This window comes from Mytilus galloprovincialis, chromosome 6 (assembly GCF_965363235.1).
Source record: "Mytilus galloprovincialis chromosome 6, xbMytGall1.hap1.1, whole genome shotgun sequence".
Taxonomy (NCBI): Eukaryota; Metazoa; Mollusca; class Bivalvia; order Mytilida; family Mytilidae; genus Mytilus; species Mytilus galloprovincialis.
The window spans coordinates 7,727,234-7,799,322 of NC_134843.1; the positions used below are offsets into that span (position 1 = coordinate 7,727,234).

The 72,089-nt window shown below is 31.9% G+C and overlaps 1 protein-coding gene and 1 long non-coding RNA gene across 2 annotated transcripts; both read right to left on the bottom strand.

The window, feature by feature from the left end:
* Positions 1-17,346: 17,346 nt before the first annotated feature.
* On the bottom strand, positions 17,347-35,009 carry LOC143078837 (sorbitol dehydrogenase-like). Its single transcript, XM_076253830.1, has 9 exons — positions 34,904-35,009; positions 32,897-32,930; positions 30,346-30,510; positions 26,523-26,682; positions 24,004-24,122; positions 22,699-22,764; positions 22,077-22,252; positions 20,653-20,774; positions 17,347-17,514 (listed from the first exon to the last, which is right to left on the bottom strand). Exons 1-9 carry the CDS (start codon positions 34,955-34,957, stop codon positions 17,361-17,363), a joined length of 1,050 nt encoding a protein of 349 aa, XP_076109945.1. The 5' UTR covers positions 34,958-35,009; the 3' UTR covers positions 17,347-17,360.
* Positions 35,010-41,957: 6,948 nt separating this feature from the next.
* On the bottom strand, positions 41,958-49,320 carry LOC143078838 (uncharacterized). Its single transcript, XR_012979284.1, has 3 exons — positions 49,028-49,320; positions 43,945-44,093; positions 41,958-43,092 (listed from the first exon to the last, which is right to left on the bottom strand). It is a non-coding gene; the product is annotated as an uncharacterized LOC143078838 (long non-coding RNA).
* Between the last annotated feature and the right edge of the window lie 22,769 nt (positions 49,321-72,089).

A 72,089-nucleotide genomic window follows, 5' to 3' on the forward strand; every position in this document is an offset into this window, starting at 1 on the left:
ATGCATGTTTAGTGAATGTCAAGTCTGAAGCGTAGGACAACTCGTACACTTCTGTTTCAAATTTGACAATGTTTTGTTATTTGTTTTTACTGTTGAAATTAGTTGTTATGTTAAAATAGATAATTATTCACCTTGAGCGATGTATTATTGTTGACCATTTGAGATTCTTTTTTGCGAACCCGTCTTCAGCGTAATGTGTGATTTTGATATTACTACGCGGGCCTCAAGGGATTACAAATCGAAAATAAATGCTAAATATGTTAGTTTTTGTGTCTTTCAAAACACAAACAATATACAGAATTAATTGCAGGATAAAGACAATAACTGTTTAGTGTCTTTAAATATCAGCTGTATTTGTACTCGGCTCGAAACAGGTGTAGTAGCTCGCTAAAAGCTCGCATACACCTTGTTTCCTAACCTCGTACAAATACAGCTGATATTTAAAGACACTAAACAGTTATTGTCTATATATATAGTTTTACGCACTTCGGATTTGAAGGTCAGCCTTATCACAACATTTGACAGTTGCGATATGAACATTGCCGTTCTAGATTATTTTAACAGTAAATTAGATTACTTTGAAATGATTTCCTAGACATGGTTGCATTGCAGTATAACTGAGTTGTAGATAAATTATCTGAAATAATACATCAGCAATGGACAAAAGGATAAAAGATTAGAAAATTTAGTACTTATTGAAGAAAAGGTTTATTAGAGATGAGGTAAAAATACCATGTTATCGATAGAATGAATGGAAATAAGTAATTGACAGAAAATCAAGTGACATTGGAAAGAAACTTACCAAACGGGCTTGGATTAAACGTTAACCATCATTGATAACAAACAAAATGGTAGCAAAAATGGAAGATTAAAAAAAACATAAAGAGTTGAAGGGAGAGGTTAAGATGAAAGAACATTACAGTAAACAACTAAATGAAACTTATTAAAGAGTTTAGGATAAAAGGAAAGTAAATTACTCGGTGTACAATTACAAAGCAGAAATTACTGTGAATACTTTTGTTTACCGTTATCAAGCTATATGAATATAGGGGAATAACCGACCTTCTAAAATTACAAATTATTCAAGAATTGTCTATGCTGCACAATCCTTCGTAGTTTAATTGCCTACCATTATCGCTCATCATAAGGAAACAACCATATACTTATGAATATGCCATTAAATGTGTTTTACTGCTAATAGATTATTATTGATGTGGAAAATGCTTTGACTCTCATTTACAGAAACGTTTTGAATATATCTTATACAAAAGACGATGATCATAAATATATTTATTCGTGTAAAAATCGATTTGTTGAAAGTCAAAAATACCGTTGGGACAACCTCATATACATCATAATCATACATCAAAATATTTTGTTGCATTTTTATTGTTACTTGAAGTTCATTGCTGTCAAAGATTTAACAAAAATAATAACACCTTTTGAAAAATAAAAATGACTATTTTGTCAAAAGGTGTAGTCGACATAGGTAACAACGTTGTTTCTATTTCCAGGTGTTAATATTTCTAACGTTGTGAAGATAAATTAAGGCATCATTTGATTATCGATGTTCAAATCGTGTAAATCGATATACTGGGGATTCACTTATTTTCGTGGGTATTAATGTTCGTGGATTGAGAAATCTTTCATTTTTCGTGGATATTTGATTTTGTGGTTTTTTCCAATCTCTACATACAAATCCTATTGAAAATATGTAATTCTTTGAACATTTGAATTTGTAGTTCACCAGTACTAACGAAATGAATTCAGAGTAGAAGATATAAATGAAGTTTTTTTTTTAACAAAAACACAAGAACTTGAACAGGAGCAAGACCGGTAGCTTCGACAGGATAAGCGTATTCTGCTTTACATGTATCACCCCTACCTCCCCTGGTCTATTGTAAAAAAACAAAATGCATTACTGATTTATTTTTTAATTCATCGCATTTATCTAACTATATATGTAGGACTCAAATCTAAGGCGGGTTCCAAATCTATGGCAGATTCCTAATCTATGGTAAATATGACGAAACAAACGTCAAACAAATCAAATACATATATATTGACATATAACAATAAAAGGTATTAATAGTACCTTTTGTCAAAATTTTGCCACAATGATTTACATGTATACATGTCTTTCTCCTTGAAGATATTAACTAATGAGTGTTGTTTTTGCTGGCTCATTAGTTCTGAGAATACTGAGATTTTCTTCAAATATTTAAACAATTTTAATGTCTTACTATTTAAAGAAAGACCAGAATTCTTACAGTATAATTGTTGATTGATAGTTTTAAAGCAAAATACAGGGATACTATATTGCAACTTTAGATAGAAATTGCGGACAGGATTGACCCACCTCGTCTGTGTTATGGAACGTGGTCACTGTACTTAAGAAGGCAAAAGATATCAAAGGGACAATCGAACGCCATGACAAAAAAAAAAAAAAAAAAAACACAAAAAAAAAAAAAACGAAACAAACAACAGTAAACAAAAAAAAAATAAATAGAAAACATGGGGCTAAGCAACACTAACCCCACTAAAAACTTGGTTTCATCTCATGGGGAAAATATGTATGAAAGTTTTATCTTATTGCTGGTAAATTTTAAATTCCTATATTTCTATTTAAGTTATTTACAATATAAAAAAGAAGATGTGGTATGATTGCCAATGAGACAACTATCCACAAAAGACCATTATTAGTTATTATAAATTTTTCAAGGATCATTGTATCTAGATTATTAAGCTCAGCTACTAGCTCTGTGATAAACGATAAACATTATTTTTTTCTATTCTATTCCATTTATTAAATCCACAATGAATGTAAAATGCATTTGTGTATACTTTTGAAATATTTGGCTTTGAACATGGATTAAACAATGCCAGATATATGATAATATACCACTCAGCAAAAGTTCACTTTTTTCGACATGTTTTTTTTCATGTAGCGTATTATGATACGATCGAACTTAAATAGTGAAAATAGTTATGATGTCTTGAAAGTCTATTTTAATATTCTGCGTTTGCCCATGCTGACTTTTATTTAATGTAAATCTTGTCTAGCTGACCAATATAGTTTATATATTTATCTGTCTATAAATAACAGTTTTCAAGGTAATAGCCCAACAAAAAGGGAAAAAGTGATCTTCAAAGATGAATAATTCTAAGAAAGAGTCTACTAAAGATTTCGGTCATTTTAACTTAGTTAGGAAATAAAATTTATATTTTCAGCATTTTATGCAAACAACAAATGTTGTGTGATAATTTTTTGGTTTTTAAAACATCTCTCTTTTATGCTGTGGTTTTTCCAGATAATACTAGTAGTCGATAAATCGAAAAAAACATTAAGCGCAATTGTAATTTAAAGGGTATTGTTTTCATTATAAAAAATCCAAATCTCTTTTTTAAAATAATAGATTTTTCAAGGATATAAAGCAGGGCAGTTAGATATAACAAAACACAACATATATAATATAGGGTCGTACACCAGTACTTTAATTCAGTATTAAGCACATCGCTGATGATTTCAAATTGTTAATATAATTTTTCTAAATTCGGCATTTACACAGTGCCGATTATGACACCCGTTTGAAATCAGACAGCGCTAATACGGAAAAAGTTAAAACGTCAGATTACTCTCCTTAATGATCTGGAATGTCCCATCATTGTCTGAACGTAGTAATTTACGTTCGTTATAGATTTCTACGGATCGTGAATGGTCTGGAGAGATCGTCCAAGTATGCTCGATATTTACGTACGTCCCATAACATTCTGTGAAACTCAGCCGATTTTGTCTAGTCGGATTATTAATGTTACTATGTAGTGACAGTTTCTGCTTTATCGGAACAAAATCGTAACAAAGTTCTGTGCGTTCTGGACGCAGTCCTGTGGAACGGGCATGACTTGAAGAAATTTTTCATTACTGTTTTTTTAACGATTGAGTGCAGATTGCCGAGTGCAAACCAACCGTCTTTGCCGAAAAAATCCCGCTATTGATACGGAATTCGGATATAGTACCCACGTCAGAGCCCCGACAATTACAGAACACAATCCAGAAAAAGCTGTTTGGAATGTGATACAGCAGACTGTGACAGGATTGCGTTCTAACAGTACTTGCATCCCGAATATGGCGACAGTTTTGCAAAGGATATATCCCGGCATCGTCGGTTCACTGTATGATCTCTGTCGGATAGAACTCGACAGAATCGGGACGCTGTCGGAGCAGATTCTGGTTTTTTACCATGCAAAAGATACAAACCAGATAAGAATGAATTGAGATTCGTGTTTTAGTGTTGTTTGATCTCAAACGGAAGCCATACTTAGCACTGTGTGAACGCCACATTAAATGAACATATATAGACATATTTGTTTCCTTCTTGATGCTACATAAATCAATCTTTTGTAACAACTATAAATAAAATTTGTGTATTCTTATTATGCAAGACCAATCCAAATTCTGTTTGGTTATTCCAGCTGGTTACACAAGGAATATCAAAATCGTTGAACAAAATACTGCTTTGATTTTGCTAAACACTGTTATTCGATGTAATTCCGTCTATCAGAACATTATCATGAAAACTTTTATAGATGGTCAAATGGAGGAAACTACCACTTTATCATAATTATAAATGAGAATATAGTCTGTTCTCGTCAGAATGTTATACAAATCAATATGATTTCTCATTTATGCTACATCAAAAGAGTAGATATTGTGATAATTATATCGGGTTTTCCGACAGAGAAATCCAGACATAATTTCGGGGATAACGCGTTAGGTTGATGTGCAGGCGGATCAAACTTTTTGGTGTTTTTGCTTGATAACCGATAAACCAATGATATTTAGATTTTAATATGCTGGTTTTTGGCAACATAATTGAGTTAGAGCCATGATTTTCACTTTTGCTGTTCATAAGTTCCGATTTTCTATTGTTTAGGAATTGACACATCATGCAATTTCCTTGCAATAATTTAAGACAGGTTTTATAATTATTTGTTCTTCAAATTTGGATATAGTGCTTCTGATGAAAAATGGATGTCAAAGTCGAAATTGACGAATTCCATTGATTTTTTTAAATAGTTTTGTATTGTGTCGTAAGTATTTGCCTTTGAAATAAAACATCAGTTTATTTATGGTATTGTATTGTTTCTTTAAAAATATTTGCTTTGGTGACTTAAACGAATTGCATTAAAGAAAAACTACCGAAATAGTCCATTTTCGAGATCTTCTCATTCATTTGTTTGCAGTTTTGGATCAAATGGTTCTTAATTATTGTCAATTAAAATAATTAAAAATATATTTGAGATTTAAAACTGATTAAGATTATAATAATTACCTGTCACACCAACCCTAAACTGTTAGGAAAAATAATTTGGATGCGATGTTTACCTAGCTATAAAACCAAGTTCAACCCACCATTTTCTACATAAGACAATTCCTGTATCAAGTCTGGAATATGACAGTTGTTAACTTATCCATTGTTTTGACTAAGATAAGGGCTTTCCGTTTTGAATTATGTTTTGTGAGTATGTTTAGTGGTTTTACTTTCCCTAAAAACACTCATTATAAATAATTGTATTTTATACTTTTATTTGATTTCATATGAAATTATTTGGACACAGTACTCAGTTTATCATACTAGGAATCACCTGTTGCCGAGTGGTCTAATAGTCAAACTAGCGTATAACAAGCCTGTCAACCCTGATATACGAAGCTCGAATACCACACGTAGTGACTCTTAACTTAGTTGACCTGCTTCATATACCGATTAAATTGACCGCCACAAAATAGCACAACAGGGCTGAAAGTGCCATCAAAACAATCAATGAATCTATATAAATATTGAAACCTGACGTTTGATTCATACATCAAATATTTACGACACATATTTCGTGCAATATGTGTTGGCGTTTGCTGTTGCTTCACTTGAATGTTCCTGTTGTTACTGTTGTTTCCCCTATTTGGTAAATGTGTTTCCCTAGGTTTTAGTTTGTAACCCGGATTTGTTTTTTCTCAATTGATTTATGATTTTTAAACACCGGTGCACTACTGTTGCCTTTATCTATCCATAATTCATCGAACAACAATATTTTATTTTAAGAAGACCATAAACCAACACACTTAATCAAATCAAAGTATTAAACTATGTCACAGCAAAATGCAGGCACACAAACACATTTTGACAATAACTGAAATTGAAATGGAGCTTACGTAATTAGATATAAAACAATTCACAAAAGTTTCATAAAATAAGTTAAAGGTATAAAAGCACTAATTCATAGCCCCATTGCTTTTTATGTTAAATTCTGCAATTTTAAGCATTAATATGTACTTTGTCTTAAGTTCAAATAAAGTGGCAGTCATTTCATGTCAAAACTATATCTTATCCTAACTTGTGCTGAAAAAAAATCAACATACCTTTAATTGCATATTAGACCGCACTGTTTCCAGGAAGTTTGATAGTACCAAAACAGATACTTTTGATCTGAACAACTGTACTACTTTCCGACCGGGCCTGAATTACCGGTTCTATACCTAAAGTGTTTTGAATTATTGAAAAAATAATAATAAGGCTCGTAATATGAAAACCTAATGCATAGGACGAAAGTCTACAAAAACTGACAAACTAAATACTCGACTATATTAATGAACGGAAAAACTGGACAGGAACTTTCAACATCCTTACATAATTTTATTTTGGATGTAACGCGTCTTCTGATTGGCTGACGTTGTTATGTTTATCAGCACATAGACATATTTTTATCATGTGACTGTGACGTCATCAATGTTTTTTCATAGTTTACTAAGGTTTAAAATGGAATTTAGAATTAAATTATAAGAAATGACTTTAATTTTTTTCGGTCTATTCGAAATAACATAAAAATGCGTTGCACTTTTTTTTTATGTTATTTCGAATAGACAGAAAAAAAATTAAAGTTATTTCTTATAATTTAATTCTAAATTCCATTTAAAAAAAAAAAAAAAACAAAAAACAAAAAATGTGGTGCACACTGTAAAATAATACGTTACGCGGGTTATTCAGTGTGCAACACATTTTTTTTATGTTATTTCTTCATAGACAGAAAAAATATTGCAGTCATTCCTTAATTAATACAATCTTTTCCGAGAAATGTTGACTCATAAAAGCAACAGTAGCAGTACTGCTGTTCAATAGTCATAAATTGATTAAGCAAAAACAAATCCTGGAAAATAATTAAAACCGAGAGGACACCATTTACTATAGGAAGAATACAACAGATGACAGATACACTAAACAACAACAAATTCGTCAATAGCAAACGTCAAAACACACATAGATGCATAGCAACACAGAAAAGGACCGTAAGTTGCAATACCGTATTCCCACTATATTACAGGACATTTTTAGAAAAAGATAGAAAGTTTAAATGGTTTTATGGCTAGTAAAACCTCCCGCTTATATTGCAATGTTTAGAAATATCGCAAAAATGACACTGAGCATGTGAATTTTCGCAAGCAAATCAGGACACCACAATAGAAATAAAATGCGCTTCACATAAATACATCAACGTCACAAAAAGTGATGTAATGTTTGTGATTTATTTTATCACAGGTAAAGTTAAAAATAATAAAATAGATCTATTGTTTTTAAATAGAAATGTACAATAATATTTAATTCGGAATGAGTTTGTAATGTTGTTATTATATGTATAAACTTTAAATCATATAAATGAAGTGGCTGATTGTGTATCTTAACTTTTACATGTGTACATACATATAATACATATAGAAAATAACAGTTATATAATGGCAAAACCATATAAGATCATTCAGAAAACACACATGCAAACAAACAACATGAAACACAAATCCTGTAGACGAACAATAAGTAACTCGACAATACTGACAAATAAGACATATGTGAAATGTACAGGAAATACAGAATTCAAACCACAAACAAAATAAACCGACAATAAATTAGCACAAAATGACCCACCGGATCCACACGTAGAAAAAAATAACAGCAAAATGCCAGAAAGCGGAATATATGAATACCAAACCACGTCTTCTCCAACATCGAACATAAGACATAACAAAATATCCAAAGCAACCTCATAACCAAATACATTAATGGCAGATTTCTCTTTAGTTACTCGTATATGATAAAAGATTAACCCCGGAGAGCCTCCTCATTTATTTACATCATAACCTTTGTTTAACATAGTACATTTTCAAACTATTTGAATCTCAAAACCATTGTTTTCATACTATTTATTAACCAAAAAAAAAGAGGCACATTAGGGGTTAAGGACACTAAAAATCCGTTGATAAATCATAGGTGACGGTATTATTACTATGGGTTGTGATTAGTGATGCTTCAACAAACGGAACACATCCTTTTCATCTGCGATAATTCCGCACGGTTATTGTACTTCTTTTAAAAATACCCTGCCAAGGTTGTCTGGTATAATTGTTCATGTCTTTTGAGGAAAAACTAATGCAAAACACGACTGCCATTTGAAGGTTATAACAATCATTTGTTAAATTGTCAGTTTATAAATTTATAAATTTTAAATGAATGAGATATGAAATTTTCTGATATCTAAAATAAACATGTTATACAATAAATTCCAATATATATATTTTTTTTAGGTCAATGAGATATGTTCAACTGAATAAAACAAAATACCTCTATTATAACTGTTGGTGAATAAAAAATTCACTATTGCAACACATGATTAACATTTCAGCATTTATAAAATATCAGCATATATTTTCTATATTTGGTTGAGAAGATGTCATTAGAGGCCGATATAGATTTAGTGATAATTTATATCTTAATAAAACAATTAGGACTTTTATCTTTTGTCTTTTTTTTTTTACTGTGTCATCAATCAAGCGTTTATTAGTTTTTTTCTACATTGAGACCTCTAAATTCATAACTTGCTTAGTACTTTCATAATATTTAATAGCATTTAACATATAAAAATGAAACTCCATGCATCATATTTAAATAGAAGTTAATTCATTCTCTGTATTGTTTTATCTAGATAATTAGTGGCACAAAGTATAACTTAAAGTTTTGTTATCCAATGTTTACAAGATTTGGGGATTTTGTTTTAAAATATTGCAAAAGTAATTGTAAAAACAGTGTAGAGAAACGTTTCTTACATTTGTAATGCATGACGATTATACATTTTTATGATATTTAGGTAGAAACCAAATATCACTTTCATACGGTTAATTCCAAAAGAGGGGTGAAAGATACCAGAAGAACAGTCATACTCACAGATCAAAAATAAAATGACAACGCCAAAGCTAAACTCAAAAAGACAACAGACAAATAGTAGTACACAGGACAAAACATAGAAAACTAAAAATTAAGCAACACGAACCTCACCAAAACCTGGTGTGATCTCAGATGCTCCGGAAGGGTAAGCAGATCCTACTCTACATGTGGCACCTGTTGTGATCTACATATGGAACAAGATCTGCTTATCCGTCCAGAACACTTTAGTCTTTAGTTTTCTATGTTGTGTCCTGTGTACCTTTATTTATCTGTTTGTCTTTTCCGTTTTAGCCATGGCGTTGTCAGGCAATAGTGTAGCAATTTGACGTCTAGAAAATTAAACCCATATAGATTTGGCTGTCATTTCTATGTCTTATTTAGTCATGTAGCTCTTCACCTGTTTTAGTATTCACACATCCATGCTTTTCAAATGTTAGGTCTTGAGTGATTCGGATGAAGAAAATCCAGATAAGTGTTTCCGGAGGAATTTAGAAAGTTTTATTTTCATCTCTTTTAATACTTTTGATGGACCTAAGAAAACTTTGACTTTCTTTTGTTTTGCCCATTTAACACAATATAATGGACTATTTGATTCTTGGAGGAGTGAATTCCTAAAATGCGATAACGGTACTTAACCCGCGCCACACGTGGAGCCATATTTGCACATCCTTCCGGAGCCCCCGAGATCCTCCCTCCAGTTTTATGCATGTTTTAAAGAATTTTACGACTGTTAAAAAAAACAAATAATTTTATCTTTTTTGTTAAGAAATATACGTGTTAGTACGTTTAATACATACATAAAACGCTCTTTGCTATTTATGACATTCATATCTATGTCGGTTATGATTTTTATCGCATAGCCTTTTGACAAAAATGATAATTGCCTATTAGGAAGACTCGAAGTCAGTCAATACCTTAATAAGAAAGTTTAAGGCTTCATTTTGTTTCAATAATTCGAAAACCACAAAGTGGTAATTCTGTAGACATTCATCAGTCTTATTTTCCCGAATATTGACATACTAGGTCACGTGGACCAGTGGGAACAAGACTAAATCACTTCTTAAAATACATTCTCATTGAAATACATCCACAATCAAATTCTGTAAGATATCTAATTTCTTTTTTTTTAAAGGTAAACATTTATCAGTTGTTTTTGGTTTTTATATATACATCTTTGGCTTTAAAATATTAGTCTTTGAACGTTCCTGGTGAAGGTACATCAACATAAGCGCTTCGAATGCATCAAGGCGTTGTTTTTTTTATTTTTTAACGTTTGTAATGGTTTTGGCTTACACTATACTTCAGCTTTATGCACATCAACATATTATGAAGCTCTTCACTTATAAACGATTCGGTAATTTTCTCTATGCCTCTGTTGGATATATGACTTCCCTTTTATTTATACTTGGCTATCATGAAATTCTAAAGTTTTTTTGTAAAATAACTGATTTCTGCCACCTAAATCAAAACCACAAATTACAACATAAGCCTAAAAACATCTCTAGTACTAAATTAAATCCATATCCATATTCATGAAACGTATGATTTGACCTTTAATGGAGAATGTGGAAGTTTTGAGCAAGAAACGAATGTCAATATTGAAAAAAGAAATAAGGGAGACACCGGAAGTTGCCATTTCTTTGAATTATCCAGCACATCTAAGTGCATTCTTAGACAAGCAAAACGATGATAACATATATTTATGATCGACTGTAACATTTAATCAAACAGATTCTTTTATTTACTTTTATTTATCTTTATTTCAGATTATATGACCGTCGCATGGAAAATGAAATCGGTCATCGTCTTAATTGCGCACGAAATTCGAGCCCATGCATTGTTAATTAATTCTTTGTTAACCTGTAATTTGAATAAACGTTTTAATGTGTGCCAATTCCAATTTAAGAATTTGGGGTCAGTTTGGTAATTATGAATTAGACAGCTACTGTTTCTTTAAACAGATGCAAGCCCCTAGTTTAGAAATGATTTAATTGTCACTCATGTTGGCTTGAAGATTCAAATAGTTTTATATATACAGAAATATTATGACATTGCTCTTCATAGTTATTGTACTAGACAATCGCATGTTATATCAAGCTAAGATAACAATTCCCATAGGACACAAATGAACAGTAGTCATCTTCAAAAATATGTTCACAATAAAAGATTTCGAGGGAATGTCTCAATTTCATCGCAGACTTCAGTTGGGAATATAATCTAATATCAATCGATTGTCTAGTTCAAATCAAATGCAACTACTTTAGGGGTAACCTCTACAGAGTAGATGTATTATACTTTCAAGGATCTATGATTCGTCTTATATAACATTGACTTTTAAGAAACCCATATCCACACAAAAGCTATAAAATGACTGACGAAATAACACTGAGACACTAAAATCGTTTAGACAAATGCAAAGCATATATAGATTGACTTCACATTACTTGGCAGGAATGAGGTAAGTAATTGAAAAAAGGAATGATGAATTCACTTGATTTTTATATTACACGGTTGAAAAAGAATGGAGGACAGTATGTGAATTGTTTGCGACAAATGTCATGTTGATGATCCATACGCATCTTTAACCTATGTTTTTATTGTTGTCTTCATTTTACTATCATGGATAAGATATGAGTTATACAATTAATTACAGTAAAATGTTTCAGTTGAGGTCAATGAGCTAGTTTCTACTGCATTTTTAACCCACAACGACCATAATCAACTATAAGAGTGGCAAAAAACCATGAGTTTGAATAGTGATCAAATGAACCTTGCAACATAAATATTTTCATCTGAGAAATGAATACACTTTTTTTATATACTAAATGACTGGATTTGAGTAAAAACGTAAGTGTGTAATACCCCGCGGTGCAACAGACAATAAATGTCGGAGTAAAATCAACTATCGTAATATAAAATCAGTAACACAACGGTTACTTCATCTAAGGCTTACGTTCCGATGAGATATCATAAAGCAAACTACTGTGGATTCATTTAATTTCGTGGGTATCAATTTTTGAAGAATGATGAAATTTATAAAAAAAAATAGACTTTTAAAGCAATATCCGATGTCTATTTTTAGTTTGTCGGTGTCACCATCAAGCGATTGTTAGTTGTTCTATATTGTGACCTCTAAATTAATAAATTGCTTAATTTGTTCAATAGTTATCAAAGGTACCAGGATTATGATTTAATACGCCAGACGCGCGTTTCGTCTTCATAAGACTCATCAGTGACGCTCAGATCAAAAAAGTTATAAAGCAAAACAAGTACAAAGTTGAAGAGCATTAATGACCCAAAATTTCAAAAAGGTTGTGCCAAATACGGCTACGGTGATCTATTCCTGGGATAAGGAAATCCTTATTTTTTCAAAAATTTAAATTTTTGTAACAGAAAATGTATAAAAATGACCATATAATTGATATTCATGTCAACACAGTTTATATAAAAAAAGGGAAGATGTGGTATGATTGCCAGTGATGTAACTCTTCACAAGAGACCAATCTACACTGATCATATATCATATGGCATAGTCAGCAATAAAAAAGCCCTTAAATGACAAATATAAATCAATTCAATCGAGAAAAATAACAGCCAACAACCGAAGGCCACCAATGAGTATTTAATACAGCGTGAAAATTCCGCAACTGGAGGTGTGCTTCATCTGGCCCCTAAACAAAAATATATACTAGTTAAGTGACAACGGACATCATATTAAACTCTGAAATATATAAAAGAATCAAATATTAAAAATTTTACAAGACAAACAAGGGCCAGAGGCTCCTGACTTCGGACAGAAGTAAAAATGCTGCGTGATCAAACATATTTTCTTTTAAAATGCAACACTCCCCTATTCTCCTAGGTAATGTAGAAAAACAAAAACACAGCATAGAAAAACTCAGCTCAAAAGAAGTCCTAGTCCTATGTCAGAATAGGTAACAAAAGAAACTTTCACAAAAAGAAAATGATATATAAATTAACAAAGGACAAGCAGTTACTGACATGCCTACTCCAGACCTCAATTAAACTGTTTGAAGGATTATGTCAACATTATATGAATATCAAGCACACTCCCTCCTGTTAGGGGTTTAGTATCATACCATCATAAAATATATGAGAAAAACATAACCCGTATCATGCCAACAACTGGTTTTAGAATACATGTGTTTATTTCGGATGCAAAGCCGTATAGGTGAATCAATTTTGTAGCCAAAATATGCCATCATTAATGACCAGACAACAGTATCATAACTATATGATGGTTATACATTATTATGATATTTTAGTAGAATTCAAATAATTGTATATGGAAGATACAAGAAGTCTTTAAATTTTACGTTAAAAAAATTAAACTCGGATGAATTTGGTTGTTATCATAAGGTCTGTTTCAGTCATATAGTTCTTGACTGTTTCGGTACTTTCACATTCATGGTCTTTAATAGGATGGTCTTGGGTGATTCGGATGAAGTAAATCCAGGAAATTGTTTGAGGCGCAAGTAATTTATAAGGTAATATTTTCATCTTGTTTTAAAGTTTGACCAGAACAAGATAGTTTTTACTTTTTCTTGTGCCCCTCAAATATATGATCCTAGACTATTTGTTCTGTAGTGAAGGTGAATTCTGAAATGCGGAGACGATACCTTACTACTCAACATGTGAAGCTGGATCTGCTGATTCTTCCAGAGCACCTGAGGTCTCCTCCAGATTTTTGTTAGTGTTCGTATTGTTCATTCTTTTTGTTGGTCTGTTGGTCTTTTGAAGTAATGAGGATGTCAGTTTATTTTAGTCTTATAACGTAATTGTATCTTTCGTGCTAGGAAATATACGTTTTATACATAAATGAAGCGCTCGTTGCTATTTATGACATTAATATGTATGTTGGCTATGATTTATACGCATGGCCTTTTGATTATAGAGATTTCTAGTAACAAAAAACATGATAATTGCCTATAAGGAAGACTCGAAGTCAGTCAATTACTAAAGAAGAAAGTTTACGGCTTCATTTTGTTTCATTAATTCGAAAACCACAAAGTGATAATTCTGTAGACGTTCATCAGTCTTATATTCCTGAATATTGACATACTGGGTCACGTGGACCAGTGGGAACAAGACCAAAGCACTTCACTAAGGACATTATCATTGAAATACGTCCACAAGTCAAATATGCGAGATAAATAATAGTTTTTGCCTACCCTTTGCTTAACCTTTATGCACATAAAAAGTTTGTGAACCTTTTGTTTAATAAATCGAACAGAGACCGACAAAACCTTGGCTTAAAACGACTTTACAGTCTTAATAGTATGTTATAAACGACCCCGAAATGAAAAATGAAAAAAAATGAAAACTAACAGACTGGTCTACTTTCAAAGAGGGGCGAAAGATGCCACAGGGACTTTCTTCAAACTCATAGATCGAAAATATACTGACAACGCTTTGGCTAAAAAAGAACAAGTCAAACAGAAAAAACATAAAAGACACAATATAGGTAACTAAAGACTAAGCAACACGTGCACGAACCACATCAAAATCAGGCAGTGATCTCAAGTGCTCCGGAAGGGTAAGCAGATTCAACAGTATATCAAAAACAATTGACAGACAACGCTCACTAACAACCACTAAATTACAAGGTCCATGCGTGTTACAAAAGGGTAAATAATATTGTGATGATGAAAAAAATCCGATGCTTTTTACAATTTTTGCAAAACTCTGATAGGTCATTAACAAAGTTGTAGTTTCGGCTGGCTATTGGTTTGCATTGACATTACTACTTGGTTTTAATATTTCAGATTTCAGGATATCTGACATACATTTAAACGTTATCAAAATAAACATCTTTTGTCAAGTTCAGTTCTGAATAACCGAGGGGAACAAAAGAAAATAAGTTATAATTACAATAAGATGATTTCGAGGGAATGTGTTAATGCTATTTATGTTTTCAATCGGGAATACAGCTTAGCTAGTGATTGTTAAGTTTCAAACCTATTGCTTAGAAGTATGATTTGCAAGAAACAGTGCTACTAAACAATGATATAATTGACAGAAAAACTTAACTGCAATATTCATGGAGGCGTGATATATATTTAACAATGGACTATAAGAGTACAATGCATATACTTTGCGAATAAATCGTAATATTCAACTCCGGCTATACGTTAAGTTAAACTTTGCCAGTACATTTGTTTATATGAAAATTGAGGATACCTCTATTTTCATGGGTATAAGTTTCCGTGGATTGAGGGAAACTTATATTTTTGAGGGTATTTGATTTCATTGTTTTACCATTTCAGATGTTTGCCCCAAATTAAAAATAATAAAAAAAAAAATAATTTTACTTTGGCTTGATCATTCAAATGAAATACGATTTGTACAGTTTCCACAACATATTTCGTAGCAATAATTTTATGACAAAGCATTGTTCTATATTTTTGCAGACAATTATATGATATATCAAGTTAAGTCAACAATCTCATAGGACACCAATTGACAGGTATCTTCAAAAATAAGTTCACAATAAAAAAGACTTCGAGGGAATTTTTTGATGCTATTGCAGTCTTCAGTTGGGATTATAACGTAATATCAATCGATTGTCTAGCTCAATTCATATTCTTTGGACGAGAATTTGCAACTAATATTGTATCTGACAGTAATGAAATTGACAGGATTCCGTATGGCAATTATCAAATGGAGGTGCGAGTAATTTTCAAACTACAGTATAACAGTTTTTACTATTAAGTGAAGAACATTTCCCAGACGTTGAAGGAAGTAATGAAAAAACATTTTCCCCAGATCATACATTCTAATGTAAATGGATGCAGATGCCATATTACATATCTATATCTAAAACATTTCGTGAAATTTTCATATTTTTTGAACGGTGTAAGAAAAATGTTTCTCTTCATTAGTGAAATATATGTTCTCAGCAAATAATAGGTCTAACTTTAATATTGACGTCAAATTTCCTTTGTTTCTTCTCAATTTTCGCATCACTGATGAGTCTTTTGTGGACGAAACGAGCGTCTGGCGTAAATATAAACTTTCAATACTGGTATGTATGATGAGTTTATTTCCTATTGTGACGTCATAAAAAAAAAGGTGACCATGCATAATGACGTTATATATAAAGAACACAACTTTCTGCAAATCTTTGAAAAGGAAGGACACAAATCTTTAGAGTAAAAGATTCCACCTTTATAAAAGAGAGGCCAAATATATTCGGGAGACATTCAGCCTCCCACTTTAGATATTAAAATTTTCGGTCTCGAGCAGAAAAATATCATAACTTGTTTCAGTGTTGGAATATATATTTATTGGTCCTTGCGCCTTTCCTGTTGGTTTTTTTTTTTTTATTATTTATCTATGCGTCTACTTGTATTAATTATGTGCATGTCTTGTTGTTTTTTTTTTTGTGTTCATTTGTGCCTTTGTCACGGTACTTGTCTATCCCAAATTCATGTATTTGGTTTTGATGTTATATATATATATGTTATATTTGTTATTCTCGTGGGATTTTATCTATGTGTGTTACATTTTAGTGTTATGTCGTTGTTCTCCTCTTATATTTAATGCGTTTCCCTCGGTTTTAGTTTGTTACTCCGATTTTGTTTTTTGTCCATGGATTTATGAGTTTTGAACAGCGGTATACTACTGTTGCCTTTATTTATTTGTGTTAGTCAGTGCATCTGCCCCGTTGCTTTATATCTGCTTGTTTTTGTTGGTTCGTCTGTCTGTCTCGTTGCTTTAAATTTATCTATGCTTCTTGTTTGTTTGTTCTTGAGATTGTCTCGTTGCTTTTATTTATCTATCTATCTTATATTGTAGTCCTTGTGACAGTCTCGCTTTTTTATTTGGGTAGTTAAATACTGGTCTCTTGATTTGTATTTCTGACTACCATTTAATGCTGAATTTTCTAGTTTTTTGGTACCTCGTATCTACTGTTAAGACATTCAACTCATCACATAAAAAAAGGACTGGAAATATCGTTAGTAAGATAGATACAAACGTCTGTAAAAGAGAGGATAAAATCCAAGTCACTTTAGACAATCATTTAAATATGTCTGTGCAAAATAAAGATAAACATAAATGAATTTTCAATATTTAATTACAATTGATAATGACCTTAATGGCTTTCATGGCTTTGTCATCGACGGTTTCAAAAGCCTTAACAGTTTCAGTCATGTCAAAACGATGCGTCACAAAGTCTTTAAGGTCTATTCTACCACTCTCTACCATTTCTAATGCTGTAGGATAGCTAAAAAAATAAGTTTCATTAAGAAAAGAGAACAATGTCGATTTTTCTTAGCTGTGATTATATGCTGCGGCTATCTTTAAGTTTTTAAAATAAAATATAAGTTATTTCATTTATTATTTTAAGTTAAAAGCATCTATGTATTTCGTGTTTGTTTATACACAGTTTTGATTTTGAGGAAACACCGAGCTGGTTAGGAAATACAAATACAACACAATCATAAAACAAATTATGTTTTGATACTCTTTTCAAAATACATAAAATAACATCATTACAAACTCAATCCCAGTTTCATATTCTTGTAGGTGTCTATTATATTATTTTTACAAATCTAATATTTATTAGAAATTCACCTATGATAATAGGAACGTTAGCAAATATACAGCACATTTTCTGGCGTTGATACATTCATGTGACGAACATGTTCATAGTTTGTTTGTGGTGTGCTGTTGCACCGTCGTAAATCCTGATTTTCTGTGGTTTACATGTTGTAACTATTATTTGATGTATTTGTGTATTTTACAGTGTTCTTGCGTTTGTTTTGCACTGTGTTCCTGTCACGTAATGCTGTCATTCTAGTGATATTTGTAACATTGCAATATAAGCAAAAAGTTTAACTGGCCATTAAACCAGTTCAACCCACCATTTCTTTTCATATGTCTTGTATCTAGGCAGGAAGATGACAGTTGCAATCAAACAGTCCGTTTCTGTGTACGTTAACACTTGTTTTTGTTGCACTTCTTTTTTCTGTTGTTCTGTTGTTTTCCTCTTATAGTTGACGTTTTTTCCTTCGGTTTTAGTTTGTAACATTTTGTTTAATTGATTTATGACCTTTGAACCATAGTAAAATACTTTTGCCCTTGTTTAAGAAACAAAAGAATTATGTAAATGATTTTGGGATAGGTAAACGAAGGTTAAGGTAGCAACAGTAAAACTAGTTATAATACCTTAGATTCGGAAACAAAATGTAGTCTTTTATAAAAATAAACTGTGATCATACTTATACGTTGTCAACTTCCTCTGACACGATCAAAATTGCTTTTTTATACAGTTTCCATGTGGAGGTAGGTTAAATTATAAAGCTACTTGGAGTGATTTCCAACCAAAAAATGCATTAGAGTCCTGGACAGGAGCTTTAATACAGGGTACAAGAAAAACAATACTTAAAACTAGTATACCAAGTATCAATGACCATGTACCTTACTGCTTTTAACAACCAATGTTTATACTTGTAAATAAAGGCAACAGTAGTATACCGCTGACAACGACACAACATTAAAATGTAACACACACATACACAGAAACGGACTAAGCATTAGACAAAATCCTATGAGAATAGCAAATATAACATCAAAACCAAATACATGAATTTGGGATAGATAAGTACCGTGACACGTCTTATAGTAATGTGAATTAACACTAAAAAATAAGAGAAAACAAACGACACAACGGAAACACAACGTTAAAATGTAACACACACAGAAACGAACTATAATATAACAATGGCCATATTCCTGACTTGGTACAGGTAACTGTGGCAAGCAAATATCGATTGACAACTTTAGCCTTTCATTTTGAATATGTTAAGTGAGGTTTTACAAAGAATAGTCTACGAACGGCTTATACATGGCTTTCCTTCTGTCGAACATATACTAATAGTCTCTTGAAGTATTTGAAGAGACACCGGATTGTTTCGAAATTGGAAATATAAAAGGAAATAATACACTTTGTGAAATGAAAAATAAAGCCATAAATTTAGATTAACTCTTGCAATTTTGTCATTTGTCTGACTGATCAAAACATTTTCTTTGATGACCCTTGTGAAGATATCAGTCATGTCTTATTTCATAACAAGCTTTTGATATTGATAGATTATAGTTACTCGTCTAAACGAGACTGATTTTCTCGTCAGAGCCGGTACGACGAAAGTGAAAAAAAAAATATAATTGAGACAACCAATGATATCTGTTTATCGCTATTTTACTTATGACAACAATATTAATTTCATTGACAAAAGGCACGTGCGCCCTAAGTTTCTATCGATAATCTTTCATATCACTCTACTGTGCTGAGAAAGGAAATTATCAGTCAGTACTATCAAAGATTTTTTTTTGTAAATTAGCGATAACCAAACATCCGTACTTCAAAATGGTTTGATGACATTGAGATCAATTTAAATTTGCAAAACATCTTTTACGGCATTGAAACATTGGATTATAGATAAAAATGTAAAATTAACACGTCACACGAGTCTTAGAACAGCAGTATTTGATTGCAATGTAAGATTATATTTTTAAAGTACTTTAAATTGATATTTTTCTTTAGATATCCCATGAGTTGATTGGTGCGTAGAATATACTTTGAAGAACATGTGTGTACTTTCTGAGCTTAAATCTGATGCAATGTTTGCCATAAGACTTTACGCATACGCTAACCTATCAATCTCATAGACTAGCAAATTTGAAATTATCGTTTTGTACTGAAGATGTTAAAGGTAGGTGTTGGTCTACTATCCAATACTTTAATGAACAACCAATATGTCAAAAATTAACACGGTTATATATCTGTCTGTATATCAGACCAGAGCGTAAGTCGGAAATGTTTACTGTGAATTCATTTAACTTCGTAGGTAGTAATCTGCATTTTAACTAATCTGTTGTTGTATCTATTTAATTTTTTAAGTATATGATAAAGTCTTCGCAAAAAATGAGTTTTCATCTAAATTTAATATTCTTTGTTCAAAAATGCAACGACACCATAATTAGAATTCATATAGATTAACATTTTATTCATGGTTAAATAATTGATGTTATGTTTGAGCAATTTTGAGGAAGATGTCAACAGCCTCTATTCCGAACGCTTTTTATTTCGTAGTTCAGCATGTGTTCCTTCAAAAACGGTGTTGTGGCTGTCAGTTAAAATTAATATCTATTAATTATTTGGATAGTATAATGCTGTGGATTACTGTTGTACGATCAGTTGAAAATAATACTTGCATAATAGGACGATACCATGTATATATGAATATGAAATCTTCCTTGTAGTGAGCCTATATATTAGCGTGTCATCTAACAAGGTAATATGACAATCCACAAAATTTGTGGACTTATATCCAGACAAGGACTCATTATTCTGACTTACCAGTTCACATATCTGAATAATCCTTTTATATCAACTTGCTTTGTTGCTGCTACATTATAAGGAATAGATGTGTTACCCTGACAACGACCAACCATCACCACACTTCCTCCTGGGTATGTTGCCTGGATTCAGATGGAAACATTTATTCAAGATATTTGTATCTAAATAATTCTGTTTTGCTTACCTTGTAGTCATTCTACACTATTAGAAAACAAATTCATAGATTCAAACTATTGTACTAAATGTAATGCTAAAGATAAGTTCAATTTGCTTGTTTCTGTGACATTGTAAAATTGAGAATGGAAATGGGGAATGTGTCAAAGAGACAACAACCCGCCAAAATAAAAAACAACAGCAGAGGGTCACCAACAGGTCTTCAATGTAGCGAGAAATTCCCGCACCCGGAGGCGTCCTTCAGCTGGCCCCTAAACAAATATATACTAGTCCAGTGATAATGAACGCCATACTAAATTCCAAATTGTACACAAGAAACTAAAATTAAAATAATACAAGACTAAAAAAGGCCAGAGGCTCCTGACTTGGGACAGGCGCAAAAATGAGGCGGGGTTAAACATGTTTGTGAGATCTCAACCCTCCCCCTATACCTCTAACCAATGTAGTAAAGTAAACGCATAACAATACGCACATTAAAATTCAGTTCAAGAGAAATCCGAGTCTGATGTCAGAAGATGTAACCAAAGAAAATAAACAAAATGACAATAATACATAAATAACAACAGACTACTAGCAGTTAACTGACATGCCAGCTCCAGACTTCAACTAAACTGACTGAAAGATTATGATTTCATCATATGAACATCAGGCACAATCCTTCCCGTTAGGGGTTTAGTATCATACCATCATAACATATATGAGAAGAACATAACCCGTGTCATGCCAACAACTGTTTTTAGAATAAATGTGTTTAGTTCCGATGCAAAGTATATTTTGCAGAACCAACTAAAATATTTCTAGCAGCAAATCATTAGTTTTGCTCTAAATCTATTGACAATCTTCTATTTTTTTCGTTTTCAATATCAATGAACATCTTTATAGCTACGTAGTTGTCATGATTTGAAAAATTATACTGATACATCGTTTGTAATGTTCATTTTGATATCATTACCAATTTTAATGGCATCAATTAAGAATACGCACAAGCGCAGACGATATATGACAGATTTTAAATGTACGATGTAACATTGTTTTCTGTCAGTTTCATTAGAATGGAGATAACAATATAGTATTTCAAGCTCCGATGGCATCAATTGGTGATTTCATGGTCGCAAATACCCGTTTACTAGCTCTGCTTACACGTCGTTAACTTATTTGCGACCATCAAATCACCAATAGATGCCGTTGGAGCTTCAACTACAATACAGTTATCTCCTAAGTAAATGCCTCAAATGTTTACAAACACTTACATGAATACCCATTGAAAAACTGAAATCTGTTCCACTACATTCTATCGTAGCATCAGGCTGAAAACCGACTTTGTCGATAACAAAATCAGCAAATTCCTTAGAATCAGTCGTGTTTACTTTTATCGCATGGTCGGCTCCTTTTAATCGTGCGAAATTTAATCTTTCTTCATCAATATCTGTATGAGAACAAATGTTTATAGAGGTACGCGTAAATGAGCTACCCAACGATACAAATGATCATAAAACATTTTAGACGACAACACACAGCTTACTTTAATATAATGGTATATATTCTGAATCTTAATCGTACAAAAATGAAAATTGCTACTTGTTAGGACTATTGCTATGGCACATATTCAACAGAATATCTCAATACATTATTTTGTAGTTGGGACAGTCCTAATAGTAGCAATATAAACGGTTCTAGTGGAAATACTTTAATGTGCAAATGTTTGCCTTAGACTTCATTGAGTAAAAATGAATTCTGTGTACTTTATGTAAAGTTTTTACTTTTAGTTATTTGTCACATGTATTAAGTAAGTAAGTTAAATGCACTTTAATCAAGATTTTAAAATTTTTTCAAGGTGTCTAAAAGAAGGAAGAAGCTAATGTGTACCCATACCTGTTATAACAACACACGAAGCACCCATTTGTTTAGCAACCAATAGTGTTAGAATGCCGACAGGACCTGAAATTGCATCAGATAAAAAGTAAAATCACAAAAATATTGCTTCAAAAAGGAAAAATACTGGTTCAAAACGGAATGTCCCTAATCAAATGGCAAAATCAAAAGCTCAAAGACATGAAACGAATAAATAACAACACCGATACTATAACTTTATAAAGCTTAATGAAGATATTCCCTCAGTTTATAGTTATAGGAAGATGTGGTATGAGTGCCAATGGAACAACTCTCCATTGAAGTCACAATTTATAAAAGTAAACAAGTAAAGGTAAAAGTACGGTCTTCAACACAGAGTCTAGGCTTACACCGAACAGCAAGCTATAAAGAGTCCCAAAAAATTACTAGACTAAGTGTAAAAACCATTTAAACGGGAAAATCAACGATCTAATCTATATAAAAAAAGAGAAACGAGAAACACTTATGAACCACATCAACAAACGACAACAACTGAACATCGGATTCATATGTCTAGTAATAAATATTTCAAAACAATTTGTCTACTTTCCCCGAATATTGAATATACCATTTTCAGACGCATTGTAGGAATATATTCCATCATGTTCTACATAAGGAAATGGTTGTAGAAAGGCAGAAACGTGACAGATCTTTTCCATTCGTTAGTTGTGTTTCATCTTTTGATTTTGACATCTGAATTTCCCTTGGAGTTCGGTACTTATGCTTCTTTACTTTTTTCATAACACTTCTGATTAGTTGAGCCGGATTATTTCCAATGATGTTCAGACTATATAGTATCAGTGATACCGATGGGTGGAAATTTTAACAACCCATTTGGGCACGATAATAATATTATAGTTTTAAAAGTTGACTCAATTGTATTGTAGGATATTTGATCTCAAATGTGTAGCATTTATAATTAGGTCAATAATCAACTAAAGGAAAAAATTATATAAAGAAAAAAAATCATGTATGTGTAAATATAAATATATTCATAGATACAATGATTACAATTTTGTACGCAAAATGCACATTTCGTCTACAAAAGACTCACGGGTGACGCTCGAAATAAAAGAGTTCAAAGGGTCTAATGAAATAAAGTGTTTGAAAACAAGTTTGAACGTTTTGTTAAATACCGCAGCTAAGACAATCTTAAAGATTTGGAGTTTGGTCAAATAAAAGATAACAAAACCAATTACTTGCACCACATATAAGTACCGATGTGCAAAGCATAACATTCCCTCGCTTGCGAGATTTTGTCAAATAAGAAATAATTAAACCAAATACCTGCCCCACAAATAAGTACTGATGAGCCAAGCGTAACATCTCCTCTCTGGCAAGCATATACAGCTACTGACAATGGTTCAAGCAAAGCTCCTTCTTCTAGAGATACATTGTCAGGAAGCCTAAGAAATTATATGCGTAATCATATAAACATTATGTTACTAATATACATATATCGACTTTAGTAGCGTATATTTAATCACTAACATTAAACACATTCGAAAAAGAAACATGAAGCAAGCTGCAAAAGATACGTAAAAAACAAAATAAAACAACTCATCAAAGCAATTCAAAAACTAAACATTCCATCTTGCTTTTGGAAGGAAGGGTGAAACATTCTTAAAGGTACAACTACATTACACATTAAACAATATATAAATATAACTATAAAAACATATTATCAAAGAACCGAAGCGCAGATATACTACCTTTTAGCTTGTAGTCTGATATAGTGGCAGTTCACTTATACATGCAGCGACACTAACATAATCATTCCTTTAAACACGTGTTATCAAATGTGTTGAAGACTTATGTTCAGTTTAGAGAAATGCAAAAACCTAAAGAATCTTTAGGTAGAACGAACAGAAAAGCTAGCTAAAGTCGTCATCTTATTTGAGCGAGTTACAACCTTAGTTTTTTACCGTTAATACTCGAGTAAAAGTCAATTCGACAATAAGTTGGAATCCCATTACCTTAGTCGTATTTGGCACAACTTTTTGAAATTTTAAATTGTTAATTCTCTTTTGCTATGTACTTGAACTATTTACACCACTGGGTCGATGTCACTGCTGGTGGAGGGTTCGTCCCTGAGAGTAGCACCAGCCCAGTAGTCAGCACTTCGGTGTTGACATGAATATAATCTATGTGGTCATTTTTATAAATTTCCTGTTTACAAAACTTTGAATTTTTTCGAAAAACTTAGGATTTTCCTATCCCAGTCATTGATTACCTTAGGCGTTATAACTATTTTGATATGAGCGTCACTGATGAGTCTTATGTAGACCAAACGCGTGTCTGGTGTACTAAATTGTAATTCTGCTACCTTTCATAACTATAAATCTAAGGATGCAGTCTTGATTGTCATATAAGTCAGTAGAAATTTGGCATTTTGTTTTGTTGCAGAAAGTTACTGACTCATTTGTTTATTAAAAATGTATTCGTTTTCTAGTTTTGGTCACTATTATTTTAGCCATGTGATGTTTGCGTAATACATCAATGATTTTGTAGGGTATTACTAAACACCTATTGTAAGAGAAAAACTAATATAAAGCAATATAAACCTGAAAAATTTAAAGTCTAACAGCACTTGCTTCAAATGTTTTTCACAGCCTGCATAGTTCAGTGATGAGTACACTTCATAATTCTTATTATACCATGTTATTTAAAGGATTAAAGAAACTTAACAAATGGTACTATTATTATGTTTGTACACTGAAAATTATATAAGAGCATTAATTCTTGGTACTATATAAATTGATTGTTTATGCATTTAATTTGAAAAAAAATAACAGCAAATTTTACCTGTTTTTTTTTACTTTAAAACTCTCAAGTTAACATCAACGTAAAATGAAAAATAAAAGAGGCTTGGTGCAAAGTTGGCTGAATGATAAAAAAAGTAGTAATCCCAAGATGCGTCTTCGAAGCAAGATATTTTCCTGGTTTTTATTTTGTAAAGTATAAACATTTAGGTCCATGACAATACAATTGTTGAATTGTAAATGTTACAGTTAAAACATGCTCGATTGAACTATTTCCGATAGTAAAATTGTTAACCGGGTATTAGTTTTTATTTTTAGTGGCATTCAACAAGTGAGAGATTCAAATAATGGGAATTATATATATATATACATGATTGGTTGTCATGAAAAAAAACCACTCACGTCATAATAATAATAATAATAATAATAATATCTATATGATAATGATGTGTTATTTAACACTGACTGTACGAACAAAGGTAATCAAGGTTAAAGCCGTGATACACGACCTAATTATAATTAAAGTGCAAGTATAGTTGTAACACAGCATTGACTAGTTCAAAGTTATATAAGAAGGACATCTAATAATGATTCTCTTATCAAAATGTAGATAGAAAAATAATAAACGAGTTAAGGAGACAGTACGGTAAAGCAATTTTAATTAAAAAAAAGTCTTATAGATCCTCCACATATTTATAAGACATAATTCTGACATGTATCACTATTTTTAGTTTTGAATTGTGTTTTAGATATTTTATATGATATACACGATTTTTGAATTTAGTAAAAAAAACTACAAACACAACCAAATAGGACTCTTTTTGAGATTGAGATTTTTTTCAGATATAGGTTACGGCTGTACACAAAGACATAATTTGCTATGTATTTTGTACTATGTACAAGATGTACTTTACAAATAAGTTAATGGATGGAAACAATTGTTTTCTTTAAGGCCTTGGTTCTTTTATAATTTGAACAAAATGGTAACTTGTACTAAAATAATTGTATTGAATAAACTCATCATCTTATTTAAAACATACATACCTAAAACAAAAGTCAGCTGCGTGCTTATAGAACCGGCATATACTTCCATCATCCGGTGGAGTAGCACAAAAGAAAATGTCTTTACACAAATTATACTTTCCAGATTTACACAACCTGCAGGTACGACAAGGAACTCCGGGCTCAATAGCAGCTCTGTCTCCTGCAAAGAAAATGTCTTTACACAAATTATATTTTCCAGATTTACACAACCTGCAGGTACGACAGGGAACTCCGGACTCAATAGCATCTCTGTCGCCAGTAAAATAAAATCCCACGTATATAAATTTCGGTCGACATACCCAGTCTTACTCTTTTTTGAGTTCATGTGATTTCCCCAGTTTTTTGTTTGTTACTTTGCTCTACTTTTTTTCTAATCAATTTACAAGATTTGAACATCGGTAAGCTTCTGTTGTTTCGTCAATGCTGTACTACAACATAGTTTCTAGTAAAAAGAAAAATTACAAACTTACTGAACTCCGAGGCAAATTCAGAAAAAAAGACCCTAATCAATGACACAATCAAAAGCTCAAATACATGAAGCGAATGGATAACAACTGTCATATTGTTGACTTGTTGACTTTGTTCAAGCTTTTTCTTATGTAGAAAAAGGTGGATTGGACTTGGTTTTATAGCTAAATTAACCTCTCAATTGTACGACAGTCGCATCAAATTTCAGTAATCCAATTTCATGGAAACTATGGAGACGATACGATGGAATCTAACTATATTTCGGAAAGGAATAAATAACTTATTATCGGATGATTATGAATTTAACTAACCCATATGTCGAAAGTAAACAAACAACGATATGCCTTAAAAAGAAACAAGACCAATAGACAAAAAAAAAATACACAAAACACAACATAGAAATCACTTTTGGTGATATAAACATGTGTTCACCAAACAAATGTTACATAACCCTGAAAAGATGACTTCCCATGGACGAACAAAGTAATTTTGTATAGTGACACAACCAATTCCTTGTTTATTTTGCATAAATAAAGATTCCTCTTCAACAGTTATGATTGTAAAAACTACGTTGTCCAATTTCGCGTGGATGTGTATATTATTTGAAAGTCAATGAGATACCCCAAAACGGCAGTTATCTGTCAGAAAAGTAATCGTTACTGTGAATACTCATTTACATTTTACTTGTGTGAGGTTGAAACAAGAAAGTTGACGGTTCTAGGATAGCTCATCAGTTTCAATAAATATTTTATCATTGTGGAACTGATTTGCAAGCTTGCTGTGAATTGTTCATCACGGTTTGTAGAACTATAGTGACAGGTTTATATTTTACGTTTCGACACAGCCACTATCGAGACGGTATCCATTGGCTATATTGTTTATATCAGACAGTACATGTATAAGATTATTTTCAGATCTTTCATTAATGTTTTTATTTACAGTCAACTCACACCGGTAATACTTAATAAAAATGGTATTAACTAGACGTAATTTGATCCGGGAGATTTACTTTATAAGAGACAAAGTTAATGAATTCCCTTTGTCTTTGTTCTTTTATTGTGCTTTGCTGGTTTAAGGCCATCACAGGGTATAAATGATTATCATTACTTTCGAATCTTATAAGATCGTTCAGTAAAAAATGGAATTAGCCGTAGGGAATTTGATAATCACGTTTTGTAATTAATATGATATTGAATATCGTCATACGGGTATTAATTTACCGATTCGAACGGAAATGTGAAATGGCAGATATTCCAGGAAGTAAATCGATCTCATTTTGCCATGTTGTATATTAATTATCACTGTATATCAACAACTATAACCGTTAATGAAATTCTAACGTGGTATATACTGTGTGCCGTACAAACACATGACGTAAGGCAAAGGTCTGATCGGAGTAAATAATGAAAAACTTCTTTATTCTTTCTAATATTAGAACCTTTTGTGGCATCTACTTACTTAGATAACAAGATTAAGAATGCCTCTCAGAAAGAATGTGAAAAATTAAAAGACATTTTACTGAATGTATACTCGAAGAACGTAAAAATAGACCGAAAAGAATAAAAACAATTTAAGATCACTAGTTAGCATATGGATCTTGTTTTTATTTCATGGTCGCCCAGGTTTTTTATCACACCTGGTCGCCAAGATTTTGGATCCCACCTGGTCGCCTAGTTTTTGGATCAAACGGAAATGGCAATCTTAGGAACAAAATATTTCCTGATTTTTGTCTAAACGCATGTTTTTATTTTGATTAGTGCCCGAGGTTAACTCTCGGGACTATCAAATTGTAGTCAGTTAAAATACTTCAAATTTATAGTTTGAAATTGCACTATATCCTGCTTGCCTCATATTACTTATTACGTCTTTAAATATGATTCGTTGGATGTGTACTAATTGATACCAAACGACACAGACATAAACAGCTAGGTCACTGCACAGCCTTCAACATTTAAGATAAAAAAATATCTTCCGTTGCATCATGTCAAAAATCAAATGCATGCAGTTCAATGGTTGTCATTGGTTGCTGGTTTCTGTCAACTGATTTGTGGTAAATGAGGCTGTTGACATGTTGTCAAACAGAGAGAGTTTTATGACTGACCATATGGTATATGTGTTTGCTTTTATTTGAAGGCCGGACGGTGACTAATAGTTGCTTACATTCAAATCATGTGGACTCAGTGTATAATTGTCTGAGTTGCAATCATACCCCATCCCCTTTTTTATATACAGGTAGTTAAATTCCTATAACATAGTCAAAATATTTATATAAACATACATATTGGTCTGTTTAACGATTTACGTCAACCAAAGAGACAAACTGATTACAAATGTACGTAGGACTTCATATTCAGGTATGTAAAAATACGAGCAAACAAATTGGTGGTCATAACTCACCAAAAACAGTTTTAATTATTGCTTGAAATGCAGACACTGTTTGTAAAACCGTTGCTTATTAAAAGTGTTTAGTAGTATCCGTTTTTTTTTAATTCAACTAAATTTGTTATTCTTTTCTAATAAAACGTTTTAGTGAATTGTTTTTTGTTTTAGTATTTACATAATGTAAAATGACCCTTCAATCAATACAAATAAGATTTTCGACTTCTCATCTTAATTGGACACTTGACAGTATTATGATTTGAAAACCTGGTGATATGACCAGTAAGTTTGATTGCAGATACCATTCTACATACTAAAAACAACAACAGCCGAAGCTTTAATTTCATTCAGATGTCAATCTGCTAAAATCCGTTATGTATGTTGCATTGTTGTTTGTTTTTGTTTTACTTCAGTGTTCTGTTGTTTCGTCGTATTTTACATTTTAGTTGAGGTGTTTCATTTTGTAACCCAGATTTGTTTTCTCTCGATCGATTTATGACTTTTGAACGGCGGTATACTACAGTTGCCCCCCCTATTTTATATATTACCTTCTTTCTTAATGAAATCAACTTTTTGTTAGCTATTATTCATGTGTTTCTCTGTCCTATATGTTCTCTCATTTATTTGTATTGTAGTCCTGTCATGTAATGTTGTCATTTTAATGTTATATTTAACATTGTCATAAAAGCGGGAGGTTTGGCATGCCACAAAACCAGTTTCAACCCACCATTTTATTCTTAAAATGTCCTGTACCAAGTCAGGCAAATGGCCATTGTTATATTATCGTTCGTTTTTGTGTGTGTTACATTTTAATGTTGTGTTTCTGTTGTGTTGTTGTTCTCCTCTTATTTTTTATGCGTTTCCCTCAGTTTTAGTTTGTAACCCGGATATGTTTTTATCTCAATCGATTTATGAGTTTCGAACAGCGGTATACTACTGTTGCCTTTATTTAAAAAGCTTGTGTTTCAATACTTACCCACTTTTAAATGTTTAACACCAGGTCCAATCTGTACTACTGTGCCACTGGCTTCATGTCCCATAACCATAGGTTTTTCTAAATTGAATATACCACACTTTCCATATTTCCAATATTTAATGTCAGACCCACATATTCCAACAGAGCCTATCCGTAGTAACACATCTGAAAATAATTCATTCATTAAAAGGGGAAAGAAAAAGAAAATATATATCTAAAATCGAAATATTGCAAAGTACTTGTTGGTACCTTTTTTAAATCAAAAGACTGGTAGATAAATCTAGGGACGTGTGGAGATGTAATAGATCAATGCATTTGTGTGTAAATAAAACGATTGTGGGTTAATATAGGGACGTGTTAGATACCAGGACTAAATTTAATATATACGCCAGACGCGCGTTTCGTCTACAAAAGACTCATCAGTGACGCTCGAATCCAAAAAAGTTAAAAAGGCCAAATAAAGTACGAAATTGAAGATCATTGAGGACCAAAATTCCTAAAAGTTTTGCCAAACACAGCTAAGGTAATCTGTGCCTGAAGTAGAAAAGCCTTAGTATCTAAAAAAATTCAATATTTTGTAAACAGTAAATTTATATATATAACCATATCAATGACAATTCATGCCAGCACAAAAAGTAATTTAACCTATAGATAAATGAATGTGCTTGTGGATTAATCAAAGCCTTCACGCAAAAGTAATATTTGCTTGATTATTCTAATTGCAAAAAACCAAAAAAAAAAAAACCAAAAAAAAAAAAACGAAGAGTAAACATAAAAACAAAATTTCCTTTCAAGACCAAAGTCGATCCTAACTTTTACATAAAAATAAGGAGATTAAATACGTTTGCAAATGAGATAAGAAAAAAGTAAAATTACAAAACCAAAACGGCAAGTCCCTAATCAAATGGCAAAAAAAGCTCAAACACATCAAACAAATGGATAACAAATGTCATATTCCTGACTTGGTACAAGCATTTTCTTATGTAGAAAATGATGGATTAAACCTGATTTTATAACTAGATAAACCTCTCACTTGTGTGACAGTTGTATCAAATTCCATTATATTGACAACAATACAAAACAAACAGACATAATAGGTAAAAATGTCAAAAATATTGGTACATCAGTCAACATTGTGTCAAAAGTAAGATCACAAAAATACTGAACTTAGAGGAAAATCAATTCGGAAAGTCCATAATCACATGGTAAAATCAAATAGCAAAACGCATCAAAAACGAATGGACAAGAACTGTCATATTCCTGACTTGGTACAGGCATTTTTTAAATGTAGAAAATGGTGGATTAAACCTGGTTTTATAGCGCTAATCCTCTCACTTTGATGACAGTCTCGTCAAATTCCGTTATATTCACATTGATGCGTAAACTAAACAGACACAATAAATAAAATAGTCAAAATTTGGTTACATCAGTCATCATAATTAATAATCTTAATCACCATAACAACAAACAAATATGTAAAAAGAAGCACAATAAGGCATTTGGACTAGGAATCGAGGATGCAAACGAGTCCAGAACACTTCTAAGCCATCGATTTTTTGACAAACCCATACTATACAGTAGTACTGACTAAAGAGTTTAAGCTAGATTGTCCCTCAATAATGTTGACACAATGTTCGGAAAACAAATTGAATGCTAACATAGGTATGGATTTTTCTCGAATTGTTCATGCAAGATATTTATCGACGGGAAATAGATAGTCGTTGGGTTACAAACTATGTATTTAAAGATGACAGTTTCATGACAAAACACAGTGCTTTCTGTCAAATATTTTGTTGTGTTGCCATGTACAAGTCCCTCTCCTATTTAGAAATAAAACTATAGCTAAATCATTCACCATTTAGAGACAAGGCTCATATAAATAAAGGCAACAGTAGTATACCGCAGTTCGAAATTCATAAATCGATTGACAAAAAAAAAAAAAAAAAAAAAATCCGGAGTACAAACTAAATATAGAACATGGCAAAATATATATCTTGCTATACTTTGAAATCATGCCGATTGTTTTAACAAGCTGATCTAGTGTTCAAGAAAACCTAAAGACAGGAACATTAATGGTGAGTTTATTAAGCTCTTTCTGAACATGTGAATTTGGTTACGGATTTTCACTATTGTGTTTCAAAATAACAGGTTTGTATAAAGACTGTTATTGAATAATGGTATATTAAAAGTAGAACATAAAAAGCAGAAAAAATGCAGTGCTCGTGTCCTTTTCTTTTTTTTTTTTTTTTTTTTTTTTTTTTTTTTTTTTTTTTTAGATATAAGCCATGGAATATCAGGCAGGAAATAGGATAACTATATGTAATATAATAATAAATAGAAAAGAAGAGGCTAAAGGGCAAAATGTTCAATGACAATGGATCCGAATATTTTACAAAAAGTCGAATGGAGAGGAGCGAGTATCTCTAAATGTACGTAAAATTAAAATTATAGTTTTTCAAGAATGATTCTTGAAATTACCTACTTCTTATTCGTCAGCTTGTTTATATGAATTCGCTTATGAATATCGATAAAAACATAAAAACATACAAACCATTAAATCCAAGTTTGGGAATCTCTCTGTCTTCCTAAAATAAATCAAATAATTATTGACTAGTGTTATGTTTAGGTAGGCCATCAGTCAAAACTGTATGACTTAATGTTGATTAAGGCATAGTGTAATGTAGGGTTGGGAAGTGAACATTACTTTTGGATCTTTAAAGGAGGGACGAAAGATACCAGAGGGACAGTCAAACTCATAAATCGAAAATAAACTGACAACGCCATGGCTAAAAATGAAAAAGACAAACAGACAAACAATATTACACATGACATAACATAGAAAACTAAAGAATAAGCAAAACGAACCCCACCAAAAAACTAGGGGTGATCGCAGGTGCTCCGGAAGGGTAAGCAGATCCTGCTCCACATGTGGCACCCGTCGTGCTGTTCATATTATAACAAATCCGGTAAATAGTCTAATTCGGTAGGTCACATTCATGAAAGGGAAGGGGATTGTAGTTACGACGTAAGGAACATATCCGATATCACTTGTGAAACGGTTATTCCATAACGGTCAACCATCTCATGATTGCGCCCGTAAAATTTACGAAGGGATGATTTCAACTTCACCATTTGGAACTCTTGGTTTATTAGCGTCCTTGTGAGCAGCGACCCGGCCCTCTGTCAAGAAAATCATAATAGGAAATGCAAGCACGGGGATATCGTCAAACGAATGGACAAGAACTGTCATGTTCATGAAATGTAGAAAATGGTGGATTAAACTTGTTTTATATCGCTAAACCTCTCACTTGTATGATAGTCGCATCATATTCCATTATATTTACAACGATACGTGCACAAAAACAACATAATATATAAAATAGTCAAAATATGGGTACAGCAAACATCACTGTGTCACAATCTCAAAACAAGCATATATTTAACAAAAAACCACAAAAAGCATCTATCAAATTTAAAAACCACATTCATTGCTTTGCGTGTTGGACGTCAGAAAATGTAAAAGTAGCACATCTATATTAACATGTAAAGTCTTACACATGAATTACATACTACACTCAACAATTTGCACATTTCATTAAAGATTTTGTCTAATCTGCTACTTCAAAATCCAGGATGGCAGAAGACACCCCAACCTCCTCAACCAATTTTAATTAATCAGCATGACACTATGTGCTATTTTCGCATTCGTATTCGATTGTTATTTGACGTTACTAATGCGACATGACGACAATAATACAGTTTACTTCATACTCTAACTTTATAAAGCCTTGCAAACAAAATAGATTTTTAAGACAATGTATTTATAGTTATTCTATGTGTGAGTTTTGTCAGTATGACGTGGGTTAATTGAACAAGGGATTCTACTTATCATATGTTCTTGTATTCTTGTCTATATATTTAAGGTCTTTCCACTATTCTAATGTTGATAATAATTTTCTATTTTAAACATGTTAAAAATATTGTTAAATCATCTTCCCGATTACTGTCAACCGTTATGTTTGTTATTTTTAGATAATTCGGTTTAATCGATCTTTTATTAGAATCATTTAATTATAGCGTTATTTCGAAGACTGTTAATAAAATGATAAAGACCTTTGTGAGGTAGAACGGGATTATCAAACCTTCAAACCTATTACAACATTCTATAATATCAATCTTATAAATACTGTTACCTAGGTCATTACTGTCGATATATAAATGAAATTATATAATACGTCAAAGGTCAGTTGTAACGTATTTTAAGGTAAATATGTTTACATATTCGGACAACAATCGAGATATGGTTAACGCCAACAGTGAACAAACATCATAAAAGTCAACCCAAACATAGTGTGAAAGTTGTTAAAGTTCAATTTATCCTTCATAAACATCATAGGGTAATCCAAGGATTATTGTTTGTAAGTTTATGAATAAAAAGTTAATTTTCCTTCACCACGTGCTAAATTTATTACAGATATTGTACACTTATCTGGAAAATGTAATTGCTTTGATTGAATAGGGCATGAAGTATGAATAAATAAAAATATGTAGAACATACCAAACGTATATCTAACGGTCCATGTAATACAGCAGCTAAATTCTTGACAGCCATTGTTCTCTGCTTATCTTTGTCCTAAATGTTGACAGTACGTTGAGTTACAGGTACATATGTTTGATAAATCTTAGTATATGACAATAGAGTTTAAAATAGTTTATTTTCTTTGGTTACATCTTCTGACATCAGACTCGGACTTCTCTTGAACTGAATTTTAATGTGCGTATTGTTATGCGTTTACTTTTCTGCATTGGCTAGAGGTATAGGGAGAGGGTTGAGATCTCACAAACATGTTTAACCCCGCCGCATTTTTGCGCCTGTCCCAAGTCAGGAGCCTCTGGCCTTTGTTAGTCTTGTATTATTTTAACTTTTAGTTTCTTGTGTACAATTTGGAGTTTAGAATGGTGTTCATTATCACTAAACCAGTATATATTTGTTTAGGGGCCAGCTGAAGGACGCCTCCGGATGCGAGAATTTCTCGTTGCATTGAAGACCTGTTGGTGACCTTCTGCTGTTGTCTGCTCTATGGTCGGGTTGTTGACTCTTTGGCACATTTCCCATTTCCATTCTCAATTTTAAATTTTACTACACTTGTAGCTTATAATAATAATCTTATCGAAATCATCGCATGCATAATATTGCTATGATTTCAAAGGGTTAAGTGTTGGACCTACACATTCATTAATAGAGCAGACAAGTGGCGTGTACCTACATGTACAATAGTCTTCACATATATATTATATACTTTGAGACCAAAAGTTGAGAAACCAAATGCATAAACCGTCTAGAAAAAACAACACAGCAGAGATATCAAGGACTAAATTAACTCATCATAGATACTATTAAAGTTTAACTTTGACAAAGTGAGTTTCAATCTGATTTTGTAAGATAAACAAAAAGTCGTAACGCTTGCTTCTGACATCTTCGGACACCTTCGAGGACTTACAGCCAAACAGCAGTGATTAGAAGTAATATATTGTTGTAATGAGCAAACATCAATTACATTATTTAATTTTGTTTGAAAAAAAACTGTCGTAAATCGTGTCAGTAATGTAGCAATTAATTCATTTGTCAATGTTTGCTTCTATAGTGCCTAACAAGATTTTGTGAGGTAGACGAAATTGACCTTAAAACGATCGTATTGACTTTTTTGCTCTAAAAATAGGTAGATCGGACATATTTTGACTTTATTTAATGACTTACTTAGTTTGGGATTAATTGTAATTAGCATGTTCCAATGAGACTGAAAAATGTTGTTTTTTTTTAAAAGATGAATAATAATTTTACCTAGCGTAGCGGTGTGTAAAGTGTATTTCGGCATTTCTCTCCGAAAAATGACTTGTTGATTGGAATAAAACGTCTTATTTGAAAACTTTTTCTGTTTTTCTCCGCAATTGACTATTAAAAAATAATCTATTTACTGTGTATTTTGAAAATTTTGTGAAAATAGGAGAATTGGCATTTCTTACCTTTCATACCTATACTTTCATTGATAAAACATAACATGGACTCATCCAGTGTCCAGTTTGAAGGTCATTTTAGTTACTGTATGAACGTCCTGATTTAATCAATAGTCATGTATGAAAAGTATAAACAGTTTGAAGGTAAACCAATTATAACTTAACCCAATCAAATTGCGTAATATTTAATAACAATGACCGGTCCACAATATAATAAGTAATAGGGGTAAACTGGGTAGGGAGAGTATGTAAGATATTCAATATCTATTTTTTAGCGATAACGAATAAAAATTTGTCAACCAAAAGTTTTGCTATAATTTCATTAACATGTCGTTCTGTATTGGTACAGTTTTTTTTATCTTTCATTTATGTATTTAAGGCCGTACAAAGTTTGGGCTTCAAAAGTCCACATAATTATTGACTTTATACAGAAAATTTATCCTTTTAAAACATAAAATGTTTCGAAAACAATACGTTTCTACAAAGCAAAATCATTTCTCAAAACACTGCAAAAAATTTCATTTCGATTGGTACAGGAGTATTGTCATAAAGTGTGTTGAAATGAACAGTGGTATAGCAAACATCGAATTCCCTCACACAATCTTGTTAGGCACTATAGATTTAGCATATTCTTTTCTTTCCTATTAACAATACATTATAAGTCACAGTCATTGAAATATTGCGCAGTACAACAGATCACATCAACCACGCATACCTCCTCTTCCCTATATTCACTATCGTACGTATATGATACAAAGTAACTCCTACATGTAGTTTTAGCTTATGGCTAGTTAATAAATCAGGAATAACAGCTGTGCTACATTAGTTTTTCATTTGAAACATGTATAATATATCCTAGTAAAACTTAAGGCTATGTTTTAGTGCAAAGGAACTAAATAAAGTGTATATCCCCGGTGTCGATAGGAATCATGATGTTCCGTATTAGTTGTCTGTGTAGTGTTTGTGGACTGTTGTTCGACTATTATTAATTTATCTTTGGAGGGGAAGGGGTGGGGGTCCCCCTGGTATTATATTTCTCTCTAACATGACTTTTGATTGTTCCTTTTGTGGCTTTACAAAGATATTACAACTAAAAAATATGTAGGACAAATATTTTCATTCTAGCCCTCCCATAAAAAATGGTAGCTTGCTTAATAAGGAAATGTGGTACAATCTAATTAAAATTAAATCTCCATTATTGATCCTCTTTCAAACCCAAAATAAATTACATATAAAGAGTGTACTACTTTTTTATATTAATGTTTTATAAGCAAGGTCGAAATCTGTGTAATAGCCTTTAAAACAGACCAAACATTATATTGTTGACATATAAGGCCGTATTAGTAAATTGGTCAAATAACATATGCTTCATTGATGCTTTCCTTATTTTGGTATGAAAATAAAATGCGTTTCTAAGAGGAATATATTATTCTAAAATCATTGTAAGCCCCTGAAAATGATTTAACACTTATATTAAAAAAAACATTCCCATATTCACACATTTATAATTATTTTTCCAAATAGTCTACATATGTTATGTAGATTGCATAGTAATAGCAACATCAAAACAGATCAAAATATTTACTTAGATATTTCCTTCCATAGAAACCGTTGCCATAGAAATGCATTCAACATACGTCCTTTAAATGCCAAAGTCGTCTCATTCATTAATATTTTCTCAGTAACAGTAACCTTAACCAAACTAATAACAAGTACAGGTACATTCATTATATATAAACCCATAGATTAAATTACAGAAAACAATGGAATTTGTCACTAGTTGTAGGTGACAAAACTAATCTAATGTAAATTCACATTAATGATATTGAAGACCTATAGAATAAATTACAGAACAAAATGGAAAATATCACTTGCTGTAGAAGGCAGTACTGTCAGAATAGTTTATTCTTCGTTGTTTTTATGTTACATATATATTTAAACCATCATGTAAGGTTCATTGGAAGAGTAAGAAATTCAGTGTAAGCAAGTAACATTAATTCTATAGGTCAAATAGCCTACAGCGTGATATAGTTGATGTGTTTCCCTCGGTTTTAGTTTTAACCCGGATTGGTTCTTTCTCTTTGGTTTATGACTTTTGAGCAGCTGTATACAACTGTTGTCTTTAATTATACAGAATTTGTGTCAACAATATTTAAAAAAAAAAACATTCACAAATTTTGATAAAAACGTCTTTGTGCTGAGGCAGTGGAACCAAAGTTTATTATGATGTATCTGACTGGTATAGTTTGCTCAAATGTTCAATATTTGTTTCTTTTTTAAAAATTAAATACTTTTGCAAATTGATATATGTTTTTCTTTTCATCGTTTTCCCTAAAGCAAACGTATTCAAGTTCATACTCACCATTTACCTTACGTTTCCGTTAAATCAATAAGCAAACCGTAAACAATTTTCAGAGCAAAACAAATAAATCATCACAGTAGCTGCTTTCAACTACAAGAATAGCAAAACAGCCTTACCTCTTATTAACAAGTAATATGGATAAGTATCAAGTTTATTCAAAAATATTCCTTATTTTGCTTTCAGTTAAATCTGCCGGAAGAGAATACCTACTTGCATATGTTATTGAAGGCAAAGCAGTTGATCCGTACAACAATAAAAAAAACCTACACACTGTTTTTGGCGACTATGGAGAGACGGAAATCATAGGGGAAAATATATCAACCATCTTATTTACACAACCCAATACGGAATGGAACGAATCCTAAGTGTATAACTATCAAACAAAAATCAAAAGTGAAGTATGTCTACTTGTAATCTTTGTTAATTTGCCAAATCTAGGGTGTCATGATAAAAAATCAAAGAAAGTATTTTTAACAACAAACCAACAATACGAAATTTATTAACAGTACAGTCCCACACATAAGATCTAAATCGGTTATAAGATAAACACAGATCTGTGCGTTAGGGTGCGGGATTTTCTCGCTGTCTTGAAGACCCATTTGTGGCCTTCGGCTTTTTGTTTTATTTCTCTTTTGTCGGGTTGTCGTCTCTTTGACACATTCCCAATTCTATTCTCAAATTTTTAAACGACCAAAACAAAGGGCATGTTGTTTACCACACTTTCTTTGGGTTATATCCTAGAAATAAAAGCTACAGAGGGATTAACGTTCTATTTGTTTTAGGCCAACCAATCGTGTTTTCGTCCAAACAGATGTCTTTAATATCATGTGTGTACTACGTTTAGGTATAAGGCAACAGTTGTATAATGCTGTTCAAAAGTCATCAATCGATTGAGAGAAAATAAATCCAGGTTACAAACTAAAACACATCAACTATAAGAGAAAACGATAAAATGTTCAAAGGGCGACAAATCAACATCAACTCTAACACATATAGCCAATGTGAGTCACAGATAAACTAAAACAAATTACAAATTGGGACTTTTTTATGAATTGGATTAAACAGAAACATATGTTTCAGCGATAAAGAGGTATTTTTTCAAGAACAATTCACTTTGGGGTATAAAATTAAAAATATACTAGAACATAAATTATATGCTAACTACGCATGCAACCATGTGCCAATATGTATCACATTTTGTCCGTCCAACACGATAGTGATCAGTTTTTCTGTTGAATCAGTTATAACCTTCTGAATGATATTTAATGGCACGTGCTTACATTTGTGTCTGTTTAACGGCAGTAAACTTTTAGACAACAAATAAAGTTTTTTTGTGAACATGGTGTGAAATACACATACTCTCAAACACATACACAGACATACAATTCAGCTGATCTGTAAAAATTACATCATCTTTATGCCTTATGCATCATATACTGTATTACGACGCTAGATTAAATCTAACGAAGAACGTTAACAACCGGCCACCGTAAGCTTTATTTTTATAGACTAGGTCGGCAAATGGTATAGCACGTCGTGCATGGTGCAAGACGATTTGGTGTCATGATATCTCATCAGTAGCATGACTTCGAATCCCAGCGACGGAAGAACAAACACAAAATGTGCAAACTTACAGATCTAACCTGGTTAGGCTGATATTTACGAAATAAAATTACATACATAATGTATAAACATGTTTACTACTGTTCTTATATGCAAATTAGACTTTGAAGTTTTCTTTTGAAATTGTAGTGACATTTTATCTCGTCGATAGATACTTTAAATTTCCCCCCTGTGCCAATAAACCATCAATTTTTCAATTCAATCTGTGAAAAGTAGATCTTTGTTGTAAGATATATTTACATTTAGATTGCGACGGTGTTCAATAAAACTTTATTTAATTTAAAATATCACTGGTGAGTAAACTATGCAAGAATCCAAATAAAAAGGAATATTGAAATCGTGATTAAAATGGACCATATATATTAGTTTAAACGAAGTTATTGTGTGGATACTAGTCTTAAATAATAATTTGCCTTTATTTTTACTGTCTTCTAAAGTGATGAAAAATAAAATCTAAAAAATAATTTCTTGAAAATAAAATTCATTTAGCTTTTACATCTATACAAATATGGGTATATTTCCAGTTTACAGGTTTATTTGCATTCAGAATAGATTTCGAATGATAAACACAGCCATTTTTTACATGGCTATAACGAACTTAAAGCTTTGAAATCATCCCTTCGTAAATTTTACGGACGCCATCACGAGTTCGTTGACCGTTATGGAATAACCGTTTCACAAATGATATCGGATATGTTCTTTACGTCGTAACTACAATCTCCTTCCCTTTCATGAATGTGATCTACCGAATTAGACTATTTACCGGATTTGATATCACATAAGCAACACGACGGGTGCCACATGTGGAGCAGGATCTGCTTACCCTTCTGGAGCACCTGAGATCACCCCTAGTTTTTTGGTGGGGTTCGAGTTGTTTATTCTTTAGTTTTCTATGTTGTGTCGTGTGTGCTGTTGTTTGTTTGTCCTTTTCATTTTTAGCCATGGCGTTGTCAGTTTGTTTTAGATTTATGAGTTTGACTGTCCCTTTAGTATCTTTCGTCCCTCTTTTAAGATATAATAAGGACAAAGACAAATGTAAAAACCTAATGAATTGGCGAAAGTGTAAGTTATCAGCACAGTGTTGACAACATTGTTTATAATCAGGAGCCTGTAAATCAGTGGTTGTCGTTTGTTTATGTGATACATATTTGTTTTTCGTTCATTTGTTTTTTACATAAATAAGGCCGTTAGTTTTCTCGTTTAAATTGTTTAACATGTAATTTCGGGCCTTTTTTTAGTTAACTATGCGGTATGGGCTTTACTCATTGTTGAAGGCTGTTCGGTGACCTATAGTTGTTAATTTCTTTGTTATAATGGTTTATTGTGGACAGTTGTCTCATTGGCAATCATACCACATCTTCTTTTTTATATTGTGTATCAAGACAGGAAAATGACAATTCATTCAAAGGTTTTCATGAATGCACCAGAGGCTTCTGATTTTAGACGGTCGCAAACGTGCGTCGTGGTTATTTTGTGAGATCTCAACCCTCCCCCTATACCTCTAGCCTTTAAAAAATGCACAGCAATAACATATTCTTTATGTTGACAATTTACAACTGTGTAATCTTCTTAAACGTACAAAACCACCAAGTATTTATAAAACACACAAAACTAAATCGTCAAAAGCTTTATTTTCATTTGAAGGTTTTAAAGAAATGAGCACGATAGAAGAATTATATTGTTGTCAATTCGTTTGATGTGTTTTATCATTTGATTTTGATATTTGATTAGGGACTTTCCGTTATAATTTACCTCGGAGTTCAATATTTTTATCATTTTACTTTTTTCAATTCTCTTCAAAATGACAAAGACAACGTAGTTTTACATTTATTTGTCAAAATTTAAATGCTCATCTTTACATATACATTTCAGTTATGTAATTTACATTTTACAACATTTTACATAATTTTATACTAGTAGTAAGAATGTCACCACTAGTTTTAATTTAAAGGTGTTTGTGTTGTTCTTGTTTTAGTTGTTGGTGTTGATATTTGTTTGAATGTTTATGTTGTATATGTCCGTAACAGTCTTGTCTATCCTTCGTTATATAAAGGTTGTTTCAATTTCAAAATTTCACATTCAAATATGTTTCAGAATAAGACAATCTATATGACCGATGGTTTAAAAATTTTGTGATTTGAAAGGGTACGATAAAGTCTCAATTACCAATCCGCTATTACGTAATGCCTTATCACTTTATACAAACATGATGTGAAGGAGTAACACGATGGGTGTCACATGTGGAGCAGGATCTTCTTATCCTTCTGTAGCACCTGAGATAACCCCATGTTGTTGTGGGGTTCGTGTTGCTCATTCTTCTAGTTCTTACCCATGGCGTTGTCAGTTCATTGATGACTTTTGAGGTTGAATGTCCATTTGATGTCATTGCGCCTCTTTTTAAATATTCACGGTAAATAGAATGCACTTTCAAATTAATATTTATATTACATATAAGCACCTTTAAATTAATATGACATTTTACATGAAAACATTATCAAAATTGAACAATTGAATAAAAAAAGTTAAAATCTGTCTCGGATTTTTACTTATATAAACGTCCACCTAAAATGAATAATTATGAAAGCTAATGGGTACAATATTTTCATTATTTGAATATATGTTGATTTGTTTGACGCATTGCATAGGTCAGTTGTACAGCAATAAGTACATTTGGACGGTGTTTCATCACAAGTCATTTTATCATTCAGATTCATTTTTGTCATACAGTCCATACTGTCCATACATCCCTAAAAATACAGAAAATGAATATGAAATCAGATTTTTAATACTATTATCTTGTTTAGACTTCCCTCAAATGCAAGAGTCATTTAGATATTATGTTAGATTCCTATAGTTAGTGTACAATATCTAGGTTTTCTTTCGCCCACAGTTTAAATGTTTTATCATACAAGTGAGAGATTTAGCTTGTTCTACATAAAAAATGCCTATCCCAATTCAAATCAGGAATATACCATTCGTTTTCCAATTGTTTGATGTGTTTGAGCTTTTTGTTTTGCTATGTGTAAAAGGGCCTCTCCGTTTAGAATTTTCCTTTGAATTCGTTTTTTGTTTTGTTTTGTTATTTTTCTTTTTCTAATGTCTGTATAAATATTTTTTTGATACCGTACAGATTTATGATGTCTCAGATTGTGGTTTGCCTTTTTGTTTTCCTTTGTTACACATGACGTGGTTTGTACTTATACATTCCGTCATTGTGTTATTGTGCCATGGTAAATGTTTGTTTGTATATTTTGTTTTTATAGTGATTAAGATAATATCACAGTGTTGACTGCTATATCCCTATATTTGATATTTTGACCTGTTATGTCTGTATGTTTTATTCACAAATCGTTGTCAATATAATGGTATTTTATGCGACTGTCATACAAGTGACAGGTTTAGCTAGCTAAACCAGATTTAATCCACCACTTCCTACTTAGGAAAATGCCTGTACCAAGTCAGGAATATGACAGTTGTTATCCAATCCTTTGTTGTGTTTAAGCTTTAAGTTTTGCCATTTGAATTTTCCTTTGAGTTCAGATTTTTTGTAATTCCCCCCCCCCACTCTTTGAAGTTAATGATTTGAGTTTCTTACTTACTTTCGTATAACGCTTTACTACCAAAGGTCTTCTTGTAACTTCTGTGTAACAAGTTTGATTTAAATAACATGAAATTGTTCCAGCAACATTGCATCTCGTATTAGATTCACCTTCTATGCACGAATAACATGACACAAAACATTCGATCTCTACAAATATAAACATGATGAGTTGGTTATCTTTTATAAATTTAAATGAATGCAGAATATGTACCCTTTTTATAAGAATCAAAACATTGAAAATGATAGATAAAACATGTTTAATGGTTGCTGTTAAACATGTCATTCCTCAGTTCGTCTATATCTAGTTGTTGAGAATTCAACAGAAATCACCAAGTATTATCGTTAAGACCCCCTTCCATTCTTACAATATATTTGAACATTAACGTTACAATATTTTTGTTACTAAAAAGACAAACAGTTGGTTTTTCAAATTGTTACAAGAGAAATCAAGCTTTCCAACTATAACAACATTTAGAAGACATATTGATTCGTATTTGTAAAAAATAGTTAACAACAAAACTTTTGTTAGCGACAATCCCAGTTAAGAAACCAAGTAAGGATAGTTGCGTGAATTAATTTCTAATCTTTCTTGTGTTATTTGAATAGTTTTTCGTTGATGTGAGAGTTATGATAGTCTCTAGCAATCCCATGCAGTAGCCAGTACATCGGAATTCGCATGAAAATACGCATTTTGTGTATTAATATATGCTGTTATAAAAGTTTGGAAACTGTGTCGGTATTTGTCTTTTGTAGACGAAACGCGCGTCTGGCGTATATACAAAATTTAGTCCTGGTATCTATGATGTGTTTATTTGTACATCCATGTATTTAGTTATAATGTTTCTGTTGTGGGTTCGGTTGGATATTATGTTATGTCTTATCGATTATGGTTTGGTTTGTGACACGGGTTTGTTTCGTTTAATCGATATTCGACTATTAAACAGCGGTATTGCCTTTTTTTATGTTGTTCAGTATGCAAAATTTAAGAGAAAAAAACCGGTAATAAAACAAACAAATCAGGGACGGTTAGAAGTTCTATAGATAAAGATAGTTTTATTACAAATTCTGATGATCTTATTTAACCTAATGGTTATCTCTTTAATATTGTAATATACAAATTTTATACAACAGTAGTTTAAAAATGTCATCTATTCAATCGATTTCAAACATCCCAAATAAGGTAGAACAATCTGATGGAATTTAAAATGTACGAGACCAAGGTTGCGTTCAATATCGTAGAAGCTACACAGGGCTACGTATATTTTTGACTACTGAACGTGTAGCTAGCCTAACTGCCAACTAGATCTATTTAGCAGCTAGGCTAGCTACACATTCAGTTGTCAAAACTTTACGTAGCCATATGTATCTGCTGCGAAAGGCGTGGTAGGCGTCTATTGACATACATCATGAAATGCAATGTGAATACAGACTACAATACCTAACTACAACTAAAATTCATAAGGGTGAGTGTCCTTAAAAACTGACAATATGAAAATTATACTATGAACAAAAGAAAATCATATTGATTACTTTGTACAGGTATTTTCCGAAGAAAATGGTGAATCGAAACTGGTGTTATAACAAGCTACACTTGCTCATAGTATTAACACAATGCCGTACTATTACACATTAAATGAAATATAAATACAAGGGTAATCAAAATAACAAAAAATTCAAATCGCGCATCTGGACGCCCCCTTTTGACCAGGAACTTCTATAGGCATACCACATTAAGGATCATAATAGCACAGATAAATAGATTGAACACTGTTAAGTATATAAAAAGATACACAGATCCTAGAATATATAGGACCAATTTGTATTATATATGCATATGCCAAATCATGGAGACGGACACATTTTCATATGAGACAACCCGCTTATTCCTGAGTTCTAAAAATCCTAGATCTCTTGTCGCTTGTGGGTTGACATTATGACTCACCATGTCGGTCAACTAGTTAGTGTAATCCATCGTTAAACTTGTGTAGCGTCGTTTTAAATCGGTCTTTACCTACCTAGAATTACACTTTAGACTTACGATTACAGGTGACAAAAACAAGGGGTCATTTAAAAATAAAAAAAAAACAACAATACAGATACAAAATAGCAAATGGTGTCTTCTGTAAAATAAATATGTAATCAACACTTTAAGATGTATGTGTCCGAATCGCTTTTCTGGATTTACCATCAAGACCGCACAAAGCCGAATACTAGTATTTGAAGACAAGGGTTTAGATAGATGTTTAATATCTATAATATCAGCAGGAGCAAAAGACTTTCCCCGCAAAACAGGGTACTTTTAATGCAATGGTTAGTATACGAAAATCAGCAAAAATATTGTTCAGAGGATACTCTACAAATTGTTTCATTTAAGATAGTAATGTTGGTGTCGGTTTTGTTATGGACGATTACAACTTTGTATCCGCTGTTGCTTTGCCGACTTCAATAGATTGTGGTTTTTCAACAATTACTCCTCGCCTGATACACTTTTGCATTTTTTATCCCTAACAATCCATTGAATAGATTTGCGTATAAACTTTGTGTTGAAATGAACAACGTCGCAGTAAGAGAACTTGGGCTGTTCCGGGGTTTGAACAACCCTTTTCTTGTCGATCAATTAATGTTTTTGAATAGGAACATATGGTCGCCCCCTTTTATCTTAGGTTGGAATCCCCGTTAGAAAATGGATGTATCGAACCATGCGTCGTCAGTGCACTCTATATTACAATTCCATGAAAATAGTGCCAGCCCCGGAACATGGGTCAAAGCTCATGTTTCGAGCATACCAGTCCAACCAACCCGGAAAAAAACCCGGCCATACTTAATGATTCCTAAGATCTCTATTATAATAATTGCATAAAAGACAAACCACTTGGAACTCGTTTGTAATTTTTTGTTTGTTGCTGTTATAAACACAGACAGCAAAGCTTTAACCATTTGAGTGTAGCTATTCTTACATTTCAACTGAGTCTGGCGAAAAGTCGAAAAAATATTTCCGAATAGATAAGTTCGTTGATAAATGGGTTGTTTTCTCGAATAGTTGTGATTCTTTTTTCTATTGAACCCAAAACATAGACAAAAATCAAAATTATGTAAGAATAAATTTCAGAAAAAGACCGAGATTGAAAATAGTCCAAAAGATATATATATAATTTATAAGAATCCACAAATAATTAATTCCACTACGCGATTGAATGATTTTGACGTTTATGGTTCAACGTATTTTGTAATTCCTATTAGAAATATATCATAATGATTTAAAATAGAACAATATCATACTGACGGGATCTTTTAAAGTACAGAGTCATGTTCTAAGAACCAAAGAAATACAACAAGTCGCATATACAAAACACGCCACTAAAAAATGAAAGACAATACAAACACATTAACGAGATGTATAAGTACCGAGCAACGTCAAACAGATATCACATAAAACCATTCAACAGTAAAAGTAATATTAATAATAGAACAAAGACAAATGAAAGAACTATAAAACACGTTGTTAAGATGATAAACAACATCAGTACGCAGAATCTATACATCAAGACCATCGTTAATTCATTCTATCATACTTCGTATAATTATAGCATTTTCAACCTGGATAACACTTTATACAATAATTAATGTAAACATATTGCTAAAAATACATTAGAAAAAAATCGTTGTTCAACTACAGAAAAACATCACTTTCATTTCATTATTTTGGATCGACGGTTTATTTTTACACTTTGATAAATTCAAGATTTAAATGCTATGTAAGTGTAATTATAATCCTAATCGTAGGTGAATGACAGTTTCCGCAAATGTCTATTAGCGTCAGAATATTCAATTCAATTAACGTTTAAGTGTTGGTTAAATTCATCACTGCAAGGAGAGGCGCATTGCCTTCTCATATTTCAATTGTATGTGTCAACCAACGTTGTATATTAACATTAAAGTATTTGAACTTCCATTTTAAATGGGCTGGTTTAAAAGTTTTTCACTTTATTGAGAAATCTTAATAAAATAAAATTTGCGCATTGATTGCTTATATTTTCGAGCTCACATTTTTATAATGCACCATCTTCGACATAAAACCTAGATCTGCTCCTATTAATTGTTTGGACATATATAGAAATGTATCTTTAACACATATTCTTTTACGTTTGAACCCATATTTCATATAAAAACAAGCCTGAACGAGAGAAATGGTTAATGACCAGCCTTTTTTCTAACACATAAGGGAGCAAGTCGGCAAAAAAAGGGGCACAATTGGTTCCCATGGGATTGCCGATAGTTTGTTAACTTGTCCTCAAAACGTAACATTAAGACGCATTCCACCGTTAAACTTGTGTAGCACCGTTTTGAATCGTTCTTTCTGTTGCCATGGTAGCAGAGATGTGTATTATGACCACGCCCCCAGTACATAACAGAAACCGTTATCTTTTAAAATAAATAATTAAAAGAGGTTAATATCTAATATCGATTTTGATTTGTTTAAAAATATTTATTCGAAAATATATTGGTTTAACTGTAAGATTTATTGCAGTAATTATAATTTGTTATGATACGATTAAAGAACACATAGACCGTGATCTTATTTCATCTTTAGAATAGATTTGAATTATCTTTTTATTGTTGGGTAAAGCCTACATTACAAGGAATGGCAAATTGCTTTCCACTATTTCAATTGTATGTGTCAACAGACGTTACACAATAAACATTAAAGTATTTGAACCTTAATGGGATGGTTTAAGAGGCTTTAACTTTATTGAGACAACATGTTTGTTTATAAAATTGAAATTACCTGACACATATTATTTCTATCTTAACCTAGTCAGGCTATTGTTGTTTAAATGAACAGTATCATCTATCTTTATTTTCTATAATTTCGAATTGTACTGATGAGGGACAGATTCACAATATGACAAAGGGGGAGATATCAATAAAATCGCCTCACAAAATAATACCATTCTTCACGAAATTCAGTTGGAAATCTTTTTATTTTATTCTGATTGTCAGAAAACTTTTTTACATGAATTTATCTGTATAAAGGACAAAACAGAAACATTTTATACTCCCATTTGATAAAAACTTCTTACCTTTGAAATGAAAAATGAGTACTAACAAAATCCACCATATTTTACTCATATCGAAGTTCTTTACATTTTCTTCTTTAATGAGAAATTCCACGAGTTATTAATATTAAATTAATGTCCGTAAAATTAAAGTTAGATCACCAACCGATCATGACTGTGACTTCAACCTGCAATCGTTAAACATTATTCATGATTTTCGAACACACATTATAATCATCAATACAGGTATTTCTCTGTGTATCCGGGTAAGACTGATGCAGGTGACTTAAATTAAAAAACGTCAATTGAAGTTCGATTTTATTACAACAGTTTAAATATTTGCTAGCTTACGACAAAATTTATGGGGATATTGTAATTTTATCAAACCTATCTACGATGTATTTATAATTTCATTGGTGATTTCTGTTTTGATAACATAGTTTTACAAGCTTCCTTGTGTGAATTCCTTCAACCGCATGAATGTCGTGCTACAATACTATTTCGCACAACTATTTGTATTTCTGATATATAAACGAGGTAAAATCTAAATATTTTGAAACTTCATTTGTTTGTAACCTGTGTTATCCAACACACTGGGGGACCAGAAATTAACGTCGGATTAAACAGGTTGTCGGAATACTCGGGTTTATTACTGCAAGGATATGCATATTTTGGGACCATGAAAATGTATCGGTGAATGCAGGATGTTGGAATAACCAAGTGTCGGATTGTGCACGTTACACTGTTATTTACATTATTGTAGGGAATATACCTTGTGTACCTCAAGAATGTTTGTATTGCAAAAAAGCATAATCCTGGCAATATTAAATTATCTTTAGAAATATAAATCAAAATATTTTGCGATCTTATTATACCCCAGAGACATATATATAATCACAAATTCTCCTGATTGTAAACAATCAATTAAAGAGTATTTCTAAAATGCAAAGTTTTGTAAGCATTTAATTTATAATTAAGACCATATCAATGATAACTCATGTTATCAACACAAAAGTGCTGATTTCTGGAATAGTGATACCCTCAGGAACGAAATTGAAGAGTATTTAGGACCCAAAGATGTACATTGGTTTTGAACATGATAGAATTTTAGCATACAACAAATAATTACATCCATTTGTTTATAAATCGCTCTCAATCTCCATAACAGCGTTGGCGACAATTTAAAAAGTGATGTAAATTTGAAAAGAATAAAAAATTTGGATGATCATAATTTGATAAGCATCATTTTAGATTAAAAAAAAACCAGCCAATTCAGAAACTCGCGGTACGAAGTACATTGATAGATATCGACAAATATAATGCCTACCCATTCCTGATTAAATGAGCATCGAACATGACATGACATAATTCTTATATTTTAAATAGAGGACCTTAATATATGATGACCTTGAAATATTTTTATATGTTTGTTTGATTGCTGCACTCTAATAGATTTCTTTTAATTAAACATGGCTTTTGAGGTCGATTTGTAACGTCCATCCAAAGTTTAGTGTATTCTATACTGTATTTCAAGCTTTTATAAACACATGCAGTACCTGCCCCAAAAAGTAGAGATGTTACATATATTGTTAAGGGATGATAACTCTAAGTTAATTGACTTTAAATTTGACAATAAGTAGTGCACATTTAAAAGTGGTATACATAAATATTTTGATTAAAAACTTGGATATTAATTGTCACAAATAAGGCAACAGTATTATACCACTTTTCGAAACTCCGGGTTGCAAACTAAAAGTGAGGGAAATGCATCAAATACAAGAGGAGAACAACGACACAACAGAAAAACAACATTAAATTGTTACACACACAGAAACGAACTATAATATAACAATGGCCATTTTCCTGACTTGGTACAGGACATTTTAAGAATAGTGGCCAACATCATATTAAGGTTTGTTAGTCCTTGTCATGAACTTGAAACACCTTTCTAAAGTTAAACATTAAATATAACAATTATCATTTATCGTTTGATTAGGTAGGTTTTTAACTTAAATTGTAAATTTTTGAATTTGTCTGCTGTATATATCCTCTATCCTAGTATGTCCTTTATTCAAATGTGATATTTTAATCGATTGTGAATTCGCATGGCGGGTAATGCTTTCATAGCAGTAGACGTGTGAACTGTCTAAGATGTGGTATTGCCTCTTACGGTGTTCATATAATTAATTACCTTACAGTTTTTTAACCATAATTTGCATTTTCCCGATTGATTGATGATATTTGAACATCTGCACAACGTCGACCTTCTATTAAACAAGCAGGTTATAGTGTCACAATGAGGGGTCTAACTATTTAATTTACAAAACTAGACAATTTATGGACGTGTTAGAATCCCAAATAAAAAAAACCTTGTAAGTAAGTGTTTTTGACAAGTGTATAACATTATTTTGAATGTAAAAATGTTTCTAAAATTTATATAAGTAGAAGATTTTTCGTTTCTTATTTTAAATGTTTCTCCTTCGTTACGTTCTTTGCTTATTCAGTATGAATAGATTGCATGTTGTATACATATGGTGGATTAAACCATTTTTTAGCCTTTTTATATATTTATGCATAAAAAAGTGAAATTTTGTAGCTCGAAATGTGTATCAGCGTTAGAGGTATTGTACGTTTTAAATAAAAGATGGTGAACAATTGGTAACAATATGCTTTAGATAAATAATAAAAATGTTTCAAGATGTTCAATTTTCATTCGTAAAATTGTCTGATAAAAACTAAGGTATTATATGTATAAACCAAACTAGATGTCACCAGCCCAATAGTCAACACTTCGGTGTTGACATGAATATCAATAATGTGGTCATTTTTATGAATTTCCTGTTTACAAAACTTTTAATTTTTCGAAAAACTAAGGATTTTCTTATCCCAGGCATAGAATATCTTAGCCGTATTTGGCACATCTTTTTGGAATTTTGAATCCCCAATGCTTTTCAACTTTGTACTTGTTTGGCTTTATGAATATTTTGATATGATTGTCACTGATGAGTCTTATGTAGACAAAACGCGCGTCTGGCGTTCTAAATTATAATCCTGGCACCTTTGATAACTCAAACACTTTTTTAAGTATAATCACTTTCTGTTATACGGTGTATGAGGAACTTTAATCACAAGACGTAATTGTAACAATAATAAAACAGAAAATAGTCCACGACTCATAATGCCTGTAAAACGGGTCAAATAAAAATAAAAAAGACAACAGTAGTTAAACGCCGTTCAATAGGAATAAACCAATTAAGCGAAAACAAACCCGTGTCACAAACCAAAACAGAGGGAAACAAACAACAATAAGAGGAAACATAGGAACAACATTACACTGCACTTTTACAAAAGCAAGCGCCAACATACATAGAAACGGACTGTTTTCGAACAATAATGGGTCATGTTATGGTACTTAGCATACGGTTCACGTATGCTCAACTACACATGATGACAATCAACACTAATGAGTACGAGAGCTTTCTGTAAAACTTACTCAGAAAAGTTGCGCTCACATAATGTCAATACTTATTTTTGTTATTTTATGTTATACAATACTTATACAAAATGATAAAGGTTAAATCACGAGTTGGTTGAACGGTAAGGAATATCCGTTTCACAATTGATCTGTTCCTAATTTCGTAACAAGAATCATGTTTCCTTTCAACAAATGTGACCTACCAATTTAGACTATTTACCGGGTTTGTAATAACATGAACAGCAAAGGCAGCTGCTACATGTGGAGCAGGATCAGCTTAACCTCCATGACCACTTGAGATCACCCCAAGTGGTGGGGATTGCGTTGCTGATTCTTTAGTTTTTTATATTGTGTATTGTGTACTTTGTTTTGTCTTTTTTTTTTGTTTTTGCCATGGCTTTATCAGTTTAGTTTATCTATGAATTTGAATGTGACTCTGGTATCGTTCGCCCGTCTTTTAAATAGCTCTCGTTAAAATTGTCAAAATTATGTAAAGATAAAGCTCGTTGGAGGGAATATGACGACAAATAATCCTACCCAGTATGAGTATCAAATGGTCTTTGAGGGTATCCATTTTAATAGGACCAATGAAACATTGGACGGATGGATGCGGACCATGACAATATCCTCGCAGTGTGACTTTCGAGGGCAATGAAGCAGATATAAAAAAAAATCACTAAATTTTGTATATACTCCAGACGCGCGTTTCGTCTTCAAAAGACTCATCAGTGACGCTCTAATCCAAAAAAGTTAAAAAGGCCAAATAAAGTAAATGAGTATTGAAAGATTGAATTTGACTTCACCTCTATATTGCAAAAGGAAAAGTTGGATAAAAAACTCACAAATTAACATTGGCTAAAATCAAAAAATCTTTTGACAATATCATAAGTGAATCAATCAAATTCTTGAATTTCTATGAAAAGAAGTCTTCAAACATTTATATAATCCCTATCTAATTTTTTAAATAGACTAAATGATGTGTGTGCAAACGAGTGTTGAATAAATTCAGCCTAATGTCGATACGCATATAAAAATATTACGTTTACTCATTTGTTAAATATGGATTAACGAACTTTGTACATCGATAGACTACTGTTGTGTGTATAATTTATGATCTGCGATAGTTATTCGTTTCAACACCTAATACAACATGTAGATGATATAGTTCCTGGTTACTACAAAGTATGCCCAAATCATCAGAGAATATGTGGCTTACTAAATATTTGATTGATTTATTTCCATTTGCTTTAAATCCAGTGGAAAGTATTTCATGATTGTTTAGGACGAAAATCAATTAACAATAAAACCATAGGTATGTTCTGCAATTGGGGATATACCATTAGGTTAGAATTGTGAAATACAACAGGAACAGTGAAAGAATAATTTAAGAAAACAGATAATTAGGCTTGCAACAGGCCGCCTACGTCGTCTTCCTATTACAAATGTTGCAATAGTTCTTAACGTGTTGAATGTGTGCCACTCGTTTTACACAATACATTTAATTTTCAACGTACGGAGTTGTTATTGTATATATCCGGCACAGACCAATCTGACGTTGAATTTACTGTCGCTCAGGAGGAGACCCAGTGACGATTATATCCATATTAACCAGTCATCTCTTGGGCTGCCAATATATTGGATGTAGATAGTGCTTTTTTTCCATAATAGAAATGGATACAAAGCTCGATTATTGAAATACATGATCATTAAACCTTATACAGGTAATTCTATCTATTACAATGCAAATTTGCAGTTCACCATTATACATCAGTTCTTTCTAAATATTGCAATGCCAGAAAATTATGCATTGTACAGAACTTTTTTATTACATTATCCTGGGGTCCTCGTATAGTTGATAGCTTTAACAAAACAGGTAAAACGAAAAGGTGGCAGCTTCGTCGATCCTTATCTACGTATACGGTAACTAGTGTCTACTGAGTAGTGTTATTGCGGCTTCGCTTATAAATGGAACGATGGATTGTAATTGGTTAGTTCTCCTGTAAATCTTTCAAAAAAAGGAATCAATCATTTAATGAACGGCAGAATAAACATTTGTTGCTCCGAAAAAGTCATCGTCTGGTTTGATTAATTATTTTTTTTGCGGCATTTGTTTTTGAGAAATTTAGAAGAAGTTCAGTTAAAAGACCTTGTCAATTAAGCATTTTATGCGTTTGATAGATTTTAGTTGCAGAAAAAATTGATATTTGACAGGAGAGTATAGTATCTCTCCGATTTGATGCTTCAGATATGGTTGGTATAAAAATAAGTCGATGGGGTATGATTGCCAATGAGAAAACTATCCACTAAAGTGCAAATGCAGTGGATGTTAGCAATTATAAGCAATAGCATGCCCTTCAACAATGAAAGATGATTCAAATAAACATTTTCAATAGTAGTTGCGCCAAGGAGTACATTTAGTAGGACTTTCAAGACAAGAATCATGTGTCTCCTGGTGTCATCAAGTTGTGTTTGCTAAACCTAATACTTTTTTCCTGATGTTCTTGAAAACGATAAACATACATTTTACATTCTAAATGTGATATATGTGTTTAAAAGTCTAGATTAAGTCTGAATCTGTAGTCTTCATGGTAGCAACTGCGCTATGCAGTAAGTGAACATCGTGCTCGCGTTATTGTACTAAATAAGAAAAGTTTAACAATGAAGTTAACTTAATTGCTTGTCCTCAATTATGAGTACCTTGGATCAAATTAGCTAGAGAAATTTAGCACACAAATATTTTATGTGTTTTTGAACAAATATGAAAAAGAAGATGTGGTATGATTGCCAATGAGACAACTGTCCACAAGAGACCAATATGACAAATACATTAACAACTATAGGTAACCGTACGACCTTCAACAATGAGCAAAGCCCATACCGCATAGTCAACTATAAAAGTCCATTAAAATACAAACAAAATATATAAGGATAAACAACTGTAGTTATCGTTTATCAAAGTAATATACATCATCAGTCAATGCAAATTCATTAAAGATTCATTTCAAAATGATTGGTTGTCAATAGTACTAACAATTAGAAACATACCTACAATATTGGTTTAAATGTTTACGCATTTTAACTACTAATCATCCACAAATAGATAGTCACTGATCTTACTGGTATTCTAAGTTTTAACGGAATAAATGTTGTACATTTTTTCCTATTATCTCGTGATATATTATTTGGCTCAAACTGTTACGACACTACGTAAGTATATATTTGATTAATTTTTAAGATTTCGTCTATTACTGAGGTAGAGACAAAACAAGTTGGGTGAAGAATTGATAACATAATTTTAATCGTGATCGGAGCTATCTTTTTGAACTAACCTTAAGTTGTCTCAATTTCGGGTTTTTTTTTTTGTTGTTTTTTTTTGTTTTTTTGCACTGACTGATTATAAATCGTATCGAAAAAACAAAAACATGAAAATGGTGATAGCTAAAAAGATATAATCTAATAACAAAAAATACACACAATACTTAATCGACATTCCAAGTTACTTCAATCATTGAGATTGTAAAATAAATTAGCATATTCAATCCTGACTCTCTCTGGATGTGTATTTTTGTTAGGTTTATAATTTATAAAACCTAAGTATATAATTCTAATATTAAAAGAATTGTGGTTTGAACATTCCTGGTGAAGTTAAATCTTTCAGAAGACTTCCGTCTCAACAAATTTATAAAGTGTTATGTTTAATTGATTGATTGTTAATTCTAACAAATATAAATCTTTTACAATGTTTATAATTTACCTCGGAGTTCAGTTTTTGGTGATTTTACTTTTTTCAGTTTTTTTTATTTTTTTCCTTTAAGTATACGAAAAAGTTAATTATCCTCAAAACAGAAGAAAAATTCCGAGTGTATCTCAACTGATAAATCCCTAGGAAGATAGGGAAATCCGTGCATCCGTCAATATCGAAATGACATGTGCAAAACGAAAGTGTAAAGGTATTGGAACTGATAGATTCCATCCAACTTCAACACGGTAGGTATAGTGTCCGGCTAGCATCGTGGTTTTTCGAGTGATTTGATCGGGCTTTTTCGAGTGTGACCACTTTTTTTTTCGAGTGAACATGAACAAAAATGTAAACAAACAGACTTCCTTTCTAACAAGACATGATATAGAGGCTTGATATTAATATACAAAGTGATATTATGTATGATAGTATTTGATATAAAAAGATATAACTAATACTACATTATTTTTCGTTAAAAAAGTTGAAATCAGCCTTAAAATACTTTAATTCCAAAAATAGAATAAAGCCATTTTTGTACACATAACACTGCTAATGTTTAAGGAAATGCGTACATGGAATCTATATATCCTTAGAAATACAGACACTTTACAAAAATTCTTGTTTTTGCATTGAAAACGACATTTTAAGATTAAATTCATTTCTTAATGTTCGGGTTTTTTCGAGAGCAGTTTGAGCTATTTCGAGTGTGTCCGATCTTTTTCGAGTGATTATACAAATTTCCTTAGCTTAAAATGCTTTGCATCAGTGTATTTACGTTTAAAAACAATAAACCAAGTTTCAAATTAAGTACTTTTCCAGCAATGATCCAATGCATTCGTCAGTTTGGTAATGGTGTTCTAACACTTGCATGTTAAAAACACTCGTCTATTTGTATATATATATATATATATATATATATATATATATATTGTTGTTTGTCATATCTTATAACTTAGTACATGTACAGTATATACTCGTGATGTCATGTCAGCATAGAATTTTTTTTCTGATTCTTGTTTGCTGTCCAGTACTAAGGTTTCTTATTCCGTTTTAACAAAAAGCTGTGTCATGGTCGCATGATACACCTGTCACGTTTTCAAAGTTAATTTCTCTTATGCATGTTTGTGTCTTATCTATTTCTTGTATGTATAGAACTTTCTCGTACCACACTACAAGGAGTGTGATATGAAAACGCCCGGTACGAAAATCTGCGTTTATTTGATTCACTGTGTATCATCGCCACCGGAAATTAGGTACTCACGAAGCGGAGAGAAATATTTACACTATAAGACAGTTCCGGCGTTCCATAGAAATGCCGTAATATCGTCTTATGAGGATGTATAAGCAAATCACACTGTGTATCATCGCCACCGGAAATTGGGTACTAACGAAGCGGAGAGAAATAGAAAAAAAAAGTAAACAAGTTAAGAATTCATTCAATTTAAAGCATTTCCACTCATGTGATGAGGGTGCCGCTTAAGAAATGATTTTCTGATTCTTTAAATTATTAGGCCGATAAGTACAAAATTGATACAAGATTTTGAGTAATACTCCAAAACTTGCCACTTAGTACCGGAAAATTTCGAGGTCGATCATCCTCTGTCGCCCCATTCTCAAGATATTGAACTGTTTTTCATTATTTTTCCAGACACGTTTTTAGATTATTATAGTGTGGCATCATATTTACTGAAATTTGTTGTCAAAACATGTTTTTTAAAGAATATGGACAAAAACATTGTTTGTTTGTTGTATGGCGAATTGCAGGACGTTGTACGGCGAATTGCAAAATAACAACTTTTGTCTGTACGGCGTCTTGCAACATATTATAATTTAAAGAGGAAATTAATCGCTGTTTAGATGATATCAAGTGACGATATTTTGTTGATATCAAAGCTTTACAGGCTTACAAATATACCAAATGTCTTACTTATCAAATATTATTAAATATATGCCGTTAATTCAGTTCAGAAGGCCTCGTTGCGTACCACTTTTTGATTTTGTACAAAAAGGTTTTTTTCAACCATATTATCCTAAATACATTTATATATCGTTATACTACTAACGACTGTTGTCTTATTTGTTGTTAGGTTGAAATTGTGTAAGTTCAATGAAATAAATCGTCTATTCATCTTTTGTTGGTGCTGGCTTTTTTTTATAGATAAAAACAGTGGAGATGTGGTATGATAGCAAATAAGATAACTATCCATCGGGATAAAATAAAGTGTATACAAGCAATTATATGCTGTCGTACGGCCTTCAACAACAAAAACTCGTACCTTATAGTCGGCTATAAAAAGCACCGACAGAAAAATGTGGAAGGACTCAACAAGAAAACTAACGGCCTAACTCATATACAGTGTAACAAAACAATTTATGAAAACAACAAATCAGATAGAGATGAAGCAACGACAACCACCGAACCACAGGATCGAGAATTCGGACAGACAAAATTAAGAAAAGACTTTGTTTTCATCGAAAGTAAGGAGAAACAAATCGTGAATTGCATTTCGAATTAATTTTCTTGTCAGTTTCTTTTTGAAAAATTTCATTTGTATACATCTTAAATGCTGTCAAGCAAATGGTGTTTCTATCTAATGCATTTTATCTAATGCATAATTAGATAGGAGGAGGGGTCCGTTAACATGTTAACAACACCCCGATTTTGGCAAAAACAGTTAACAACAAATTTTAAATGCTGTTAACAGCAACTTTAATTTACCCTTTTTTCCAAACGAACCTAAAAGCAATGAAAAGGGCAAGTGCATATCTTCAATGTATTCAAAAGTTTGAAAAACACTGTATAAAATTAAAGTCGCAGAAATGCCAAGCTCCATAAGGAATCTTTTATAAAGCTGACTAATTTTCAGAAGACACACGCAAGTACCAAATTTTTTTTATTGACACATGCATGGCCAGACAATTGAACGGATGGAAAAGCAGACGGAGTGATTGACTCCAAGAAAAAGGACTATGTCATGAATAATCGAAAATGCTTCAAACAGCAAAAGGGAGGCTTCTTCTGGTTATGTATATTGTTTAGTAAATGTTTTATGTCATCAGTCGTAGCAAACTTGGGTTATCGTCATGACGTAGGAAAGTGTAACACCCAGATAGAATGAGTGAATACTATAGGGCGCGAACATTATTTTTTTTTTGGCGGTGGCTCTTATAAATTATGGTTACATCTCAGTCAGGGTATTCATGCGACTCATTGCTTACATGATTTTATTAAAAGGAATTACGAAGGTTTACTGATTTTTATTTTAAATCATCAAAACCAGTGTATAAATCAGAAAAAAAAAAACATGTAAGGTGTCACAAGTTGAAGCGCTCTTTCATCTCCAAGTCCCAATTAAGAACTCTGATCTGATATAAAAAAAAAGCCTTGGTCCATCTTTACATTTCTGAAGTCTTAGACTAGAAAATTTGACATCAATTTGAGAACCTTATAGTCCTCATTTTTCGGCCTCGTCTACCAGGCCACACTGTTCAGTTATTTTACGAATTGCAAATTGAAAAGGTAATTTATTTTTCACAATTCCGCCCAGGTACTCTGGGTCAATATAACTTATCAAACATTCCATATACATCTGAATTATTTTCATCATAGGACTGACCCGAGTTTTAGCTGAATAAGAAGTGGCCTTTCCTTTTAACGTTTTGGGTACATTACAAATCGAAGGCAGATATAACTACATTGGTTAGACGTATAAAGAGGGGCATGATATATCCCTAAACATGTTTAACACTGCCGCATTTGTTGCACCTGCATGACCCAACTTGAGTCCGTAACCTTTGCTACATTTGTATATAGTCTTGTATTTATTTCATTTTTTAAATTTTGGTTCATTTATATGTTTCAAGAAACAAACATTGAACTTCTACTCCCTTTTTGTAGTTAAGTGATTGCTTACTTAGGAGACAGCTTCAGGTATATCAATACACAGTTACAAGTATAGTTTCGCATTATAGCCATGGCGAATTTTCTAAATATGAAAGTTTTTGTACAATTGAATTGATTTTTAGATAGTTGAATAATAATATAGCCTTTCTAGTGGGTTTATATGAACACTTAGATTGTTTTTAACATGTTTTATAAGACATTTTTCGGTTTGAACGTCCATACGTTCCTATCCGTACTGCCATAGATTTAGAAATTTTGTATTGTTTTTCAACAAAGATTTGACGCTCGATCTTTTCAATTTTATGGAAAAAACAGCAGAAATGCATATGATTTTTTTTTACCTTTTGATAGATATATGTCTATGGTTTCAGGAAAGGTATCACTCTTATTGATTGAAATTTTCCTTTGGACCAAATTTTTGTGATCTTTGTGACATGTTCAACCCCCCTACTTTGCAATATTTGGTATCAAATAAATGCTGATTGTTGACATGGTTAAACAAACAAAAAAAAAATATATTTCACCATTATTATTATTGGAAATCAAATCTATGGACGATTCCCTTTTCATAAATATACACATGCATGACTCAAATAGTAAGCCTTATTTATTAGGAAGAAAGGGAAAGAGGATGTTTAAAAATTATGAGTGTCATTTCTAAGTTTTTTTCCTATCTGTGAATGACACCCCACCCTAGTGCATAATTTTCTCGTTGCGTTGGGTTTTTTCTTCTATTTGACATTTTCCTCATTTCCATTCTCAATTTTATCAAGGATTTACTATACTCAAATTTTTTAAAGACATGTACAGCTACATATATGCTGTTTATGTCACTCCTTTGCGGAAGCAACGTAAAAAAAGAGATGGACAGCAGATTTTAATGTGATTCTTGTAAATAACAGTTAAGATCAGTCAACAGAGAAAATAATGTCAAAAACAGTGAACACTTTAAGTATTAAGTAACAGATAACAGGAATCTCAATTTCAAATAAACAGTTAACAACATTGCAAATTTTAACAAAACGATTACAGACAGTGGGTCGAAAACAGTTAAAAGTTTTAAAAAATTATAAGTCAAATAACAGTTTTAAACAAATTAAAACCTTGAAAAGGACAAAAACAGTTTAATATGAAAGGGTACCAACCCCCCCCCCCCCCAACTTAGATATTTGAACTTAATACTTTATTTTCTTTGAAAGGACGGTAAATAACTATTCTAAAATTAGCAAGTTGCCGTACAGCTGAAAACAAGTTGCCATACAGTAAATTTGTCAACACGAGCAAGTTGACGTACCCTAGACTTTATTTTTTATGGTCTATATTCTTTAAAATACATCTTTTTGACAACAAATTTCAGTAAATATGATGCCACACTATAATAATCTAAAAACGTGTCTGGAAAAATAATGAAAAACAGTTCTTGAGAATGGGGCGACAGAGGACGATCGACCTCGAAATTTTCCGGTACTAAGTGGCAAGTTTTGGAGTATTACACAAAATCTTGTATTAATTTTGTACTTATCGGCCTAATAATTTAAAGAATTATATATCAGAAAATCATTTCTTAAGCGGCACCCTCATCAAATGAGTGGAAATGCTTTAAATTGAATGAATTCTTAACTTGTTTACTTTTTTTTCTATTTCTCTCCGCTTCGTTAGTACCCAATTTCCGGTGGCGATGATACACAGTGTGATTTGCTTATACATCCTCATAAGACGATATTACGGCATTTCTATGGAACGCCGGAACTGTCTTATAGTGTAAATATTTAATGTTCTGTCACTTTGTCTTTACGTCCTGTCGTTTCTTCTTTATAGCATGTGCAAATGTCTGTATTTCTTGGCACGGCATCTCTGTATTATGTCAAATTAGTTATTTGTTTGGTCAAACAGTAGTATTATATGTCATTGCTAAAGTTTGTTGCGTACAATAGGCTTTACATCATGCTTTTACTACTATATATTCTGTGAATACTTCGAAACTTTATGATCAACCACCTTTACATTCTCTCATATTTTATCTATGTTCTGTCTATTCTTCTTTTACGTAAGTCAGTTAAAAATTGCGTCCTGTCTCAAGTGTTATTGTTATGCCGAATGTTCTAAAGGTTTTGTTTTGATACACTTTTGTTCTATGTAAACCTCATGATATTATAGTCTTTTGGCGTTATGTTGTGTTAATACATATGTATCTCCAGTGAAAAACACAACACATCATGGTATAGTTCATATGCGTTTTGCCGAACAATTGATACTCTCTGTGAGCATTCATTACGTCATGTGCAAATGCCATGTACATTATGTGCAAACAACTTATACGTTTTGTGCATTTCTCGTTTACCTTTTGTGCAAACATCGTTCCTCTTATGTGCAAACATCGTTTATCCTATGTGCAAACATAGTTAACCTTATGTGCAAAGACCTATTGCGTTATGTGCAAATACCTATTAAGTTATGTATAACAACTACATCATTATGTGCAAACACTATTACGTTATGTGCAAATACCGCTTACATTATGTGCAAACACCATGTAAGTTATTTGCAAATACCTATTACATTATGTCCAAACATCTATTACGTTATGTGCAAACACCTATTACGTTATGTGCAAACACCAATTACGTTATGTGCAAACACCTATTACGTTCTGGTAAACGCTTTTTTGACACAGATTAAAACAAAACGCATCAGTGATATACACTTTGAAAATTAAGAAAATTACAAGTTTTAGCTTTCTAAAAAGCTCTGAACTACTTCATTGTATTCTTTTTCAAGGTAATATCCATTAGATGCTGAATGTGAACTGAAGGTTATATATGTGCATCGGGATGTTGATTTAGTATTGGAAATGTAGTATTCTTATATATTACGGATTATAAATGTGTCGAGGTTTCTGATTGGATAACAACACAAAGATGTCAGTATGTATTCAGGAAACTGCCGGGGTATATACGACGTTTTTATCCCCAATTGGAACCTCAAAAACGTCATCATAACACCGGTTACTATGTGACGTAGTCATAAGCTATCAGGTTCACAGAGGGAAAATAATGACGTGCTTCAGTCAATAATACATTTTTGATACAAAATCAATTAACACTTTTAATACTTTAATTTGATGTTAAAAGTGTTATTATAAATTATTACATACACGATAAAATTATGTTCACAGCAAATTAGAAAACCCTTCACGTATGCCGAACATATCAGGTTGGGTTTTTCAATATATATGTGTTGTCAACAAATACCTGCACTGGAAAATAACATTAAGTCAGGGGTAATCCGTAATATATGTGTAATTCAGGTCTCAGAAAGGGTATATACTGTGACATTCCCGGCTTAGGGCTTATATCCCCTTCGCCTTCGGCTCAGGGGATATAAACTCTAAGCCGGGAATGTCACAGTATATACCCTGTCTGAGACCTGAATAACATATAATATTGATTGATATAAAAATGTTATATAAATATTTAGTTTTTGTTCTATTTAAAGGGGCACTAGCTGTCAAATTCATGGTCACCGATTTGACTCAAATTCTCATATTTGATTTATAACAATGTAAACCATTTATCCAAACTATCAAAAGTCTAAAATAAACAGTTTACAGAGCATGGGGTAGATAATATATAGGTTCGTTTCGTGTGTATTTTAGTCCAGACGCCATCTAATTACCTATCGATTTGACCTCAGATGACCATATAAGCGATGTAAACATAAATGAATATATGAATAGATTAAACCAACACCTGCAATTGGATTTTTAAAGGTCTGTTTGATTTTATTTTATAGATTAAAAATAGATGTTTCTCATTGTTTTTAACCGTATAAGAATGATTTTATGTGCATCAAATGAAATTAGTAATCAAATGATTTACCGTAGTTTCACTTTCATTGTTGACATTTTTTTCTTTAAATAACCAGTACACGTACAATGCATGCGTTGTCAATCTCTAGCTAGGGGTTAAATTGAAGTTCACATGAATACGGATTTAAGTTATTTACTAATTATCAATGTTTCTTAGCGTAATTTGACAAAATTGAACCTTTTTGGCTGCAAAAAGCGAATTTTTATTTCACTATTTCACTTTCATTATTGATTGAACAGAAAAAAATCAAACTTTATATTTTTTATGTATCTCGTAGTAGTGCCCCTTTAAAGAATGTGCGTTATACATCCATTCTTTTTATATTTTGTTCACTTTACTTGTTGAAAATTAAAATATTTACAAATATATAGACACGATTCTCGAGGTGTGTCTCTCTGGGGGTGTGCCTAGATTGACAAAAGTCATAAAACACATTTAATGCATTTTTGAAAACATTGTACAGGAACATTTTTTAGCAAACAAATCGTGCATATTGCAGATTAGCAATGCAAATAAACACTTATTAATGATTGATATTTCAATTTTCAATTTCAGTGTGTAATATATATGCATAATAAAACGACCATGAATTAATAACATTTGATCTGAAATATAATACACATAGTTAAATTTGTGTTTTGAACATAAATTAATGATATGAACATAAATTAATGATATGAAAACTCGTTAGAAACATAAATAAAGTAAAAAAAAATAATATTTATAAGAACGTTTGCAATCTCCAATGCAAAGTTATCTGTTTTTGCTCCCTCTCTCTGCGTGGGACATTGAATGTTTTGCTGCAAAATATGAATGCCCACTCAAATTCAATCTATCAGAAAAATCGAATTATTACAGCAGAGTGTCTACCATGCACTTGCACAGCACTATAATTAATATAGTGCAATAGAATGATATAAAAATGGATAAAAATTATATATACCTGTAACTGTAATTTACAAATATTAAAATAATGTATAACAAAAAAAAACCAGAGTTTACTGATTTGTATCACTTCTACGATGAGGTTGAATTTATCATCCACGCACAGAAAAAATATATATCTGTACTTTAACGTCACTTTCAGGTAAAGAGATGTGATTTGGTTTTCTAAGACAAGTGCTTGTGATCGTCCACTGGAACTTGCAGTCATCCGATGTTCAGTACTTCAGTACTTTGATTAATATCTTCAACCTAAAGATGTTCTCAAAAATTTATAAAACATAACAAGGGTTTTATATTTTTTATAAATGTCTTGTTATTTTTATTTTATCTTGATTCATTTTGAGAACTCAAACCGTATCAATGACATACTGCACATTTGAAGATTTTTGAAAACTGGGAGTTAGCTGGCAATTGTTTCATGGTGCTTTAAACGGATGAATAAGAGGGTTCCGAAATTCCAACAATACAAAACATGACTTTCTTAGTTTATAATTGGTAGCAGAAAAATTACAGAAGAATTTAAGCCTTCCCTTTCGTGTTAAAGTCTTCACAGTTTTCTTTTCGTTATATAGGTGATTTTATTTTAAGAATTTTGACTAAATATGTTACGTCGATTTCAAGGCGAACAAGATTGCATCAATTCAAGATTGTTACCGCACTTTGAGGATAATTTGGATTGAATCAAATGAACGTCATGCCTCGGAACCTATTAATAAAAAAAACCGTTTCGCTTTAACAGTAGCCGAGAAAAGGGTGACCGATATATCTAAAAATGGCAATATTTAACGGAAACTGTCAAAACATATTTTAGAATGATAACATTTAGATCCAAAAGAATATATTTGTATGAAATTTTATATTTTTTTTACAGAAGATTTCTTAAATAATGATGTGCAGCAAATCCCTTCTATGAACATTTGGCTTAATTGTGTATTTAGCTATATTTATCGAACCATTCGCGTTCATAACTAAACGCATCGAAGCTTACCGTTTATACCGTATATCCCGCAATGATATTCATTGAATTTATGACTCTCCGTTCGGAAAATAGGTTGATGTTTCTAGTTTATACGACGATATTCGTTGAAATATTGAACAAAAAGATAAATGTATATCTACAGGCCGTACGGTGACCTATAGTTGTTTTAATGTCTGTGTCATTTTGATCTTTACGTTACCGGACCAAATACGGATAAATGAAAGTCATTATCTGGAGTTTCAAATTGCTGGATTTAATTTCGAGTATGGCCAGTGAAGGTGAAACAAGGCTGATAACCCTTTCATTAAAAAAAAAACATATGTGTATACGTCATTTTTGTAGATTACAGGATAATGCAGTTTTTAAGGGGGTTCGCGGGTCTAAATCATTTATATAGGATTTCTCTATATTTTTCTATAAATGAACTTTATCTTATAGTTAATAGAAAAATAAAATAAAAAAGTGGGGTCATCGTTCATTTGCGCTCACAATCTGCCTCCGAAAGAAGCATACATTTTTGTAAAGGTGTTCTTTTTCTGTTGAAGTAATAGGAGAAATAAAGGTAATATCGAAATAAAAAAAAGAAATTTATTACAGAAATCGCTAAAATTTTACAATAATTTAGTTTAAGTATATCTTATATGGAAATTATATTAAAAAAGATTGGTCACCGATGATTTGAAAAAGATAATTCAATTTTAGAGCCAAAAAATGGCATTTTTCCACCAAAGGGAGATAATTTGGAACTTTTTCAATGATGTATACATTTTGAAAGTCATCTGGGGCCAACACGAATTGATTGTTTTGAATGATTTTTGTACCATAGGATAAAGTAACAACTACAAAAGGAAATAAATAAAATTTGTAATGAAAAACAAATGTTTGATTTTTTTCTGAAATTTTTATACCCTCGAGCCTCCTTAATATGAAAAAAAAAATCTTAAACATTTGTAGGATTCCTTAGCTGCTACATGAATCGTGGGAGACGTCATTACATTTGTAGCATTAACCTAGTACACGTTTCTCGCTAGATGAAAACCCTACTTGGAGGGTAATAACAAATCATCCTGGTCTTTTGTGAAGAGTTGTCACATTAGCATTCGTACCACATCTTCCTTTTTATATCGTATTGTTCCTTTCGGTTGCACCTCTTGAAAACTAAAGTCGTGTCTGTATATTTGTTATAATTTTCAACAAGTAAAGTAAACAAATTTTCAAAGCATGGATGCATAACGCACACTCCTGCGTAGAGCAAAATAATTTCCCATAAAACTAGATACATTGTATGTATATAGCATTTTTACACCAATCAATATAATTAATATAAAAATCCTCAGTTTGTTAGAAAGGTCAAACTTTTAATTTTCTTCATTTTCAAAATACATATCATTGATGCGTTTCGTTTTAAACTGTGTCAAAAAAGCGTTAACCAGAACGTAATAGGTGTTTGGACATAACGTAATAGGTGTTTGGACATAACGTAATACGTGTTTGCACATAACGTAATAGATGTTTGGACATAATGTAATAGGCATTTGCACATAACTTACATGATGTTTGCACATAATGTAAGCGGTATTTGCACATAACGTAATAGTGTTTGCACATAATGATGTAGTTTTTATACATAACTTAATAGGTATTTGCACATAACGTAATATGTGTTTGCACATAAGGTGAACGATGTTTGCACACAGGGTAAACGATGTTTGCACATAGGGTACGCGATGTTTGCACACAGGGTGAACGATGTTTGCACATAAGGTAAACGAGGTTTGCACAAAACGTATTAGTTGTTTGCACATAATGTAAATGGCATTTGCACATGACGTAATGAATGCTCACAGAGAGTATCAATTGTTCGGCAAAACGCATATGAATTATACCATGATGTATTGGGTTTTTCACTGGAGATACATATGTATAAACAAAACATAATGCCAAAATACTATAATATCATGAGATTTACATAGAACAAAGGTGTATCAAAACAAAAGCTTTAGAACATTTGACATAACAATAACACTTGAGACTGGACGCAATTATCAACTGACTTTACGTAAATCACAGCCTTCAAATGTTACAACGATGTACATTTCGTTTGCAAATTACTAGAACAGCGATTTGCGGAATTTTTAATTTATCTCAATGAGAGTGTTGACCATATTACGACAACTAGGTTAACGACAACTAGGTTAAATCGGTGCATTACGTTTGCGCGCATTACCATTACATTTGCGCGCAAAAATCATTACGTTTGCGCGCAGCTTTTGAATACAATTGCGCACAATTTTTTGACAGTTAAACTCAGGTAAACTCAGGTAAACATACTTTTTTATTTATTAATTTGTTTAATTATTCACAAGTATCAGTAGCCCTTCCTTTAGTCTAAGTCACCAAAGGCACCTATTTTGAAAGAATTCAGTCAGTAATGTTTTAGGGAAAATACAGGTAATAATACTTATTTATTTAATAATATGTTCAATTATTTACAAGTATCAGGTTAAATAACTTGTAAGAATGGGATATCGCTTAATATCAACTCTCGTTATTTAATTCAAATAGTAATAATAAACTTGCAAAAGGCTTGTTTATTATTATATCGAAATATACATTAAGCTCAACTGGCCCAAAAGCGGCAAGTGAGATTTTCTCATCACTTAGTGTTCGTCAATGTCTGTCGTCGCCGTCCGTTAACTTTTACAAAAATCTGCTCTGAAACTACTTGACCAAGTTCATTATAGATAGAGATAACTGTAAACAGTAAGAATTTTCGGTAAAGTAATATCTACAAACAAGTCACCAACACAAAAACAGAGAATTGTGTCATCGATTCTTTTTTTTTGTCTTCAATATTGAAGGGTGTCCTTTGTTAAAAATTCACTGCGGCTCTATATATACTCTAGTTTGTCTAATAAAATCCCATATCTCGGAAACGTAAAATCTAAAAAATTTTAAATTCGAAAGGGAGGATTCTACCGAAGTTTCATGTAAATCGGTTACAGTGTTTTTGAGTTTTTGTCCGAAATGCTGACAATGGACGGATGGACAACGGGGTACCGTAATAGGTTCCGTATAAAAACTCCATGGTTAAACACGAAATTTGTTATTTACTTTGACAACAAAAGTACCATGAAATGAAGTTGAAAAGATTATGATTCCCCTTTACTATGTTATAAAGACCTTTAAAGGGACTCAGTAATTTCTAATTTAATACTGGAAAGTTGTGGTGGAACGTTTTCCGAACAGAAAATTTGCATCAAATTCAAAAAGGTTAATTTTGATCAATGTAGTAATAATTTTTGTGATTTATTGAAAACATATGATATTTTCATTCATTAAATTACAGGTATAAACTAAAAAAAGTCACTGTTTAAAGTCTAGAATACCTTTTTTCTTATTCAAATTTTCTAAAACCCGGCCCATTTGTCTAAAAACCTGGACGATTTCACAGTTGCTCTCGAAAAAGTCCGGACAATAATAAACACTGATTTTTTTGGTTAAATACAAGGAAATTGTGCTTCCTTGTTGATGTAAATATGTATAGTTTTCAATATAAGATGGGCAGTAATGTAACAAAATAAATATTATATTTACGAAAAAGCAGTTAATTGAACTTATCGCATGTTTTATCACTCGAAAAATCCCGAACTACACTCGAAAAAAATAGACCACATCACTCGAAAAACCACGATCCTAGCCGGACACTATACCTATCGTGTTCACACCACTTGTGAGAGCGATAATGTTCAAGGCAGAATTAATGACTATTGTAGAAAAAAATTCGAACGCCGTAAATTTAATTTTCATGTCTGCATAATACGAAGTTTACGGAGATAAATTGATAGCAATTAACGTATGACAATAATTCTTAAACGAAGTCCGATAGCAAATCTGTATTTTACCTTGGCCTAGATATTACCTCTTTGTACATACGATACTGCCATGAACCATTGTATATAAAATTAGAACAAGTATACAGACATTTGTATTTTTCAATTGATTTGAACAACGGTGGTCATTATAAAGTCAATGTTTTGGTTTTAACAAAATAACTAAATATATATAAGAAGACCTTATTAAGGGACTATTAAAATACGAACACCAAAGGAGTATCAAAAACATTATGAACGGTAGAAACAAAATACAATATAAAGTAAATCTAGCTCAGAAATTAAAAGATTTTTCTAATAATTCTTGATTGATATAAATCCGTTCACACTAGTGATATACGTCGTGTTTCTATTGACGGGTAGCATAATCACTTTAGGAATCGAAAATATTGCATTTTTAAGTTTCATTGCGTTAATGCCACTTTAATCTGGATAAAAGGTGTCTATTTTCTATACTACCAAAAAAATGAGGTACAATTTGTTATCCGGCATGACGTAAAAACAACGAATCAAATAATTGAAATAAAGCTACAATAGGACGACACTGTTGTTTATAAAAAAAAAATATATACCATTTCAGGCCCTTTTATTTTCCAATTAATTGATATAACTAACAAGATACCAATATCAATAGTACCGTTTCCTGTTACCTAATCCGTACGTTCTGTCTATGTCAGGCGCTAAACCAAACGGTGGGGTTTGCTTCATACACGGGTTATAATCAAACCTGAACTTTATCTTTATACAGGGATTAAAACTTCTAAATTCAAGTAATAACCAAAAAAATATATCTACAAGTAGGTTCTGTTTGTAGTAAAAAAAACCAGCACGGATTTTAACAGAAAGGTTTTAAAAGAAGAGAAAACTTGAACTCTATCCTAATTCTATCCTGTTTTTTTAAATTTTTTAAAAATTCAAATGTGAATTGTTATGTGCTGGTTTAGGTTATTTTATGTATCCGTTTTTTATTCTGTAGGTAGCCACCACTTCGGTTTTATCATGTATATCTGTTATATAGTCATTTTATTAGAAAATACTGTTTGCCAAAGTATAATTATTCTAAAATAATAAAGATGTTCTTATCCCAGGCAGAAAACCCTAGCCGTATTGGGCACAACTTTTTGAAAACTTTTATCCTTAATGCTCTTTAACTTTGTACTTGTTTTGGCTTTCGGACTTTTTTCATCTTAGCGTCACTGATTAGTCTTGTGTGGACGAAAATCGCGTCTGGCGTATTAAATTTCAAACCTGGTAACTTTTGATAGTTATTATTCGCATGTTTCTCTGTCCTATATGTTTTCCCATTTATTTGTATTGTAGTCCAGTCATGTAATTTTGTCATTTTAATGTTATATTTAACATTGCCATAAAAACGTGAGGTTTGGCATGCCCTAAAACCAGGTTCAACCCACCATTTTTTTTCTTCAAATGTCCTGTACAAAGTCAGGAAAATGGCTATTGTTATATTCGAAAAACTAAGGATTTTATTATCCTTGGCATAGATTACCTTAGCCTTATTTGGCACAACTTTTTGGAATTTTAGATTTTCAATGCTCTTCAACATTGTACTTGTTTGGCTTTATAAATATTTTGATATGAGCGTCACTGATGAGTCTTATGTAGAAGAAACGCGCGTCTTGTGTACTAAATTGTAATACTGGTACTTTGATAACTAATTACATTATAGTTCGTTTCTGTGTGTGCTATACTTTAATGCTGTGTTTCTGATGTGTCGTAGTTTTCCATTTATATTTGATGTGTTTCCTTCAGTTTTTGTTTGTGACCTAAATTATTTTTTCGATTTGTGAATTTCGGACAGTGGTTTACTACTGTTGCCTTTCGTTATCGGCCTTATACTCATCAAATGACCAGGGATGGACACGCTTACTAACTTATGTGATCGATTACAAGTTATTATCGTATAATATATTACATAAAGGATATTTGTGTTATCGATTAATTTGATTTTTTATGTAACTGATTACTTTATCAAAAATTTATTGCAATACTTAGGAGATAACTGTATTGTATTTTAAGCTCCGACGGCATCAATTGGGGATTTGATGGTCGCAAATTAAGTTTACTGGCGACGCATTAGCGGAGACAGTAAACGGGTATTTGCGACCATCAAATCCAAAATTGATGCCGTCGGAGCTTAAAATACAATATTGTTATCTCCATTCTAATGAAACTGACAGAAAACAACGTTAAAACATGTATTTAAAATCTGTCATATGCCGTCTGCGCTTGCGCGTACGTCCCATAGCATCAATTATCAATTG

Coding starts and splice junctions, on each gene's coding strand:
- LOC143078837 (XM_076253830.1), bottom strand. CDS start 34,957: ATGGCTGTCAAGAATTTAGCTGCTGTATTACATGGACCGTTAGATATA. Junction 22,765..24,003: donor AGTACTTATTTGTGGGGCAG/GTATTTGGTTTA, acceptor ATGCAATTTCAG/GTCCTGTCGGCATTCTAACA. Junction 17,515..20,652: donor TTATTCAGATATGTGAACTG/GTAAGTCAGAAT, acceptor TTATTTTTTTAG/CTATCCTACAGCATTAGAAA.